At 39.1% G+C, this 72,089-nt stretch overlaps 3 protein-coding genes across 3 annotated transcripts; 1 reads left to right on the top strand and 2 right to left on the bottom strand.

Annotated features, from left to right (window-relative positions):
• Nucleotides 1-23,610: 23,610 nt before the first annotated feature.
• Nucleotides 23,611-24,237, bottom strand: LOC110697767 (ATP-dependent DNA helicase PIF6-like). The gene has a single exon (XM_021875147.1). It carries the CDS (start codon nt 24,235-24,237, stop codon nt 23,611-23,613), a length of 627 nt encoding a protein of 208 aa, XP_021730839.1.
• A 14,946-nt stretch (nt 24,238-39,183) lies between these two features.
• On the bottom strand, nt 39,184-41,427 carry LOC110697766. The gene is made up of 5 exons (XM_021875146.1): nt 41,085-41,427; nt 40,625-40,945; nt 40,403-40,510; nt 40,036-40,283; nt 39,184-39,894 (listed from the first exon to the last, which is right to left on the bottom strand). Exons 1-5 carry the CDS (start codon nt 41,425-41,427, stop codon nt 39,184-39,186), a joined length of 1,731 nt encoding a protein of 576 aa, XP_021730838.1.
• A 10,820-nt stretch (nt 41,428-52,247) lies between these two features.
• On the top strand, nt 52,248-53,054 carry LOC110697765. Its single transcript, XM_021875145.1, has one exon. It carries the CDS (start codon nt 52,248-52,250, stop codon nt 53,052-53,054), a length of 807 nt encoding a protein of 268 aa, XP_021730837.1.
• The last annotated feature ends 19,035 nt before the right edge of the window (nt 53,055-72,089 follow it).

The following is a 72,089-nucleotide window of genomic DNA, read 5'->3' as shown; positions in this document are numbered from 1 at the left end:
TGAAAGGTTAATATTTGTAGCATGTTATTGTTTGACTTTTTATGCTGGTTCCATGGAACTTGATGCTTGGTATAGAATGTCAGCCTTTGAAAAATATTGGTTTCTTCCTAAATTTAAGTTCTTTTGATTATTTTTTTGTTAATTTACAAAGTTTGAAACAAAAACTCCTACATTTATGTCTTTAGATGAGTGTGATCAGGTTGCATGAATCCCTTAAGTCAAATATTTATGTTGGAGATGTTATTATAATTAATAGCATGTTTGACTGATGTCTAAACTCTTTGATTGTTAGTTGAAATCCTGGTTATAAATTGAATACTTCTGTATATTTTTTTTTGGTAAGGATGGTAAAAAAGCGTGGGCGAAAGCCTCTGATTCAAGGTTCGTCATCTTTGATGATTGAGGCGAATGCTTGGGCGAATAGAATGTCAGCTAGATGTGTAAAAGCAAATTTTCATTTTGTATTTTCTGAGTGCTACCATTCAAATGGAATTATTGTATGAGTTGTTTAAACACAAATATATTTAAAATGTAGTTTGCTTATTTTGTAGTCAATCATATTTTGAGTTTGGATTAACACGTTATTTTTGCGATGCAGAATATTCCCTTAGATTTTGCTAGAAAGCATTTTCCTAGATTTGGGGAAACAACTGATGTTGTGCTGCAGCTTTATTATACAGAGTTCAAAGCTAAGTTGAAAATAAAGACTTATATTGAAAAAAGTGTGCAATGTTTTATTAAGGATGGAGTTGATGCAGTGATCGATGAATACCAAGTTCAGGTTGATGAAGGTGCTGTAATTGAGCTTTTGAAGCGAAATCCTATTGTTTTATATATACATTTACAATTGAGTGCTAATTCCTGATGTATTAATATCGTAGGCAAAATTGTTGAACTTGTCATATTTGATGATTAAATAAATTTTAGATTTTTGATGATTTTGGTATTTTTGTTTATATAGTTTTGTAAAGCTTAAGTTTTACATGACTCCAGTACCATTAATTAAATAGTTTTGTTTGAGATTTTCTATATCAGTATGAGTTCAATATTAGCAATAGATTTTTGCTTCTATATCGTTAATCAAATATATCTTGTACCAAATTCTCACTACCTATATTGTTGAATTTATCGTCTAGTCCATAATCAGGAGTTATTTTGAGATTCACAGAAAAAGAAATGTATAATTTAGATATATAGGGAGAAAGAAATTTATAAAGGAAGAAAAAAAGGTCGTGAGATAAAGAAAGGGATGGATGTAGTGATGATTTAGGGGAAAAAAGAGGTTTTGAGATAGATAGAGGGAAGGTTGTAGTGATAATTCAGAATGAAACATCAAGATATTGAGGATTTTCTATTACTCACTGCATTAAGATAGCTAGGAGAAGAAGGCAGAGTTGGCTAGTGGTGACAAATAACTCGTAAATGCTAAATATATATAAAGGTGATTAGAGAGTATAATATCAAGAAATTAATGTCTGAATGGTACAATACAAATTATTCCTACATTTAAAAGAAATCACTAAATTCTCAAAGTATATACAAAAATTTAAATTAAGAAAAACGTTCAACAATATCAACACCCGATATTAATCATTTTTTACTATCACGCGCCTTGTTAGTTTGCTAGTTTTCAGAGTTTAAGGCTAGAAAGTATGAGTAAAATCACATATAGGACAATAATCTAATTGCATGCACAAATCAGGAAAAAAAACTTAGTGAAATATTAAAGAATTTCAAACATTTAGGTCGTTTTAATGACATTAAAAACATTACTGTTTAGTTGTTTTTAAAATTACTTGTCAAAGGTGTCAATATCTTCAAGTTAGGCTCCTTTTTTCGTTTCCTGATTGCAGTAGTCAGAAGCTATAAGTTAGACAAGGAGGTTAGAGTGTTAATCTTAATGAAAAGTTTGTTGATAGGTAATTCTAAAAATGAAGGCTTGATAATTGGAGTGTGAGGCCTAATCAAAAGACTGTTTGAATAAAGGATCCAAATTTGTAAAGTCAATTTGCTTTACACATCAGTAGTTTGTCGAGTGTGTAGATAATTTAAAGGAGCTAATTTTGGTAGCCTTTGATTTCTAATTTTGGTGCAGAACTCCTAGTTTTAGAAGATAATATTGGTTTAGATTGTTTTGTGTGAATGTGCTGACAAGGAGTCTTTCTGCTCTTCTCTGTATGAATGTTGTAATTGCTATTTGATTCTACCTCACATCACAATTTGTCCATGAATACAGATTATTTAGAAGAAAACATATATTAATTATTGTAAGTTAAATGAAAATGCAGTTGACTATTATGGCATTTATTTGACTTTATGTTTTTATTGTTGTTATTATTGGTGAAATGGAATATGAAGTTTCATTTGTATTGTGAAGGTTACTTGTAGAAGTGTTAGTTTTAGTTCAGACTTGAATTTAATTAATGGTGTTGTAGTTTCAAAGTTTTGACTTAGCTTATATATTGAATAATTTTGTGAAGGGTATGGAGTATTTTGAGTTAAGCTATTACATAGACTTACATTTTAATTCAATTGTTTCGAGTTCTAAGTATTCTGACATTAGAAATTTCCATGGATAAAATCTCTTTTTCGTTTACCATTCTGTATGAAAATGATATTCAGCAACATGAAAAATTGGTATGCATTCTTGTTTCTGTTTTTGTGTACTATTTAATTCAATTTTGTTGATGATTAGTTTTTGGAATTTTTATTTTGGATTTTGATTTTGTACCTGTACTGTGGTGTGTGTTTCTTGTGTGCCTCTAAATAGCGTATTCCAAATGGCTTCAGAGATGTACTGAATGATGGTTTCTTTAACATAGAGTTGTCAGTGGATGGTAATGACAAGTCATGGTTCGTTACTTTAGTGCATGAAGAGTGTGGTAGTGGATGGGGAACATATCTTGATGCTGGGTGGTCTGATTTTGTAGAGGATAATGGTGTAGATGCTGGTGATGCTTTGATATTTACTTATTTAGGGGATAGCTCATTTGATGTTGAAATCCGCAGATCCAGGGGAAGTAAGAGAGCTGAGGAAAATGGATATGGTGGAAGTTCAGGTACTTCAGGTAAAAGGCGTGGGAGGAAACCTGCTATTGAAAAGCTCTCATCTAAAATGATCGAAACCAATGCTTGCCTTGCCAAGCTTGCAGCTGCCTGTCGTGAACATCATTTCTTATTCACTTTTACCAAAGCCTATGTTGATCAAGGAATTATAGTATGATTTTTGTTAGTTATCTTCATGTTTGTTTTGTTTGTTTTTTTTTTTCATTCTATTCTTCTTTCTCTTGGCATATTATTTGATTTTGTGTTTTATTTTCAATGACAGAATGTTCCATTTGAGTTTACTAAACGGAATTTCATTGATTTCCCTGAGACTACCGATGTCATTCTTCAACTTGCCGATACACATTTCAATGTGCAGCTGAAAGTCTTGAAGAAATAGAGAGCTATCAGTAAATGTTCCATTATAAATGGTGTTAGTCAGTTCATTGATTTCTATAATGTTCAAGATGTAGGTGCCTTGGTTAAATATAGAAAAGGAGTCCCTATTGTGTTTGACATTGATCTAGTTTCAATGTAAACCTATGGAATGACCATCTTAATTGAGGCTTTGTTGTTGTTAGGTTTCCCTTTTTTTATATATATATATAATAATGGTTATAAATTGTTTTTGGTGAATCTTACTTTTCTTTTCTGTTCCACACATCTGAATAACTAAATGATACATATATCTATTTCAAGTGGAAAATGATATACTATAATCCGATTATATATTTTTATATAACTAAAAACATGGGTTACATTTTCAAGCATAATATATACATTGCTGCTGATTTTTCATATAACTAATACTTGATATTGTAGATTGCTACCTATTTACATATATAGCATACTATATAGTTATTACATTGGTCTTAACACCCAATGTGTGAAGTTTCTCAATTTCAATATAGGAAAGGAGTCCCTATTTTGTTTGATGTTGATTTAGTTTCAATGTAAACCCATGGAATGACCATCTTGATTATGGCCTTGTTGTTGTTAGGATGTTTTTTCTTTTTCTTTTTTTTTGGTATAATAATGGTTATGCATTGTTTTTAGTGGATCAGACTTTTCACTCTAACACAAGTTTGAATAGTTATATAATATATATATATCTATTTCAAGTAGAAAATGATATACTATAATCCGAGTATATATTTTTATATAAGTGAAAACATGGTTTACATCTTCAAGCATAGTACATACATAGCTGTTGTTTTTTATATAACTACTTCTTAAAACTGCAAACTGCTACCTATTTACATATATGGCTTACTATATAGCATTTACAGTAATTTAAACACCCAAAATCATTATAGTTGCTAGCCGATTGCAAAATATTTAAGTGCCTAGTTTAGGCTAATCCCTTAATAAGTGGTGTTATTTAGGAATAATTAATTTTAGTGTACTTGTTCCTAGTTAATGCCAAACATTACAAAATATTTATAAAATAATTTTTAAGATTGTTAATACTTGTTGAAGCTGCTGCTGACTTGATCTTTTGTGAGAGTGGTTGCATGATTCTAAGAATCTTCCTCATCATCATCTTGCAATATGAGTGTTCGGCGCCTGGTAACCCTCTCTTGCTTGACTTTGCGTAACTTGAATTCAGAATTTACCTGCTCCTCAGACCCGATAGCCTTGCCTTCCTTCGCACCTAAAGAAGCCTGATCCGATTCCATTGAACTGTCATTGACTATTTTAGCAGCTGTGTCTTGAGCCGCCATGTCAATCACTTCTTTCGTTGGTGTGTGGAAATCCAATTCTGCTTCATTTCCAGATCTCTTTCGCTTTTAGCTAAAATCTTCAGCACTGTCTTGATTGTTGTCACTTGCTCCAATCAAAATTTCAGCAAAAACACAAACATCTTCTTCCTCTTGATTGGATTCTGTAAGATCATCCTTGTGTGGTGTTTCTTTCGTGTCAGTTGAGTTTGTATGTTTTGCTGACTTGAGTAGTGTCTTCTGAATCACTTCACCCTCTGCAGTTTTTGTGCTGGTGTCTGTAACTACTTTCTTGCTTTCAGAACCAGAAACATCATTTGATGAGTTGTCTTGTTCAGTAGTAGCTGCTGTTGGTTCCACCACCATATATACACCCTTAAGTCCCCATTGCAAGACCTTGTTCTTTGACAGTGCAGTTGTGGGTCCAACTTTGATCAAGAAATGCTTTGTTGCTAACTTGAAAACTGTCTCCTAGAACTTGTCAAGTTGTTCCTAATCACATAGAAATGAAAAATAAATAAAGTTTCACATTTGTAGTATGTAGTGAGGTTAGTGTTATATAATGAGATGATAATTATTGAAAAATATGTTGTATACCATTGTTTTCATTTCACAGATTTCCTAAATTGGCATTCAAAAAAGCTTATCACAAACATCAGTGAATGCATGAGTTCCAATGATCCAGTTTCATCAGAGACATTGAAAGTTATGGTTATCCTACTCATTATAAGCAATAGTGTTAGTGTGATTTGATGTATAACAACATTATCGTTGAAAAGTATAATGAAATTACTTTGATGAATTTTATACCTGTAAGCAGCATGTATGTCTTTCCTTGAGCATGCTTTGCAACTGTAGACAGTTCCAAGAGCAAGATCTATTCGCTTTCCATAGTGGGAGCATCCTATATATGCTTTTAATCTTTCAAACTTTATATCGGTAGTTACAACATTTAACCAAAACACTTCTTGTGGAAGTGTACTTGCTGATTGCATTGTAAATATATAAACCAAGGTTATTATAATGTTAGATATTAACATATTTTGAAATAGTGCTTGCTATGCATATTGATTCTTTTAATTATTTTAAAGATATGCTGCAAAAATATACCTTCTTGGCTTTCAGGCGGCCAATAGTTGTTACAGTTCTTTCTGCTTTGGATTGAAGGCTTCCCTGATTCTTTGTTGTTCATTGATTAGCATACATCTGAAAGGAATGGTGTCCTTCGAACAAGTGTATTATTCTGATAGCGGGTTCAGAATTATTAGAAAGCTAATATATTAAGTAAGGTCAAGTGATCGGAACGCCTGGGTGGAGGCCGCTTCCGATCAGTAATATTAATATAATTAATATTACAGCTTAATCTTGACTGAACCCTTCGGGTCACACCCAAGCAAAATATACGAACTGACTCGACGAATTAATTCGGAAGAAATTAATTCGTCGCCCAAGTGTTAAATATTTAGACGTCGGTAATTCGAGCTTGGAGCGTCGAAACCGATCGTCGGAAGTCGAGTCAAAATAAAAAAAAGACGAGACACGCTCGTGATGGTGTCTTAATGGAGAAGGAGCATCTCTCCAAAATGACAAGTGGGAGGAAAATAGAACTCGACGAAGTTCGAGAGGACGAGAAACAAGGACAACTTGACAATGAAAGTGCTCACGAAGCATCTGTTGACATTGGTCAATGTCAAAATATGCAAAGTCAAACCGATAATGCAAATGCTCAGTCCATTACCCTACATAGGTCAACTCGGGCAAGATCTCAACTTAACAGATATCTCGCTGTTGTATTAACCGAAGATCAGGACATCCTAGTAGTGGATGGAGATGAGCCAGCAACCTACAAGAAAACAATGACGAGCCCCGACTCTTCAAAATTGCCAGAGGCCATGAAATCCGAAATGGACTCCATGTTTGAAAATCAAGTATGGGACTTGGTTGATTTACCCGTAGGTTACACACCTATCGGATGTAAATGGATTTTCAAGATGAAAATCGACAAAGATGGAAATGTATTCATTGACAAAGAAAGGCTGGTTGCAAAAGGTTACAGGAAAATTCACGACGTTGATTATGATGAAACCTTTTCTTCAGTAGTTATGCTAAAGTCCGTTCGAATTCTTCTAGCGATTGCTGCATATTACAATTATGAAAAATGGCAGATGGACGTCAAAACCGCCTTCCTCAATGGAATTTTGGAAGAAATTGTGTACATGACACAGCCTGAAGGCTTTGTCGACCAGAACAATCCTAAGAAGGTATGCAAGCTTAAGAAGTCCATTTATGGATTAAAACAAGCAAGCAGAAGTTGGAATCTGCGATTTGATGAAGCCATCAGTAAGTTTGGTTTTATCAAGAATCCAGATGAGTCTTGTGTTTACAAGAAGGTCAGTGGGAGTGATATCGCCTTCCTAGTCTTATATGTCGATGACATTTTGCTCATGGAAATAGCATTCCGTTGTTAGAGTCTGTAAAGGCTTGGCTCAGGAAATGTTTTTCAATGAAAGACTTGGGAGAGGCTCAGTACATACTAGGCATAAAGATCTATAGGGATAGATCAAAGAGGATGATAGGAATAAGTCAAAGTACTTACATCCATAAGGTACTAGCTCGATTACAAATGGAAGAAGCCAAGAGAGGGCACCTACCCATGTCACATGGAATAACCTTAAGCAAGAAGCAGTGTCCAAAGACACCTGATGAGCGAGAAAGGATGAGTTGTATTCCATATGCTTCGCTTATTGGATCGATCATGTATGCCATGATATGTATTAGGCCGGATGTATCGTATGCCTTGAGTGCTACGAGCCGATACCAATCAGACCTAGGAGAGGCGCATTGAACTGCGGCCAAGAATATTCTGAAGTACCTGAAAAGGAACAAGGATAAATTCCTGGTCTATGGCGGTAAATATGAATTAGTTGTTGAGGGATATACCGATGCAAGCTTCCAGTCAGAAAGAGACGACTCCAAGTCACAATCCGGATACATATTCTGTTTCAATGGAGGAGCATTTAGTTGGAAGAGTGCAAAGTAAAGCACAACCGCTGATTCTATAACTGAAGCCGAGTAATTGGCAGCGTCTGAGGCAGCCAAGGAGGCAGTTTTGATTCGCAAGTTCATTGATGAACTTGGTGTTGTACCCTCCGTAAAGGTCCAATAGACCTCCATTGTGACAACAATGGAGCTATTGCTCAGGCAAGAAAGCCACGAGAACATCAGAAGGTCAAACATGTCAAGAGGCGATTTCACATGATTCGAGAATGGAAGACAGAGGGTGAAATTAAAATTTGCAAAGTGGGAACGGATGACAATGTAGTCGATCCACTTACTAAACCCTTGTCTCAAGTGAAGCACAACAAACACATTGAGGCAATGGGAATCAAGCATGTCGCGAACTGGCTTTGATTCCATATTATAGTGTTTTAATTAAATTTTGGACAATGTTAATGTAAAGCACTATGATGAACCATTCAGTTTTTGGAGTAATTAAAATTTTTCATGCAATTTAATTCACTCCGTCTCTATTTAATTGTGGTTTAGAATTAAATAATGAGTCCATTCGATTTTAATAAATATTCAAAATAGGGTATCAAGTCAACGACTTGGATAAAGAAACACCTATTAAGTGAACATTGAATATTTTAATCGAAAATTATCCCTAATCAAGGTCATATTTTTTTGTGGACGATTAATGACCATTAGAGATTAGTGTGTAGTATGATTTATAGCACCGTTTCTTGTGCTATGAGGATATAAATCATCTGCACTGGTATTGGTTTAGAACCATACTAGATCGACCTATGAGAATACTTTAAGAGATTTAAAAATCGTCATAAGTATTTTTCTCATTATTACTATCGGAACTCTTTTTCTTGACCATGAGTAGTGGGAGGTCTCTTGTTTGAGTACTAGTCCGCTTTGGTATCCGCCAAACGTCTGCCGTAACTTGGGATTATAACGACAGATATCGGGCGGCTAGGTCCTCTTAGTAAGAGAAGCTACATTAAAAGACTGGAAATGTCCCTCTACTAGCAATAGGGAACATGTCTAGTTGTTTACATGGCCTCTTGAAGAGCGAGACTGTGAAAATGCATGGCCGTGCTCAGATGGATTTTAGAAATCATCTGCTTATTGATAGTCAAACTCGGATTTCAAGAAACACTTCCGGACATAACAGAGATGACGAGTAATCTTACTCTGTAGTTCATGAAGAGACATAGGAAAGGGGCTATACACTAAATGCACAATTGTTCGGAAGGACAGGTAGGAGATTGAAAGGAATAGTGTCCTTCGAACAAGTATATTATTCTGATAGCGGGCTCAGAATTATTAGAAAGCTAATATATTCAGTAAGGTCAAGTAATCGGAATGCCTGGGTGGAGGCCGCTTTCGATCAATAATATTAATATAATTAATATTACAGCTTAATCTTGACTGAACCCTTCGAGTCACACCCAAGCAAAATATACGAGCTGACTCGACGAATTAATTCGGAAGAAATTAATTCGTCGCCCGAGTGTTACATATTTAGACGTCGGTAATTCGAGCTTGGAGCGTCGAAACCGATCATCGGAAGTCGAGTCAAAAATAATAAAAAGACGAGACGTGCAAAATAATAATAAATCGACCATATTCCCAAAATACCCCTAGCATCGGAGTGCCCCGAGCATCCGAATGCTAGGGGGAAAAAATGTCCAAGCATAGGTGGCTAGCAAGCGCATCAAGCCGAGCCTAGCATGGCTGGCTAGGTGCGTGCTAGCAGCCACGCACAACAGCAGCTAGCAGCCGCGTGCACGTGGTGCGTGCAGCAGCTAGCTGCCGCAAGCTAGGCGTGCTAGCAGCGCACGCACTAGCAGCCACGCACAGCAGCAAGCCCGCACCAAGTGCGTGGCTTGCGTGCAAAGCAGCAGCCCGCATCTTGGTGCGGGGCTGGGCTCGTGGCTGGGCCATAGAGCCGGTCACTATGGGGAAGCTTGAGGAATATGGGAGCAAGTGGGTAAGGACATGTGGCACAAGGAGAGTATTGAGTGGGGAGCAAGTATGGTCCCCTACTCTCCATGTGGTCCTCACCAACCCATTTCACATGGTAATGCAATTTTAATTTAATTTAGCTTTAAATTAATTTGTGGAATTTCATGATCCCACATTGATGGGATAGAAATTCCCACTCATACTTTCCTCTATAAATACCATCCTTGGGATTTGGAGTAAAGTGCTTGAGTGGGAGTTAGAAAGAGCATTCCATATTTTGGGAAAAACTCTTAAACTCCATTAACACTTGGGTTTTGGTCGGACCTTGCTAACTCCAAGGTAGCAGACCTAAAAAGTCGTGTTCGTCCTTTGTGGGTGGATACCGTTGGAGGCACGACATTTGCGGTGCTCAAGGCTTTCAAGTAAGAGCCCGTTTTGAGAGGGCGAAGATCGCTTCAAGGGTATGATTCGTTCTTCCTTTTCTTGTGTTTATTTATTTATGCTTTATGGTTTTATTAATTACGAGTGGTTTCTTAGGTCGGGGTTGTTTCCGTGGTGAGTCGGACTCACCAAACCCCAACAGCGGTATCGGAGCCCCGCTCGTTTATTTTTATAATCATGTTTTTCAAGGTTTATTTTGGCTTATTTTTCTGGTTTAAGTTGCTAATTAGATTAGTAGCTCGGTTTTATTTATTTTAATCCCGTTTTTAATGTCGAATTTGGCCTAGAACCCAGATTTTCGCCTAAAAATAGTGAATTTTGGGTGGAAAAGGTGTTCTGGAAAGGTTTTTACCCTTTGGGGCTGTGATTTTAGCCAAATTCTGACCAGAAATGCCTTTTTCGATGGATTTTTCGTTTTTGACGAAAAATTTTAAGTCTTTTCTAACCTCGAAATTAATGGCATAACTTGTTGATTATGTGGTTGATTTTTTGCATTATTTTCTGCTTTTTTAAGTCCCCTTAAAGCACACTTACTTGATAGTATTTGATGCTTAAAGGTTGATTTATTTTCACATAATTGCAAACTAATTGATTTTTAGTGTGAAAATTTTTATTTTGAGGCTTCCTAAGTGTTAAAGATTCAATCTTTATTTGTGATAAGTGATTGAAACTTTAAAAAACACTAAATTCCATGTTATTTTGTATTAAACTTTGTTGTTTTAATCATTTTGAGTTGATTGGAAACATAAAATTTCAATTTTGTGATAGAAATTTGGTTATTTTCATGTTGGAAGATATAATTTTCAAGGATTCACAAAATTTAGATGTTGGAATCTTCATTTGAACATTAAAGTTCATATTTTTCCAACTTCCCCTTACTTTGTCAAATTCTCAAGTTTAATTTAAATTGATTAAATTAAAAGTGAGAAGTTGCCTCAACTTTGTTATTGCACGGTTCTTGGAATTATTTTGGTTATTTGCACATTGAAATTTTATTAAGTTAGACTTGTTTAAAATTTTTATTTTTTGCTCATTAAGTTCTTTCTAAAATTAATTTAGAATTAATTAATTATGTCTCGCGAAATGGGATCAAATCCCGAGGCCATGGCACGCAAAACGAGGCAAAGAACCACCCTTGGCTAGCCGGGCTGCATAGCAGCCCGCATGTGGCTGCCCCGCCTTGCGAGGGGCCACACGCGCGGCAGCAGCACACGGCCGTAGCAGCCACGCACCAGCAGCCATGGCTGTGCGTGCGGCAGTGGCAGCAGCCCATGGCTGCTTGCCGCGGGCCGTGTGTGCGGAGTTTTTTGTGTGTGCATATGCTTGGTGCGTTGAGGTGAATAGTCGTAGTATGCTTGGTTTGCATAAGCCGCGACTATTCGAGTTTCCTTGGTAAAACGCTTAAAGCGAAAGCCACTTGAAATGCGGTTGGCTTAATATTGCTTATTTTGCCGTTTTATTTATTTTCATTAATTTTGTTTATTTTAATTAAAATTTTGGAGGCTATGCCTCAGGTTTTGAGCGGCATTGGAAAAATTTTATTTTGACAAGTTTGGGTGCTACCGACTTAATTAATTGGATTAATTAAGGGAAATGCGGAATTTAGTGGGAGCTTCAATTATTAATGACGTCAATTACATAATCGGTTAAACAACTTTGACTAGTTTTAATTAGGTGTGTTAATCGGATTAACCACCTAGATTAGTTACGAGTGCGCGAGTTGTTTAAATGCATTTTACTTGTTTGATATTGTAAATTGCATGGGCCATTCACAAATAGTGAATGGATGAATGGAATATATATTCTCTCTCACTGGTTTTATGAAATGGCAACTAGTGGGACCCGATTAGGATAGAAAATACGGACTACATGCCGTTATGTATTTTTGTAAATCTAAATACGGTCTACGCACCGTTAAGTATTTTTGTACCTTAATATTTAGATTATTCCTAGTCGTAGACACTAGTATTAGCATAGTTTGGTCAAGTCTTGAAGACGACGTATCTTGGAAGACAAAACCTTGCATTGCAAATGAAGACCTTTTGAAGATTTGAAGAATTCAAGGGGTCATGCTAGTTGCCAATATGCATCTATAATTTCGCTTTATATTTTATGCTTATATACATGTGAATTATTCGTTAGATGCATGTTTAGGTTTTCTTTATGTTGCGATGATTAGTTAAGTTCACTTAAATCAACCAACATAGAAATCCTAGGTCCCTAATAATATTGAGTCAAACTTGCCTTTCCAAAACAACACTTACCAACCGAACGAGGGTGATGGTAGGCTACGCCAAAGCGAGGTGCCATCACTTCTCCAAGGCTCATAAGGCACACCGGGTGTGCACGCTGGTTTTGGTTTAACTCATCGGTATGAGTGAGGAGTCCTCACATACCGTGGCAAAAGAGATACATCGTCAAAGATGCATTAGATGCGACGATTGTCTAACCAAGAGTGGCTTAGAGCCATTAGCAAGGCAATTCTTACCCTAGAAGATTGAGTTTTAAGACAAGCCAAAGCATGCTTAACCACTCTTTGTTTCTTCGGATCTTGGAATCGCCTTATTTTCACAAAGCAGGGACAATTTTACGTGTAAATAAGACGTTAAATAAGTATTGAAAATTTTCATGAATAAAAATCAATCTTATTTAAGTAATTTTGAATGGTTTTTCATTAAAATTCTTTCAATTGTAGAATCATGTCTTCAACTAATGACAACGACCTTATGTACCCGGAACTTCCCGAAAAGTTATTATGTTTGCTCAATTTGGTGAACTTTAAGGAATGGGAAGATGAACTCCAAAAGACACTCAGAAATTGCTACCTAGAGCATATCTTGGATATTCCGATCCCCAGTTTCTACTCGAAAGGGATCATGAGTGATGAAGCTCATGAAGAATGGAGCATGGATTGCAAGAGAGTTTCGATACTCATGGCAAACTCCATCCCGGTTCAATGGAAGGAGATTTTCTCTAGCTATTTTCCGGACATGATGCTCAAAGCTCTTGAGGATGTAGTCAATTTGAGGGTCACCAAAAGTGCTAGGGGAAATTATGATGGTCACGTGGAGGATGTGACTAGGTCACTCTCTAAAATGAGGATCAAGCCACCACAAGATGGCTGTCTCTCGAAAGAAAGAAAAGAGGTGTGGGGAAAAGTCTACAATGCGAGACTTAGGCCCGGAATGCCACTTCAAGATCATGTAATTAACATGACAAGGCTATTCAACCATCTGGAGCTAATTGGCAAACCAGTGGAAGACGAGCAAGCGGCTCACATGCTTCTTAGCTATCTTCACTCGGGATATGTGGGGCTTAAAATGCATCTCACCGCCAATAGGGATACACTGTCCTTAAGGGAAGTCATCCAAGAGCTCCAAAAGACCTATTCTTGAAAGAAGGCTAACTTTTCCCTTAGACCAAGGAAGAAGGAGTTCAAAGACAAGAGGAAGATGCACTGCTTCTATTGTGGTAACCCTATACACTACAAAAGAGAATGCAACAAGTATCTGGATGATGAGGCGAAAGGAAAAGTAACCTCAACCTCAGGTATCATCTTATACACTTGAATATAAGCAATTTTAAAAGGTATTAGATATCGGAAAATTGACTTACAATACACTCCTTTTTCAGGAACCAAGTGAGCGGTGCTTTTTCATGTAGAAATGAGTACACAAGTAGGATGAAGGTGATCTATCCAAGAAAACTTGTAATATCATGTTTTGTCTAAAGAAGTAGAACTTATTTAGTTTTATGCACCATACTTTTGATGTATTTCCGACGTTGGACGTCGTTTTCATCAACCAAGACTTTTGTTTTGATGTCTTGAATATATTTATGGAATGACACTTTCACGTGTTTTTAGACAAAATGTTTGATACCAATGCAAAGAAAGCTAAGAGTACACCGTCTAGTCATACTTACTTGTGGCATTGTCGTCTTGGCCACATTAACATCAAACGCATCAAGAAGCTTCTTCAAGAAGGTATTCTTGACTCATTTGATTTAGAATCCTTTGAGAATCGCGAAGGATTTTTATTAGGCAAGATGATAAAGCAACCATTCTCCAAGTTATGAGAAAGGGATGGTGACTTGTTGGGACTAATACACACCGATGTATGTGGGACAATGAGTACACCCGCAAGGAGTGGTTATCGGTATTTCATAACCTTCACGGACGACTATAGTAGATATGATTATGTATATCTAATGTCGCACAAATCTGAATCGTTTGACAAATTCAAGGAATTTCAGAACAAAGTTGAAAACCAACTCGGCAAGAATATCAAAGCGCTTTGATCGGATCGAGGTGGAGAATATTTGAGCCAAGAATTCGATGACCATCTGAAAGAACATGGAATACTTTCAGAGTTGACACCTTCGGGAACTCCTCAATGAAATGGAGTATCTGAAAGGAGGAATCGAACCCTGTTAGACATGGTCCGATCGACTATTGGTCTTAGTGAACTTCCAATCTCTTTCTGGGGACATGCACTTTTAACTGCGACACTTACAACTTCGGCACTTACACTGAATCATGCTCCGTCAAAGGCAGTGGAAAAGACTCCATATGAATTATGGACAAATAAACCTCCAAGGTTGTCTTTTCTCAAGATTTAGGGATGCGAAGCATATGTCAAGAAACTGATTTCTGAAAAACTTCATCCGAAATATGACAAGGTTTACTTTGTGGGTTATCCAAAAGAAACCAAAGGGTATTACTTCTACAACAAATCCGAGAACAAAATGTTTGTTGCTCGTGATGGTGTCTTAATGGAGAAGGAGCATCTCTCCAAAATGACAAGTGGGAGGAAAATAGAACTCGACGAAGTTCGAGAGGACGAGAAAAAAGGACAACTTGACAATGAAAGTGCTCACGAAGCATCTGTTGACATTGGTCAATGTCAAAATATGCAAAGTCAAACCGATAATGCAAATGCTCAGTCCAATACCCTACATAGGTCAACTCGGGCAAGATCTCAACTTAACAGATATCTCGCTGTTGTATTAACCGAAGATCAGGACATCCTAGTAGTGGATGGAGATGAGCCAGCAACCTACAAGAAAACTATGACGAGCCCCGACTCTTCAAAATTGCCAGAGGCCATGAAATCCGAAATGGACTCCATGTTTGAAAATCAAGTATGGGACTTGGTTGATTTACCCGTAGGTTACACACCTATCGGATGTAAATGGATTTTCAAGATGAAAATCGACAAAGATGGAAATGTATTCATTGACAAAGAAAGGCTGGTTGCAAAAGGTTACAGGAAAATTCACGACGTTGATTATGATGAAACCTTTTCTTCAGTAGTTATGCTAAAGTCCGTTCGAATTCTTCTAGCGATTGCTGCATATTACAATTATGAAAAATGGCAGATGGACGTCAAAACCGCCTTCCTCAATGGAATTTTGGAAGAAATTGTGTACATGACACAGCCTGAAGGCTTTGTCGACCAGAACAATCCTAAGAAGGTATGCAAGCTTAAGAAGTCCATTTATGGATTAAAACAAGCAAGCAGAAGTTGGAATCTGCGATTTGATGAAGCCATCAGTAAGTTTGGTTTTATCAAGAATCCAGATGAGTCTTGTGTTTACAAGAAGGTCAGTGGGAGTGATATCGCCTTCCTAGTCTTATATGTCGATGACATTTTGCTCATGGAAATAGCATTCCGTTGTTAGAGTCTGTAAAGGCTTGGCTCAGGAAATGTTTTTCAATGAAAGACTTGGGAGAGGCTCAGTACATACTAGGCATAAAGATCTATAGGGATAGATCAAAGAGGATGATAGGAATAAGTCAAAGTACTTACATCCATAAGGTACTAGCTCGATTACAAATGGAAGAAGCCAAGAGAGGGCACCTACCCATGTCACATGGAATAACCTTAAGCAAGAAGCAGTGTCCAAAGACACCTGATGAGCGAGAAAGGATGAGTTGTATTCCATATGCTTCGCTTATTGGATCGATCATGTATGCCATGATATGTATTAGGCCGGATGTATCGTATGCCTTGAGTGCTACGAGCCGATACCAATCAGACCTAGGAGAGGCGCATTGAACTGCGGCCAAGAATATTCTGAAGTACCTGAAAAGGAACAAGGATAAATTCCTGGTCTATGGCGGTAAATATGAATTAGTTGTTGAGGGATATACCGATGCAAGCTTCCAGTCAGAAAGAGACGACTCCAAGTCACAATCCGGATACATATTCTGTTTCAATGGAGGAGCATTTAGTTGGAAGAGTGCAAAGTAAAGCACAACCGCTGATTCTATAACTGAAGCCGAGTAATTGGCAGCGTCTGAGGCAGCCAAGGAGGCAGTTTTGATTCGCAAGTTCATTGATGAACTTGGTGTTGTACCCTCCGTAAAGGTCCAATAGACCTCCATTGTGACAACAATGGAGCTATTGCTCAGGCAAGAAAGCCACGAGAACATCAGAAGGTCAAACATGTCAAGAGGCGATTTCACATGATTCGAGAATGGAAGACAGAGGGTGAAATTAAAATTTGCAAAGTGGGAACGGATGACAATGTAGTCGATCCACTTACTAAACCCTTGTCTCAAGTGAAGCAACACAAACACATTGAGGCAATGGGAATCAAGCATGTCGCGAACTGGCTTTGATTCTATATTATAGTGTTTTAATTAAATTTTGGACAATGTTAATGTAAAGCACTATGATGAACCATTCAGTTTTTGGAGTAATTAAAATTTTTCATGCAATTTAATTCACTCCGTCTCTATTTAATTGTGGTTTAGAATTAAATAATGAGTCCATTCGATTTTAATAAATATTCAAAATAGGGTATCAAGTCAACGACTTGGATAAAGAAACACCTATTAAGTGAACATTGAATATTTTAATCGAAAATTATCCCTAATCAAGGTCATATTTTTTTGTGGACGATTAATGACCATTAGAGATTAGTGTGTAGTATGATTTATAGCACCGTTTCTTGTGCTATGAGGATATAAATCATCTGCACTGGTATTGGTCAACTCGGGCAAGATCTCAACTTAACAGATATCTCGCTGTTGTATTAACCGAAGATCAGGACATCCTAGTAGTGGATGGAGATGAGCCAGCAACCTACAAGAAAACTATGACGAGCCCCGACTCTTCAAAATTGAAAGAGGCCATGAAATCCGAAATGGACTCCATGTTTGAAAATCAAGTATGGGACTTGGTTGATTTACCCGTAGGTTACACACCTATCGGATGTAAATGGATTTTCAAGATGAAAATCGACAAAGATGGAAATGTATTCATTGACAAAGAAAGGCTGGTAGCAAAAGGTTACAGGTAAATTCACGACGTTGATTATGATGAAACCTTTTCTCCAGTAGCTATGCTTAAGTCCGTTCGAATTCTTCTAGCGATTGCAGCATATTACAATTATGAAATATGGCAGATGGATGTCAAAACCGCCTTCCTTAATGGAATTTTGGAAGAAATTGTGTACATGACACAGCCTGAAGGTTTTATCGACCAGAAAAATCCTAAGAAGGTATGCAAGCTTAAGAAGTCCATTTATGGATTAAAGCAAGCAAGTAGAAGTTGGAATCTGCGATTTGATGAAGCCATCAGTAAGTTTGGTTTTATCAAGAATCCAGATGAGTCTTGTGTTTACAAGAAGGTCAGTGGGAGTGACATCGCCTTGCTAGTCTTATATGTCGATGACATTGTGCTCATTGGAAATAGCATTCCGTTGTTAGAGTCTGTAAAGGCTTGGCTCGGGAAATTTTTTTCAATGAAAGACTTGGGAGAAGCTCAGTACATACTAGGCATCAAGATCTATAGGGATAGATCAAAGAGGATGATAGGAATGAGTCAAAGTACTTACATCGATGAGGTACTAGCTCGATTCCGAATGGAAGGAGCCAAGAGAGGGCACCTACCCATGTCACATGGCATAACCTTAAGCAAGAAGCAGTGTCCAAAGACACCTGATGAGCGAGAAAGGATGAGTCGTATTCCATATGCTTCGCTTATTGGATCGATCATGTATGCCATGATATGTACTAGGCCGGATTTATCGTATGCCTTTAGTGCTACGAGCCGATACCAATCAGACCTAGGTGAGGCTCGTTGGACTGCGGCCAAGAATATTCTGAAGTACCTGAAAAGGAAAAAGGATAAATTCCTTGTGTATGGCGGTAAAGATGAATTGGTTGTTGAGGGATATACCGACGCAAGCTTCCAGACAGAGAGAGACGACTCCAAGTCACAATCCGGATACATATTCTGTCTCAATGGAGGAGAGTTTAGTTGGAAGAGTTCAAAGCAAAGCACAACTGCTGATTCTACAACTGAAGCCGAGTACTTGGCACCGTCTGAGGCAGCCAAGGAGGCTGTTTGGATTCACAAGTTCATTGATGAACTTGGTGTTGTACCCTCCGTCAAGGGTCCAATAGACCTCCATTGTGACAACAATGGAGCTATTGCTCAGGCTAGAGAGCCACGAGAACATCAGAAGGTCAAACATGTCAAGAGGCGATTTCACATGATTCGAGAATGGAAGACATAGGGTGAAATCAGAATTTGCAAAGTGGGAACGAATGACAATGTAGCCGATCCACTTACTAAACCCTTGTCTCAAGTGAAGCACAACAAACACATTGAGGCAATGGGAATTAAGCATGTCGCGAACTGGCTTTGATTTCCATATTATAGTGTTTTAATTAAATTTTGGACAATGTTAATGTAAAGCACTATGATGAACCATTCAGTTTTTGGAGTAATTAAAATTTTTCATGCAATTTAATTCTCTTCGTCTCTATTTAATTGTGGTTTAGAATTAAATAATGAGTCCATTGATTTTAATAAATATTCAAAATAGGGTATCAAGTCAATGGCTTGGATAAAGAAACACCTATTAAGTTAACATTGAATATTTTAATTGAAAATTATCCCTAATCAAGGTCATATTTTTTTTGGACGATTAATGACCATTAGTGATTAGTGTGTAGTATGATTTATAGCACCGTTTCTTGTGCTATGAGAATATAAATCATTTGCACAGTTATTGGTTTAGAACCATACTGGATCGGCCTATGAGAATACTTTAAGAGATTTAAAAATCGTCATAAGTATTTTTCTCATTATTACTACTGGAACTCTTTTCCTTGACCATGAGTAGTGGGTGGAGGCCGCTTCCGATCAGTAATATTAATATAATTAATATTACAATTTAATCTTGACTGAACCCTTCAGGTGACACCCAAGCAAAATATACGAACCGGCTCGACGAATTAATTCGGAAGAAATTAATTCGTCGCCCGAGTGTTAAATATTTAGACGTCGGTAATTTGAGCTTGGAGCGTCGAAACCGAACGTCGGATGTCGAGTCAAAAATAATAAAAAGACGAGACGCGCAAAATAATAATAAATTGACCATATTCCCAAAATACCCCTAGCATCGGAGTGCCCCGAGCATCTGAATGGTAGGGGCAAAAAATGTCAAAGCATAGGTTGCTAGCAAGCGCATCAAGCCGAGCCTAGCATGGCTGGCTAGGTGCGTGCTAGCGCACCGTGCTAGCAGCCACGCACAACAGCAGCTAGCAGCCGCGTGCACGTAGTGCGTGCAACAGCTAGCTGCCTCAAGCTAGGCGTGCTAGCAGCGCACGCACTAGCAGCCACGCACAGTTGCAAGCCCGCACCAAGTGCGTGGCTTGCGCACACAGCAGCAGCCCGAATCTTGGTGCGGGGTTGGGCTCGTGGCTGGGCCATAGGGCCAGTCACTATGGGGAAGCTTGAGGAATATGGGAGCAAGTGGGTAAGGACATGTGGCACTAGGAGAGTATTGAGTGGGGAGCAAGTATGGTCCCCTACTCTCCATGTGGTCCTCACCAACCCATTTCACATGGTAATGCCACTTGTAGATTTATTATTAGTTTGCAATTTTAATTTAATTTAGCTTTAAATTAATTTGTGGAATTTCATGATCCCACATTGATGGGATAGAAATTTACACTCATACTTTCCTCTATAAATACTAACCTTGGAATTTGGAGTAAAGTGCTTGAGTGGGAGTTAGAAAGAGCATTCAATATTTTGGGAAAAACTCTTAAACTCCATTAACACTTAGGTATTGGTCAGACCTTGCTAACTCCAAGGTAGCGGACCTAAAAAGTCGTGTTCGTCTTTTGTGGGTGGATACCGTTGGAGGCACGACATTTGCGGTGCTCAAGGCTTTCAAGTAAGAGCCCGTTTTGAGAGGGCGAAGCTCGCTTCAAGGGTATGATTCATTCTTCCTTTTTCTTGTGTTTATTTATTTATGCTTTATGGTTTTATTAATTACGAGTGGTTCCTTGGGTCGAAGTTGTTTCCGCGGTGAGTCGGACTCACCAACCCCCAACAACATAGATGTCTCTTTGCCCTTTTTTATCAAGACCAAATAATTGTCATAAATTTATGGTTTCATAAATTACTGTATATACAATATTGTGAAAAACTTCAACATTCAAACTATTATTAGTAGATTAAACAAACAAATGGAATATCAATTTATGCTTTACTCACATCATAGAAATTACAATTTGGGTTTCTCTTAGAATTTTGAATATGTGTTCAAAACATTACTATGCTAACATTTTCAATATTTAGGAAAAAAAAGTCTTTAAAACTATACCATTCAACTAAAGCTTCTACTTTGTTGCCTTGGGGGTCCTTCAGAATGAAAGTTGTCATGGTTGATTCAATTGAAAATCCTGTTATTTGTAAAATGTCAATACTCATAACGTGATTCAGATATTTTACATGTGTTTATTATTTGAAAATTTTAATATGATCTAAGTTGTTATCTTACCTTGTCGAGTAATAGGTCGTAGAGTTGTGATACCAATTACTTTGAAAGATTCACTACTTGAGACAATTGATTCAGACTGTTCTCCAGCAAGGTCATTCCAAGTGCATACTTTCATTGGCTGATCAGTACTGAAATTAGAGGTTTTTTAATATTCACTTTGTGTTAGTATAATATGAAATGAAATGAATGCAAAGATATTAGTCAGCCTTTAACAGCAATTACCTGTGATCTATCACCATAAGATCTCGAACTGATGTCTCTTTGTTAGATGATGTCACTATTCTCCTTGGTTCTTTTGATACATAAAGAACTAACACAAGTATATCTGAAACACCAAAAAAAAATCACAATAAATACTAACATTTTGTATTATGCCACTTTGATGTATTTGACAAATTATATGGTTGTATATGTAATTCATATAATATGTTTACCATGTCTATCATCATCAATAGGGATGCTTGGAATAGAAGCAAGTGTTTGATATCTGGGGTAAATTGATTCTCCTTTAGGTTCCAAAGATCGGATAACAGTCTTGCTTCCTAATGACAAATGAAATGGAATGCCATCTTCTTTAGCCCTCCATTGTGCATCCAAGTTCCTTACTACAACATCAGCAATCTCATAGTTTCCTCTGAAACTAATAACATCCCAGTATGCCAGAATCTGGTCACCAAAAAGTGTCATCTTCATCTGGTTATTCTGTAACAAGCAAGAATTTGTTAATTTTTTAAGTGCTTTCATCAATTTGTGCGAATTGAATGTTGAGTTTCAAAATGTATGTAGAATTAAATCGATATACCTTGTCATCTTCGAAAAACATACACTGATATCGTGTATTTTTTTCTGATGTTTGTGGACGACCCTTCTCTGCAACCCTTACTTTGACCTTGAAATTTTTTGTAGTTGTATCGATTTCATCTAGGACTTTCCGTTGTGGCGCCATGAAGATGTTCTCTGTTTGATGATTTTGAAATAACTAAATATTATGATCAAAGAAAACTTGTTTAAATGCTACAAACCTGTCTCATACTGCATGCCTTAAGTAAAAGAGTTTTTGTTCAAGTTTATGCATGCAAAATGTTTAAAATATAAATAGTACCAGTCTATTGTTTTAATTGTACAAAATATCTAATCTATATGATTTTAAAATCAGTTTGCATGTTTTTACCTAAATTTTTTTTAAAAAAAATCAGAGATAATTATGCATGCATCATGTACAAATTCAGAATACACTTCTAATCCTGTAAGTATTTTTTTTTATTTTTTTTAAATGTATAAGTAACACATTGCATGTATGAAATGGATGTTTTTCAAATTTTAATTAGCAATTGCTATGCATGCAGAATGTTAGAAATGAAAAATAACATCAGTCTTATGCTCCTACTGTACAACATCTAATATGTATGATTCATTAATCAGTTTGCATGCCTTAAACCGATGTTCAAAATACATAAATGAAAGATGATTGTGCATGCATCTGTAAATACTTAAAATACACTTTTTATTATGAAAATTCCCTAAAATTATTTAAGCTTGTTATGATTTTAAAGTAAAAAGTTTCATACTGCATACTTAAAACAGATGATTCTCAGATTATGCATGCAGAATGTTAGAAATGAAAAATAACATCAGTCTTCTGCTCCTACTGTACAACATCTAATGTGTATGATTTATAAATCAGTTTTCATGCCTTAAATTGATGTTCAAAACACATAAATGAAAGACAATTGTGCATGCATTTGTAGATACTCAAAATACACTTTTTATTATGAGAATTCCCTAAAATTATCTAAGCTTGTTATGATTTTAAAGTTGAAAGTTTCATACTGCATGCTTGAAACAGATGATTCTCAGACTTAAATTGGTAATTTTTAGCATGCACAATTTATATAACAGAGACAATTTAAAAGCCATAAACTAAGAAATAACAACACATGCATATCTATCTAAATCTATGAAGTGATAACAAAATTTATGTTAACACGAAAGGATTGATCATACCTATGAAGTAGTTGATGACTGATTACTGTTTGCTAAACCTAGTATAGCTTAACCAATCGTTTATGTATTTGAATTTTATTTTATGTATAGCATAAGTTTAGAATTAGTTGGTTTTTTAGAGAATACGAATGATGCTAAACATTGCTTATATAGTGAAAAAATAGATGGGAAAAGAATGCATGCAAAAGTTGATGACAAAAATTTCTACCCCCTTCCAAAAGAGATTGCATGCATGAACTATCTCAGCATGTAATATTGTTCTTGTCTCCTCCTTTTTCTCCTTTTTTTTTCCTTTTTTTTCCTCTGATAATAAAAATAAGATTAATATATCTAATTTTCCACTATTTACATTTACATTTTTGTGGCCTTTCTCCTGACTTTAAAATCTATATTTTGAACTACAAATATGGTTCATGTACATGAATTATTTAGATTAAATTCCTAGTTGTTCCATCACTGCAAACACATAGGAAAACAAATAAAAGTTATTAAAAAATAAAAATAAGCTTACTCATTGTAATGGTGTAGAAATTATTGGTTTTAAGAAAATATACACACTCTCAAAACCAATATGAATGAAAAAGAATGATGATAACTTACTTCTTTTTCCACTCTAAATGATTCCTGCCAAACCAAGAATATCATAAGATACTATATTCTTCACTTCTGTCGCCTTCCGTTGCTTAGTGCTAGCTTCAGTTATTACACTGACATTAGCTGATTTACAAGTTGGAGAAAGTGCAACATATAATTGTCCATGTGAAAAACAGGATCGCGGTAAAAAAGCCACAACTTGACTAAGTGTTTGTCCTTGAGCTTTATTGATTGTCATTGCAAAACTAAGTTTCAAAGGAAACTGTTTTCTCTGAAACTGAAAAAGGTAGCCTTCTGAATCTGATGGACGTAATGATATTCTTGGAATCAACACGTGCTGACCTTTATTATGTCCAACAACAATAACACACTCAATGAGATTACGGAAAAACTGCTTGCATATGAGTCTTATTCCATTACACAAAACAGATGCTGACAGAAGGTTTCTTAACAGAATAACAAGACTATTAACTTTCAGCTCAAGCTCATGAGGACTCATACCACCAGGGCAAAGTTTGTTTAGAAATTCAGTAGGATATACGGCACAATATTCATCAATCATAGTGTCATAACTTTTATACACTACTAATTCACCCGAGAATTTGTAAATCAAACTTGATTTTATGGCATCAACATCCTCATTCATCAGTGTCAAAATAACTCTTGTAGTAAAAATGTCTTAACTAAATGGAAACATATCCATTTCTGGAAATGCTACAGCTTTTAGATGTACATCATCAGTTATTCCAGTACATAAAGGCTTAATAATATCTGATGGTAGCTCAACAAATGCCTCCTCCGTTTTTTGCAATTCACCATTTCCTAGTGCCAACAGAAAAGCTGCATATGCATGATCATATTTAGCCCTTAAGTTTTCAGTAATGTAGAAACCCGTTTGTGTCTCCCCAAAACCAAACCTGGTGATGAGTACATTTCGCGTCGAATCATAATCGAATGAAGCAAAAGTGTGGAAAGTTCAGTGTTGCGGATAGTTTTAATTTCTTTTCTCTTCTCTCTGTTTTTGAAGACTTATGTTAAGAAAACAGCCAATCCAATTTGGTTGGTTCATGATATGGGTCCAATAGTAGTGTAGTTGGATGGGGCTTGAAAAGGGCTTTCCAGCGATATAATATAAGCCCAATTCCGATGAATATTGAGGAAGTTATGGCCAATTTACTGAAATGGGTCCGGTTGAAGCCTTATATGCGGCTCAATGATCTAGGGGAGGGCCTAATATAGATTTATCATTCCTAATGAAATTAGGAATGGTTTTTGTCTTCTAGATTCTTGAAGAAGGTTCTTTTCATTCCTAATTCAATTAGCATTGATAAATTGACTTTTGTTGACTTTTCAGAGTTTTAATTAGAATCAATGAACATATTTTGAGAAAAATACGATTTTATCCTCCTGTATGGCAATTTTTATCTGATTTAAGAAAACGCGTGGATTTCTGAGTCAGCGCCAAATGCCAGCCGTAGCGCCTAACGCTACGATTGGCGCCTGACGCTAGACTTGGCGCTAGGCGCCATTCTTAGCGTATGGCGCTAAGGTCAGCGTCTGGCGCCAACTCATTTTTTTGCGTCAGGACTCTGTTTTGATATTTATCTTATTGGCTGATTTTCTTTATAAATAACGTCGTAAAAACTCCGTTTTTAATCATCCACATTCATCAACATTCATCCACAATCACCTACAATCACGAATATTTACCATCTCTCTCTCTCTCTCTCTCTTTTTTCTAAACTAGATTTCTCAAATACAAAATTCCGCATTCATTAGATCTAAATACACTTAGCCATATTCGAAGTTGCCTTCGCCCTAGACGTGAAAGGTTTAATTTCTGAGGGTTTGGTCCCAAATCTCTCTTTCAATTATTTAATTTAATTGTTTTGTTTAATTATTGTTTTCCTTGAAGTTACTAACGCGTGTATTTTGTTATTAGAAAGAGGTACTAGGCATCAAAGTAAGTATTTTTATGGTTTTATTAATGTTATTATGATTCCTAGTATCATGTCTAGGGTAACTTTAATATTAAGTATGATTAAAAGTATGATGCTTCCTATGTTCTTCCTAATATTTATGATCGTTAGTATCATGCTAGGGCTATATATTTGATTTTTATTGTTTAGTGATGTTTCGGGGTTTTCTGATGTCCTGCGGGAGAGTTACAATTCCGAGACTGGAACCGGACGCCTGTACCTGCAAAATAACGGAGACTCCTGAGAGCTCCGCCTCCAACGGTCAAGTTAGTACCTGATTAAGGAGTAATTAATACGGAAATTAAAGTAATAAGATCTCTCTAGGTGAGAGTGTTTAATGTTGGTAATCTGCTTTGTTAGCGAGATTAGCCAGTTATTAGTGTCTTCCGTAACGTTTCTGTTCTGTTCCGTTCTTCAGGTGAGATTAATTGCTTGATCCTCTTTAATGAGGATTAATTAAGTATTTATAGTCTTGAGAAGCGTGCCACTCTCTAGGTTTAGGGTAAACCTAGGGCTGACCGGGCCTCTAGACGGGATTGGGCCTTGTTGGCCGGTTTTCCCATTTGGCATGGGTGGACACGTGGCGTGTCTCAATTGGTCCGTAGAGGACGTATCTGTGATTGACACGTGGCAGGCTCCTATTGGCCTACGTGAAGGACACGTGGCGGAACCTGGTTGGTCCACTTGTCAAACGGTGATTGGTGGATAAAAATCCCCTAATCATTTGCCCCTCACAGGTGGAACGTGACTGGTCACGTGTCGCCTGTGACAGGTGTCGCACGGTGACAGGCGACGGCCTGCTACAGGTGTCACCTTGCAAATGACTGAGAGATTTTCCCGCCCAAATTTTGAATTTGGAAGCGACCCTTCGCCTTCTCACTTTGCCTATATAAGGAAGTGCTGACTTCGGTCATTTTCACATTTGAGAACTTTGCGAGAACATTCGGACCCCTGAACTTGCTCTGACATTTCGGACCTTTTCTGCCTACCGCCTGTTCTGACAAGCCGACTGCACCGGATTTCCAGAACTTCATCAACCGTCACTCGTTCAGGTAACTCAGTTCTCTTACTCTTAATTTTCTTTTTGTTTTTTGAAATGGCACCACGGAAGCACACGACACGACCTAAGTTAGTGATCAGCCGGTCACCGGGGACGGCTGAATCTAGGACTAGGAGTGCCGCCTTCCCTTTTCTGGACCCATCTTTTCCCTTTATACAAAGTCCGACTGTATCTGTGTCTATGCAGAACGTGATGGCCAGAACAAAAAAGACTGCTATGATCTCAAACTCGGACGGCTCCTCCCAAAGGGTGCTCATTAGTGAAACATCTGACCAGGCGCCAGATGTAGAAGTGAAGCGAGGCGGCTGCCAAGCCGACAGTTCTGAGAGAGGGGTCAAGGTGGTCCCTTCCCATTTGACCGTTGATATGTCTAATTTTCCTCCTGCTCCTTCTAAGGGAGAGGAGGCGGGCCCCTCTGGGAGAGGGGAGGAGTCGTCCTCTTCGGACTCGTCAGAGGACGAGTCCGAGTCCAGCTCTTCTGGCCACGCTTCTCCAGGCTCAGAAGAAAGAAACAGCCGCCTACAAGAGGCGAGGCTTTCTCATGCAGTTGAGAAGGGGGACAATTGGGCGGAGCCGTCCGCCTTTTACAGAGAGGAAAACACCCCTTACTACTGCACGGTACCCCGGGGCCGGATCGCAACCATGCAAGACAAAGTGGAGAGCTTTATAGCTAACCACAGAATGGGCCCCGAATTTTTACTGTTCGTGCCAGATCCAAAAGACACTGTCGTCTGGCCGGCTGGTACCAGCTATGATGACGGCTGCTTTGGCTGCTATGTGGCGGCCATCAAAGCTGGACTGCGCTTCCCATTACATCCGGCTGTTCAGCGGATTTTAGATGGGTATGATTTGGGGTTATGGCAGTTAGCCCCCAACTCTTGGGTAAACGTACTCGGCTATGTGGCCGGGTGCGAAATGTACGGGGTGGAGCCAAGCTTTGAGGTTTTCGCCCACATGAACTATCTCAGCCGGACCCCTAAGTCGGGAGGTACCGGCTGGTATCAATTAACAAGCCATAGGGGTTACGTCATGACGAGAGGTAAGGCGAACAAATGGAAGGATTGGCGGAACACCTTCCTTATCATCGAGGGTTCAGACACGGAGCTGAACCAACGCTTTAACAAGTGGAATAGGGATCTGCCTCTTCTCGCAGGCGGCCGCAGCATGCCGCCTGTTCCCCCAAAGGCTAAAAAAGAGATCCTAGACAAAGGACTCTTCAAAGTAGAGACTAGGGTGAACTCTACTTCAGGGGTACGAGAGCAAGTACCCCTGAACTGCGTCCCGAGCTTCAAGTGGCTCTATGACGAGTACTTTTTGGCCGCCTGTGGCCTCAGCAGTCGGTGCTCTAGAGGTAGCCGGCCTGTCAAATACTCTGTTTTTTCACGCTTTTTTTACTTGGGATCTTTACTAACTTTGCTGTTTATTTTTTGCAGCTGACGCCATGAGTAAAATAACAGCATCCAAGACTGCGGCGGCCATGTTGCGGGCCTCTCTCATGCAACAGTCTTGTACCGACTCCCCCAACAAGGGGGCACCCTTGGTAGGCTTCGAAAACTCTTCCTCTTTTAGGAGTTGTCTTATGAGTTGTCTTATGCATATACTAACTCTTTTTATTTTCAGTCGGGCACTCCAAGAGCTTCTTCCTCGCAACAGCCGGACCCCAAGGCCCGGAGGACGACTGTTGCAAGCTCTCCTGGGTCTTCCAGGAAAACCGTGGCGGCTGAGAAGCAGCCGGCCACTTCTTCTAAAACCCCGGCGGGGCCGCCTAGAAGTATGGACAATTACTTGTAAAAACTTTCACACTTGCTTCCTTCTTGACTAGGTCTAACTTGCTTTTTTACGCTTGATGCAGCCGGCCCTCAGGGGCTTGACTTGGTTGAGGTAGCCAAGTCCATGATCAAAGTAGTTCCTCCATCTGAAAGGGAGGCGGTCAGGGGTGCCGGCACCCTTGACCTTGATGGGATTGCAGGGGTCCTTGCTGAGGTATACTTTTTGAGTATTTGAATTCCAAGACGCCTGTTATCTTTTTTGTTTGGAAACTGGCGCCTGTTTTCTTTTTGTACTTAGGCCCTGCTCCGAGTTAACAGCCTTCGCAAGCCGCTTGATCGGAAAAACAAAGAGGTAAAGGCTGCAAAAGCTATGGCCGCCTCCAACTGTGATAAGGCAATGTTTCAAATTGCCCAAAATGAAGTACTGACCATTGATATTCTTTATTATCAGGCGCAGGCTACCGCCGCTGTTCCGGCTCAGTTAGAGGCGGCCCAGAAGAAGAATGACGAGCTGGAGGCGACCATCACAAATCTTAAGGCCGAGCTGAAACCTCTTCGCCAAAAAATGTACTCTTACGAAGCCATGGAGAAATCCTTGGCCAACGTAAAAGAACGCCTGGTGAGCCAAGAGAAGAGTCTTACCCAAGAGCTCTCGGAAAAGGCCGAGCAAGAGAAGAAAGAGCTCGTCCGGGAGATGATGGAAGACTCCGCTCAAATCTAGCGCATGACCTGGGGCCGCCTGTTCCCCAATGTCGACTTTGCCTCTTGGGAAAGAACGTACCGCCAGTGTTCGGAAACATATAATCAAGAGATCCTGGCGGCTGCTGAAGAAGAGGCGTTGGGAGATGCGTTGGAGGAGGAGGAAGAGCCGGTTGTGGCGCTTGTGCCATTTGGGGGTAAGGCATCAAAAGAGGATGCAGCTGAAGCCGAGTCCAGCAAGAAGAGTGCTGACCAGGCGGCAGCTGCTAATACTGAACTGCCCCCTTCTTAAGCTTAATGTATTCTTTCCACGGCCTGCGTGCCGTTTGCTTTGTATTTACCCGGCCAGGATGCCGGGGCTTTGAATATTTTGCTGGTCTTTAATGACCGGCTTATTTTTAATCAAATTTTTGTTTTGCTTCAAATTTGTCTAAGTATTCCATATCTAATATCCCATTGTTCACTAGACCGACTGTTGTACATGGCCGAACGTTGTAGACAGGTACAAATAGTAAGTACGCCGCCTATGCCCCTGGACGACTGGTTGTCTGTTTCCAGGATAGACGATCAGTCGGCCATTTATTCAATCGGTATTCGAACTATTTTGTCTAGATCCTTTTTAGGCAGGCGTGCCTGTCTATTTGTAATTTTAACCAAGTAGGAAAGTGGTCTGACCAAGTATATAGTATTACCTAGTCGCCAAGGAATTAAGTAAGTAGGATAACAAGCGGTGGGTACCGGTTGTTTCCCTTTATTGCCAATGTTGGCTTTTAACTCGTAATTTGTTAACCTAGCAAGAGTAGTGGTTGAGAGTCCCTGTTTGTTAAAAAACAGGCGGACGACTCATACCTTTTAGGCTCCATACTAAGTTTGAGTGACTATTAAGTTAACATAGGAGTTACTTAGTCTTCGTCACACTCTAGATTGAGTAGTAGAGGTACCAGGCGGCGGAGGTCGGCTGATCCTCTTGATTTGCCAATGTTTGTTGGCTATTAACTCAATAGGTTACCTAGTAGGAATAGGGGTTTGAGTGCCCTTGTTTGTTAAAAACAGGCGAACGACTCAAACCTTTTAGGTTCCATACCAAATTTGAGGGAGTGACTATGAGTTAACGTTGGAGTTACTCAGTCGCCGTCACTTTTGTTTGAGAAGTAGAGGTACCAGGCGGCGTAGGCCGGCTTGACCCCTTGATTCGCCAATGTTTGTTGGCTATTAACTCAATAGGTACCCCCTGCATTTATCCCAAGTAATACAGGCGGTCATCTGACTCAGATGTCAACTGCTACCACTGGTTTGGTTAGTGGTAGAGTTATCCTTGTCTCAAAAACGGCTACGTGGTTGCCCTTGGGGACAGTCGTATAGGTGCCGTGTAATTAGTTTATAGAACAATGTTCCACCCAAAAGGGAGCTGCTCTCTGCGACGAATTTCATCCGGAGGGATGCCGTCGGACGCCTGCTATGATGTTGGGATAGGTCGTATTAGTTTTGTAGATTTGATCAGTTGGCTTGGCGCCTGGTCTGATCATTCGTCCTGTGGCCTTGGTAAGTTCTTGGTGAACGTAGGTGCTAAGTAAAAGAAGGGTAGCCGCCTGTTAGGCACAGGGTCGGCCAGGCCCTAATCTTTTTAGCTAAGTATTGTGAGTAAAATACTCAATGGAGAGTAGCCGACTGTAAAGGTACAGACGGCATGCCCCTCTGAAGATAGAGTGAAAAACTCAATGGAGAGTAGCCGACTGTAAAGGTACAGACGACATGCCCCTCTGAAGATAGAGTGAAAAATTCAATGGAGAGTAGCCGACTGTAAAGGTACAGACGGCATGCCCCTCGTAATACAAAATTGAATAGTAAGTGCAAACTTTTATTAAGTATCTCTTTACTTTACATCATTCAGAAGAAATATTTTTAAAGATTATCTACATTCCAAGTTCGAGGCAACGGTTGTCCGTCTGGTGTTTCCAGACGGTAGGTACCGTCCCTGACTTCCTCATAGATTTGGTAGGGTCCTTCCCAGTTGGGAGTTAGTTTGCCAGACTCATTAGCCCTACCAACTGCTTCCATTTTTCTAAGTACAAAGTCCCCCACTTTGAGTGGACGCCTGTGTACTTTTTTGTTGTATGATCTAGTCATTCTCAGGCGGTAAATTTCATGGCGCAAGACAGCATTGCCCCTCCTTTCAGGAAGTGAGTCTAATGCCAGGCGCATGGCTTCCCAGTTTGCCTCTTCGTCAAATAGCATTACTCGAAGAGTCGGCTCGTAGTGTTCTATTGGAAGAACAGCTTCCGCACCGTAAGTTAGGAGGAATGAAGTTTCTCCAGTCGCCCCTTTTTCAGTCGTCCTAATGGCCCAGAGAACATGTGGTAGTTCATCCGCCTATAGGCCGCCTGCTCGTTCAATCTTTTTCTTGAGACCGTCTGAGATGATTTTATTAAAGGCTTCTACCTGGCCGTTTGCTTGTGGACGGCCGACAGATGCAAAGTAGTGTGCAATTCCTTGGTCTCCCAACCAGCTTTTGAGAACAGGCGTCTCAAATTGGGGACCATTATCAAAAACCATAGACATGGGAACCCCGAACCGAGTGATGACGTTTTTCCAAATGAATGAAATTACATCTTTCGTCTTGATTCCCTTTACAGCCTCCGCCTCTACCCATTTAGTGAAGTAGTCAACGGCAACAAGTATGTACCTTCTGCCGCCTGTAGCAGGCGTATATGGACCCAGAATGTCCATGCCCCACTTAGCAAACGGTAGTGGGCTGTGAATGGTAGTGAGGTCAGTAGCCGGACGGTGAATTAATTTGCCAAACCTTTGGCATTTGTCACATTTTTTCACCATCTCCATTGCATCTGCTTCCAAAGTAGGCCAAAAGTAGCCCTGCCGCCTTGCCCTTTGAGCAAGCATCCTACCACCTATATGAGAAGCACAGTAACCAGAGTGAAGATCATCTAGTATCTCTCGTCCCTTTTCAGGAGTAACACACTTTAAGAAGGGTTGAAGGTACCCCCTCTTGTGAAGTTCTCCCTTAATCATTTCAAAACAGGTGGCTCGTTTTTTCAGTGCTGCCGCCTGTTGAGGATCATCCGGCAGTGTACCGTTTGTCAGATATGCCCTGATTGAATCCATCCAGGTTGAGCTTCTGTCTAGGATTCCAATAGGGTTTTCCTCGATGCTTCTCTTCTCCATTACTTCCCAAAAAACAGTTCGAGGAGTATCGGAGGAGGCGGATGATGCTAATTTTGACAGTGCATCCGCTTGGTTGTTTTCTGATCTCGACACTTGGATCAGATGGAAATCCTCAAGGGAGCCGACTGCTTGTCGGACCGCCTGTAAATACTTGATCATGGCCGGATGGGTTGCTTCGTATTCGCCATTGTACTGACTCACTATCAATTGTGAATCAGAACAGGCGTCAATTTTTCTTGCCCCTGCCGCCTTGCACATGCGGATCCCGGCTAGTAAAGCTTCATATTCTGCCTCATTGTTTGAAGCCTGAAAACTGAAGCGTAGAGCATACTCGAACCTGTCGCCCTCTGGAGATTGACATACGACGCCTGCTCCACAACCATTTGAAGTAGAGCTTCCGTCCACATATACCTTCCATACTTGGTCTGGAACTTAAGAGTCAGGAGGACGAGTCATCTCTACAATAAAATCAGCAAAGGCTTGCCCCTTCACTGCTTTTCTAGGCTCGAATGTAACTTCGAGGCTCTGTATTTCTATGGCACATTTGATCATTCGTCCTGACGACTCCATGATGGTAATGGGCCGCTTGATTGGTTGGTCTGTATACACGACGACTGCATGTGCCAAAAAGTAGGGCTTCAATTTTTTAACAGCCATGAAGAGTGCAAGACCAAATTTCTCCACTAGGGGATACCTCAACTCGGCATTTTTCAGTCCGTGACTGACAAAGTAGACCGGGTGCTGACAGCCGTCCCTTTCAGCAAGGAGAACAGCGCTTAACGCATGATCAGAGACGGCCAGGTACATGTAGAGATCCTCTTTGGGCAAAGGGCTGACCAGCCTCGGCAAGGAATGCAAGTGAACTTTTAATTTTTGGAAGGCGGCCTCAGCATCCGGCCCCCATTCAAACCTTGCCTTTTTCTTAATTTCCTGGAAAAAGTATAGGCATTTGTCGCCTGATCGGCTTAGAAATCTTCCCAAGGCCGCCAGACAACCTGTTAACTTCTGAACCTCTCGGATGGTACGAGGCGACTGCATGTCGATGACTGCCTGCACCTTCTCAGGGTTCGCTTCTATTCCTCTCTAATTGATAAGGAATCCGAGAAATTTCCCAGACTCAACTCCAAATACACATTTCTTGGGATTGAGCATGACATGGTGCCGCCTGAGTGTGGCGAAAGTTTCTCGGAGGTCCGTCAGATGATCTTTCTGAAGTTTAGTCTTGACAATCATATCATCAATATATGCCTCGACGTTTCTCCCAATCTGATCAAAGAACACAGTGTTTATCATTCGTTGGAAGGTAGCCGGGGCATTCTTAAGACCAAACGGCATGACCGTGTAACAGTATAACCCCTGATCAGTGACGAAGGCCGTCTTCTCCTGATCTTTCTTCCATAAGGGAATTTGATGGAAACCAGAATAGGCGTCCATGAAACTCATCAAGGCATGGCCGGCTGTTGAGTCGACCAGATTATCAATTTTAGGCAGAGGGTAACTGTCTTTGGGGCACGCCTTGTTTAAGTCTGTGTAGTCTACACACATTCGCCAGGTGCCATTCGGCTTTTTAACAAGCAGCACATTTGCAACCCAGTCTGGGAAGTAACATTGCCGAATGAACCCTGCATCAAGTAATTTTTTAACTTCGGCGGCTGCCGCCTGACTTCTTTCTTCGCCATGGTTCCGCTTCTTTTGCCGTACCGGCTTCTTTTTCGGATCCACAGCGAGTTTATGTACCGCCAGATCAGGACTAATGCCTGGCATTTCATGGACTTCAAATGCAAAGATGTCCTTGTATTCTTTCAATAGGTTGTGAAAGTCGTCACCAAGGTTTCTCAGAGCAGTCGTCCCAACTTTGACTGTTCGGTCTGGACGTGAGTCGTCTAAGATCAGGTCCGAATGCTCACCAGCCGGCTGAGGGCGGAACTCATCCGGCCGCTCCTCTGCCAATGATTGCTATTTTCTCGCTTTTCTTGCGGACTCTGTCTGGGACGCCTTTCTCTTTTTGTCGCCTGCTTCTTGAACAGGCGCACTCTCTTTGACATTGTCAAGGTCTGTTTTTTCACCACTTGACCCAGTGGCCATAACAGTGGGCTTGACATCCGAGAGATAGCACTCTCGGGCCATCTTCTGATCTCCCCTTAGGGAGCCGACTGTTCCATTATCCCTCTCAAACTTGAGCAACATAAGAGACGGGATTATAACAGCCTTGGAATTATTCAGGGTTGGTCGACCCAGAATCATGTTGTAGGCCGAGAGTTCCTCTACTACTAGGAACCGGACTACCATGTGTCGTCCTTCCCCTTTTTCGCCAAGGCGAATGGGCAAATCTACTCGTCCCAGTGGTTGGACGATTCCTCCTCCAAACCCTATTAAAGGGTGGGAGGCCGGATGTATGCAGTCCGTCTGATATTTCAGTTTCGACAGACATTTGCTGCTGATGAGATCTGAGGAGCTCCCGGTATCTATGAGGATTCGGCCAACTCTCTGGTTGGCCACTTTACATTCAATAACGAGAGGGTCGTCATGCGGCCCCCTTACCCCTCCTAGATCCTCTTCAGTGATGACAATCTCAGGAAATGTATATTTGGACGGCCGTTCTTGGTGAACGGAATTTACATCTAACCGCCTTATATTATCTTTGTTGCCCCTAATAGTGGGGCCGCCTCCTGAGAAGCCGCCGGCAATGGTGTAGACGACTGCATCATCTGTATCGGAGCTGTCGGCCTGTTGATTCTTTTTGGCCGACTGCTTTTTTGAGGAAGTGTTCCCCGTAGATTTCTTGACATAAGTGTCAAGATCACCTTGCTCAGCCAGGCGGTCTAGGTACCGCATGAGACTGATGCAATCATTGGTGTGATGACCAACGTCATCATGATAAGCACAGATTTTATCTTGGTTCCGGTTGTTTGCAGAACCCTTCATGGGGACCGGCTTCTCAATTGAGATCCGTCCCTTTATTTCTTTTAGGATAAACTGGTTATCCTTGTTAAACACATACTTTGGGGAGTATGGTTTGAATTGTTTTTTCTTTTTCTGGGCCGGCTGTTTAGAGGAATCAGCCGCCCAGACCTCTTTTCTTTTCTCATCTTTGTTAGACGACTGTTTCTGTTGTCCTTCTCTTTTGTCGAACCTTTTCCCGTCCGACTGTTTTATCGTACACAGATCAGTCGCCTGTATATAGGCTTCTGCTTCAATCAAGGCCTCTTGAAGAGTCGCCACCCTTTTTCGAACCAAATCAAATTTGAAGGTAGACCCGTCTTTGAGACCTCTAAAAAAGTCAGTATAAGCTACCTCATCCGGTAACCCTTGAATCTGTATTCTCATCAGGTTGAACCGCCTGATGTAAGAACGAAGCCCCTCCTTCTCGCCCTGCTGAATTGTTCCCAAATCAAGGGTCGTTTTCTTCGCAGGGATGTTCATGGCGAAGTTGGAGGTAAATAAGTAAGCAAGCGTCCTGAAGCTGTTTACACAACCAGTCGGCAGGTTGCCGAACCATTGCTGTGCGATTCCCTTGAGAGTCGCTGGGAAACACTTGCACCAAGTGGGATCATCCAACCCTTGAAGGTACATCAGGTTGGTGAATGCCATCAGATGGTCTTCTGGGTTAGTAGTGCCGTCATAGGCGCCTACTAGTACATTTTTTACTTTGGCCGGCTGAGCGGCTTCAGTAATTTCCTTGGAGAAGGCCGACGGCTGTTCACCAAGTCTAAGCAACCGTAGCTGCCAGTCCATAGGTTGGACGTTTTTTGCTGCAGGTCCACCAAATGGAGGTGGCTGCATAAAATACTGTTGTTGCGGCACAAATGGTAAGTTTGGTACCGCCTGGGCACTATGAAAGCCGGACTGACGGGAGGTGCCGCCTGACTGACTCTCATGGTACGACTGAGTATGCCTCATCGAGGCATTTCGCAAACTGTCTTGAAAGTCTGAAGTAGAAGCCGACTCTGACAATCGGTCACTCTTCTTCTGCTCTAGCAGTAGCCGAGCATCTGTGAACGTTTGCTTTGACCCGTCCGCCTGAATATGACGAACTGGTTTCCTATTTCCTGTAGGATAACGGAATTTTGTGAAATCAAGGGCAGGTGGCTCCTGCTTCCTAGATTTAGGATGAGGAGTCGCCTCTCGCCCTTGAACTGGCTTCCTCTTTAGTGAAGTGGAAGGTTTCTTGGCCGACTGCTCCTTGACTGAAGCAGGCGGCTTCTTGTTGATCAACTCTTGAATCTCTCCCTTGAAGTCCCTCATGAAGGTCATGAGTTCGTTCCTTGTGATGGGAGCAGACCCATCAGTCGGCTGTTGCCGAGCAGGCGGTGCGCCTGCTGGCTCGCTTCCTGTTTGAAGATGCTCCCGTTCCCTCCTTTCGGTATGACGGGTACGTCGGGCCCTTAGGGTCCCGTCTGGAGCTGTATGAGTTTCAACTTCAAATTCACTTTCGGTGTCATGGTCCGACTGAACTTGAGGGTCGTTTAGGGGACGCCTCTCTTCAGGAGTCGGTACAGACTTGGATGCCATCTCTGAAGTACTCTCCCCACAGACGGCGCCAAATGTTTCGGGGTTTTCTGATGTCCTGCGGGAGAGTTACAATTCCGAGACTGGAACCGGACGCCTGTACCTGCAAAATAACGGAGACTCCTGAGAGCTCCGCCTCCGACGGTCAAGTTAGTACCTGATTAAGGAGTAATTAATACGGAAATTAAAGTAATAAGATCTCTCTAGGTGAGAGTGTTTAATGTTGGTAATCTGCTTTGTTAGCGAGATTAGCCGGTTATTAGTGTCTTCCGTAACGTTTCTGTTCTGTTCCGTTCTTCAGGTGAGATTAATTGCTTGATCCCCTTTAATGAGGATTAATTAAGTATTTATAGTCTTGAGAAGCGTGCCACTCTCTAGGTTTAGGGTAAACCTAGGGCTGACCGGGCCTCTAGACGGGATTGGGCCTTGTTGGCCGGTTTTCCCATTTGGCATGAGTGGACACGTGGCGTGTCTCAATTGGTCCGTAGAGGACGTATCTGTGATTGACACGTGGCAGGCTCCTATTGGCCTACGTGAAGGACACGTGGCGGAACCTGGTTGGTCCACTTGTCAAACGGTGATTGGTGGATAAAAATCCCCTAATCAAGTGACATGCTAGGGTTTGTTATTAATCTTGTTAGTATCATGCCTAGGATCTTGCTATTATTATACTTTAACATGATTATTTTTATAATTATTATTATCATGATTATTTTTATTATGTTGCTTGATTATGTTTATTGTTATTGCTTGATCACACCTTTTATGTATGTTTAAAGGGAATTTGGTACTTGTAATCACGCTTAATAAGATAATTAATAATCTTTTTAGGGTTAATTTGATTATAATTCAAGTGATTGTCAATAATAGTTTTATTTGTGCATTAAATTCAACCAACATAGATAAACAGGTTTAGGGATAAACCTATTGATTGCATGTTAGTCAGAAAGCGCACATGAATACGATATGAATAAAGTATAGGCCTATTATTAGGGTAGGTTCAATCTCTTTTAGGTTGGATTTGTACCTTTATCCCCGAACCCTATTTGGTTCAAGACCTTATGGAGTTGACGATCTCTTGGATCGTTAAGGGGTGTAACCTTCACCCTGTGAACGGTTTACAAGTTCCTAAAAAAACTTGTTGGCGACTCTTTTTCTCTATCTTCTTTCCATTTGGACGCCACTATACTTTAGTGTGTGATCAAAGTGGGGTTCAAGATAGGGGTTAACGCTTGAAATATTCCCTACAAGTAAGCCTGAACTTCAGCAGTTGTGGCCACAGAGCAGAACTAACTAAACTTGCAGCAACTACTTCTCTCTATGATTTACGTGGAACAATTGGATGAACTTGTCTAAAATCCCCACCAAAAACTACTAATTTGCCTCCAAATAATACACTTGAATTGCAAATATCTCTAAGTAGTGAATCGAGGGATTCAATATTTTCCTTCTTAGCCATAGAAGCTTCATCCCAAATAATCAACGTTGTTTCCCTTAAAAGCGCAGCTAAACTTCCCTGCTTAGGAACATTACAAGCAAGTGAGCCCGAAGGGTCTAAAGGGATTTTAAACTGTGATTGCGCAGTTCTACCATAAGGAATATTGGTTGCAGCAATACCCAAAGTTCCTGTGGGTAAAACAATCTTATTCATTGATCTAATTTCTGCATAAAGAGCATTATATAAAAAAGTTTTCCCCGTTCCACCAGGACCATCTATGAAAAAGGCACCAGGATTTCCCTTTGCAACATGATCCATTATAACATCGAATGCAACTCGTTGAGCCTGATTTAACTTTTCTTTACATTCTAAACACTCTTCTGGTATCAGAGCATTCAATGCATCTTCTATATCTTTCGTAACATGTATAGCATCACCATCATCTTCTACTAAATTATGTAAACCAAAAGCCTTCAACGAACTTCCCATTGACTCAACTAATTGCTCAATCGATCTTACGGTTAAATGTTTCACTCTTGCAACATCTGTAGGATATTTATATCGGCAATCCTCTGAAAAAGAATCATAATATTTTGTCCACAAAGATAGAGGATCGCTAGGCTGACAGAAGATAAGTACTGTGGCAAACAATCTTCGAATAACATGAGGCATTTGGATGGCACATCCTTCAGTCAAGCACAATTCAATTGCATCATCTTCTTCCATTAATCCTAACTTTAGTGCTGCCTGCTGAAAAGTGGTATAAATGTGTCCATTGACTGTACGTAAATCTTCAAACGACTTCGAACTTCTGACATTGTGAAGCAACAACCGCAAATAGTATCTTTCACCTTCAGAAGGTCCAACAAATGCTAACCTTCCAATCCGGATTTTTTTATTCTTTCTTTTCTTCCACAGTTTATCTGATGCATTCCACCAATAGTGCTCTGAAAATTCACTATATAGCCATTCCTGTTCCCAAAGCTGATTTACAATTCATTTCGAAAAACTCTGTTAAACAGGTTCTAGTACGCTTAGCATCTGAAACAATAGATGTCAGTTGTTCGTGAGGTCTCATCTGTATCAGCTGAGAATTAGGCAAGTGAACAGGAAGAGGTAAAACTAAAGGATACATTTCATATAAATAAAAACCAAAAAGACACCACGCAGCCTCACAGGGTGAAACCCATCGTCCTGACTGATACTGTTCAATTTCATCTTGCATGGGAACTCCGTCTTTTGTTTGGACAATATTAAAAGATATCTTGTCATGGCCTTTATAAACATACTTATACAGATACTTCACTGCTTCAATAGTTGAACAAACTTCAACATTTAAGTGACAATTGAAATAAGCTAAAAGATATGGATTATACGGAATCACCCATGAATTATCCATTTCAACACTCCGAACTTTGACAGTATCACACGTAGCTCTCCTTCGATACAAAGGATATCCATCACTGTTACTTTTTGTCTCTTCACAATTTTTCTTTGGATAACCATACTTACAATGTCCACGTTGTTCTTTATGTTTCATACAAGGGCATTCTGGATTAAGATAACCACATGGACCATGCATCATATGCTTGATCACAATCTCTCTTAAATATCCATTTTCATAAGATGGTTTTTTAGCACAAACAAACTTATCAAAGTCATCAAAAGTCTTTATTTTGAATTCTGATTTCAAAATAATGAGAAAATGAGCATGAGGTAAACCTCTTTTTTGGAATTCAATAAAATAAATCATTGTAGCCACTTCTCCAAATATTTTCTTCTTCCTAATTTAATGTTTTAAAGCAAGTACCTTTGCCCTAAAAACTCTTGAAACGATATCTGGCTTATTTTGTGCTTCTTCTCTAGCAGCAAGTTCTTGTTTTATTTCTGGCCAATTAGGATTGCATGTCATTGTTATAAATAAATCAGGCTTTCCAAACCTTTGAACTAATGACATCGCATTCAGATATCTCTTCTTCAAATCTCGAGGGCCACCTATAAACGTTGCAGGCAATATAACTCGTCTTTCAACATTTGCTGCACATTCTTCTCCACAATCTATAGTATCAAGAAGTCCCTGATAAAGATCAGCCCTTATTGTCTGTTGGTTCCTTCAAAAGAAATCAAGCGTGTATTCTCTACCTTGACATACATGTCAACGATATATTGTTAAAAACATCTTCCAACTCTTAGCAAGTAATTTCCCGGACGACACTGAAGCCTATATGCATAATATTCTCGAGCTGAAATATGTTTATCTGCCTTAGATGAACCTCCATTTGCACCTACAAATCAATATTTGGAAAAAGAAGGATAAAATTAGCAATAAAAGCATGTATATGACATATATAAAATCAAATATACTTTATTAATTAGAAATAAAAGATATGAACTCATACGCCTAGCTTCTTCATCTAACAACTCTTCAGTAGTATGTATACTACATGAAGAAACTGGATTTGTCTGAGACTGTAACTGTTGTATTCCACCCATAGACATCTTCTTTAGTCCTTGAGTCCACCCACAATCAACATATGGAAATAGCAAAGGATACTGTAAAGGATCATAGAAACCATAATAGTGTTGGATCATATGAGAAGAATCATCTACACAAGTAACCAATATGTGTGGACTTTCAGGCTCACTGGAAGAAGTATTCTCAAGCCAAATAACAGCAACCTCATCTGTAGTTGGAGCATTATAAACACGCTGATCTGGAACTGTATTCTTATTCAGTAAAATCTATGTTGAATCACTAATCGAAACTCCCCTCAAACTTCGAAAAAAATCTGGCATACGGATTTAGATTTGTAATCTCCATTGACATAGCCAAAATATTTTCTCTTAACGTAGAAAAACACTTTAAACGATTAGCTAATTCTTGTTGTCCATCATAAAAGTACAATTGCATATACTGTGGCCCTTTTTCTCCAGGAACTAAACTGGGAGTATCATGATAAATCTGTCTATGTAACTTAAAAACATAGATTCCATTCTTTGTTTCAGCTTTATGATCACCACCCAACGAAGTGAAAGCGAACAAATTATTATACAATTGCACATACTTCTTGAAATGTTTTTCTTCTTCATCTTTAGAAGTTAATAACCACACAAGCTGTGGAGGGTAATCATTAGCAGCAATCCTGATTTCTCCATCATCACAGCAGAAGTGAAGTGATTCAAAAGAAAATTTCTTGGCCATACACTTATGACAGTAGTTAGGTGCAGGAAGCAGATAAGACTTAGTGGGAAATTTTTTCCAATTAGAGCATCACATCCCTCTGTGAAAATATGAACAATGATCATTACAAAGTATTTGTAATACAAATATTTATTGAAAAAATGTAATACCAAAAAAGAAAACTCTAAAATTACTTGTCTCTAGGACTTTGCTGATTTCCTTTTCCTGAAAATTTCCAATGGGATGATCCTTTATCCTTTTAAATAGGATTCAAACACAAATTCAGTAATTTTTTCCTATTAAAATCAAATATCAACAATATACCATTAAGTCTCAAATAACCTTTGAATTTGATCACTACATTCACCCTCCACGTTTGTACGACGTTTATTTTTGTAACCTTTTGCTGTCGAAGCTGCTTATAATTGTAAATATCAAAATCAAAAAATAGAATCTTCAAATCAGCTGTATATAAAAGATGCAACACCAAAAATAAGTCACTGAAATTACTTGTCACTTGAATTGCAGGTAGCGCAAAAACCTGAATAATAACTCTTTCAGCAGTTACTGCATCAAGAACCCCTGTGAAAAATGTGATCAATGAAATTTTTAATTCTGATTTGTTGACATTAATACTTTTTATTATTCTTAAACACATGTAGGAATTCTCTAAGAAGAAACTAAAATTACTTGAAACTTTAATTGCGCTGCCTTTTTCTTTTCCTAAATTTTCATTAAGCTGCTCCTGTAACATTACAAAATTACAAAAACACAAATTCAGTTTAAATTTTAAAACAAAAATTAATAACAGTAACACAAAAAAGTATAATAAATTTTTCTCTAATACCGAAGTATTCAACCTTTGAGTACCTTTGCATTTTTTCAGTACATCTTCTCTCCAAATCTACAAGGTGGCTATTAGTGTTTGTCCTTATTGATGAAGGTGCTTATTAAACATAAATAAAAAATTCATAAGCAATTATCTCCATCTCAATTTAATTCAATATAAAATATGTTTACTACAAATGAGAGGTTTGAAATTACTCAGCACTTGAATTCCTTTACTTGTTTTCTTTTTAGACCCATTGACTGCCTTTATTTCATTACTTTCACTTTCCAACCCTCTTTGACGTTTAGTCCTGTATTTATATGATGTCGTTGGTGCTCGTAATAATCGATCTACATAATCAGTGATTAACATTCATTTTACAAACTATTGTCCTAAAATCACTTCACTGTATAAAAACCTTCCCTAGATCTTCATTATTAGATACATGAAAAAACTCACCCATTTTCTATTGTTCTTTGCAAATTCTACAATACATCTCCCTTGCATGTGTCGTTGTATCAAGCAACCTTTTTTTTTCTACACGTAACTTGTGTTCTAAGTAATCTGAATTTTCATAACAAGACATACCATAAGCTTTAAAAATCCAAAAAATTAAATAACAAACTGCAAGAAAGTTCAAAAAACAAAAGTATAGAAACAACCAAAAAGTGTTCATTATCATTAATTACATATAATCCATTACAACCATTACATAACAAAAATATCTACTTCGAACTTTAATCTATGTATTTACTTAAAAGAGTTCAATGCACAAGCATCACAAAAAACTATCTTGTGCAACATACATAAGCCAAGAAACTTCAAATATATGATCCAACAAAAAAACTAACCCAGTTCAAGCAACAAGCAACAAAAGACCACACAACAAGCAGTTAAAACTTCTTTAATACCAACTTAAACTCAAGTCATCTAATCCTTTAAAAGCCATACATGCTTAAAACGTCCATGTAAATATTCTTAGTCTTCCCCCTTTGGGATTTCTTCAATGATGGAATCAGAAATAGCAAATGATTCTTGAACTTCAGATTTTAGTTCAATCTTACTGAAAGCTATAACAAGTGGATTAGATATTGGAACCTGAAATTCCCCACCAACAGGAACTATACAGTCTTGTTCTGCAAGACCTGAAGAACGTTCCAATTGTTCTTTAACTCCCAACACACGTTCCTTCACACTTAAATAACTTTCCCTCTCCAAAGCACATAGCAAAGCATCAAACCTACACGTCGTTGCCTTATAATTAGCATCGACTATTTCAAGATTACACACATCAGTGAGATAATCAACAGATTTCCTAGCTAGATCTTGCTTAGCTGCAGCTTAACTCAAACAATAATCACTAAACAAACACCTAAATCCTGAACTGTTCCTATGGTGAATGATGGTAAAACAAGAAACATATTGATTCGAAAATTATTCAATAATTTTAATTGGAGTGCACTTTACATCAACACAACTCAAAATAGACCTCAACACCTCAAGGAAATCAATAGCAACTTTCCTCTGATTGTGTCCAATTCCAGTAGAAATATCTCCATGAAAATAAACCTTTGATTTTCCTTTCTCAATTTCCTCCAACTCCTCTTTCTTGTATCCATACAATCGACCACGACGTTCATACATTGGCTTATGTAAAGCAGTTACATCTTCAACAACTATGTCATATCTTTTTATAAGATCATACACAGCCTTTTTAGCCGCAATTTCACAAGATTCATCTACATTGTTCGTATCTCCACCAAACTCTCGCTCCTAAAAGCCACACAAGCAATGCTTTTTCGGAGATTGAGATATTGGTATTCTGGATCAGGGAAATCCAAGCATTCGGTAATTTGCTTCAACAAAGGACGAAATGATATCACTACTTGTGTGAGCGGAGCATCCATAACCTGTAATTCACGTATAATCAACCACTTTAGACTAAATTCCGCCCAAAGCAAATACAACTACAGACACCAAAAATCAAACACTTGACACTCAAACCATATAAACCTACTACCAATAGACCAATAAACAATGTTAACCTTAACTTTCTAATACACAGTGTTAATCCCAATAATATCCCACGATCTTCACACAAACTGCATGCAACAATTATAGACTTGTAAACCATTTCAAGCCTTTGTCAATATAAACTAGTACAATAAAAAAAAATAAAAAACTGGTGTCACTCTCACTAATATTTCTCTCTGAACACAGAACTTATACTCAAAACACTATCACACTACAATCTCAAAAAGAAATTAAACTAAAACTTTCAACCACATACATGCATGCAAACTTTTAAACCTCAGAAATTATATTCGGAATAGAGATAGGCTCAAGTCATTCAAAAACAAAAACAACAAAAAATGCATGCAACAGTACTATACATTATTTAAAATTAAGAGCATATTGTTCTTTTGTTCCTCTATCATAATAATTGATCAACTAATCTAAATGCATGCACAAATTAAGAATAAACTTAGTTTCACAAATAGATTCTAACCAAATCACACAAAATAAATTCAAACAAATAATAACATACACATATATGTCATCATCTAAAATGCATGCAATAAATCAGAAAATTATTTAGCATCTCAAATTAAATAAAACCATATTAAAACATTAAAATCAAATAGACAAACAATATATGCAACTAAACTCACACATCAAAATCGAACACATAACATAATTCTTAAATTTTAAGCTCAAAAATTTCCTTGCATGCAAAAAATCAATTAAACACTATCATCAGAATCAAAATCAAACAAGAAAATAATACGTGCAAGTGAACTTACACACTAAAATCATATAGAATTATAAATCACACTAAATTTCACCGATTCATTACCATACAAAATGCAAGAATCATGCGCTAATCAACCTATAAATTAATGGATGCTTGCAAAATTACCTACATATTGTTCTTCGGTTCCTCTATCTTAATAATTGATCAACCAATCTAAATGCATGCACAAATTAAGAATAAACTTAGTGTCACAAATAGATTCTAACCAAATCACACAAAATAAATGCAAACAAATAATAACATACAAATATATGTCATCAATCTAAAATGCATGCAATAAATCAGTAAATTAATTAGCATCTCATATTAAATAAAACCATATTAAAACATCAAAATCAAATAGACAAACAATATATGCAAGTAAAATCACACATCCAAATCGAACACATAACATAATTCTTAAATTTTAAACTCATAAATTTCCTCACATGCAAAAAATCAATTAAACACTATCATCAAAATCAAAATAAAACAAAAATATAATACGTACAAGTGAACTTACACACTAAAATCATATAGAATTATTAATTACACTAAATTTCACCGATTAATTACCATACAAAATGCAAGAATCATGCACTAATCAACTTCTAAATTAAAGGATGCATGCAGAGTTACCTGTTTTTTTGTTAAATAACTTGATAATTGAAATAACTTCTATTTCTTGAAATTTTGCAATCGAAAAAGCTCCAGTAATTGTGTTTAAGTTATCTCATAATGAAGTTATATATATATATACATATATATATACATATATATATACATATATATATATACATATATATATATATATATATGTATATATATATATATATGTATATATATATATATATGTATATATATATATATATGTATATATATATATACATATATATATATATATACATATATATATATATATAAACAAACAAACAAAAACCTAACCCACTAAAAAAACACATGCCTTAAAACAAGCTAAAAGCTAAATACTTTATGTTATTAAATTAAAGTAATTAAACAAACAAAGCTATGTACACCTCATCACTTAATATTAATTTAAACACATAAACCACAATTATACTAATGAAATCAATAAAGTTTTAAAAAGTAAAAAAAAATCAACAAAACTTGATGGCAAATTTGAAATAACCAACAAAGAAGGAGTTAATTTTGGACATTTCACAACTTATTTTTGACAAAAAGGTCAAAAAAGTCATCAAAAAGTGATGAAAGTCAACAAAACTCAAGGATTTGATGGCATTTTTGCAATTACCAACAAACCATGAGAAAAATATGGTCAATGCACTATTCCTTTCACTAATTTTTGCCAAAACTCCTAATCTTTCTCAACTTCTCACTTTTAAAGGTTGTAGATAAATAGAGGTCATATCTCCCCTTTTTCAAATCACCAACTCTCATCAAGAATTTCTTGATTCTCTCTCTCCCTCTTTCTAGCCTAGTCTTTTACAAACAAAATTCCTCATACATTAGCACTAGACACACCTAGCATAATTCAAAGTTGCCTTCGCCCTAGACGGGAAAGGTTTGATACTTCATACGGTTTAGTCCCAAATTCCTATCTCAATTATTTAATTTAATTATTTAATTTTATTATTTTCCTTGAATTACTAATGTGTGTATTTTGTTATTAGAAAGAGATACGAGACATCCAAGTAAGTACTTTAGGTTCCTTTCTAATCTTGTTATTAATTGAAGTGGTCACGATATTTTAGAATTATATGTTGCATTAATATTCAACAAATTTAGCATAATAATAGTTTGGAGAAAATTGAATCTTTGTTTGCATACCTTTGAGATCGTAGGAATTACTTTTCACTAAAAGAACTGAGTAGAGGCCAATACGGGCGAATGCGACTCCATGACTCACTTCGTACTATCATCCCTGATCCTCCTTTCGTGGTTCCGAAACATATGTAGTTAGTAATATCATGGATTATGAATGGGGTGTAACATTCACGGGTCAATCGTTGTTGCCTATCGTTGTCCTTATCGTGGTTGCCTTTTATGATCCGTGAACGGTTTACAAGTTCCTTAAAAACTTGTTGGCGGCTCCCTACTTTGCTTTGTCCCTAATCGTAATGTCAATTCCCACTTCCTATGAGTGCCAAGCATATTCACAACATGTTTTAACGTAGGCACACTTCAAACGACGCCTACAGTAGGCTAATAATGTAGGGATTAAGCCCCCAAGTCTAGGTCTAAATGAATATGGATGAGCATTGGAGATCATTTTACATGATCATGGTGTGAGTGTGTAAATGTGAATATGAATGCATGTTTATTACGGCCGCACCTCGATGTGAGGTTGCCTACGTATCCGTTAGGAATCAGGCCGAACGTAGCTCTAGCCGAACCTTGCACAAGTGTGTGTATACTTCAAAGAGGTCTTTTAAGGGTTGTAACGTGGTTAGGCTAAAGGTTGAAGAAGAAAAGGATAAAGGCTCAAGACCCTAGAAAAGCCCCCAAGGTGTGCAACCTTGCTTTTAAATATTTGTATTATTATGCTTGAGGTTTCTCACTTTTGAGCTCTTTTTTTTTTTTTTTTTTTTTTTTTGCTCTTTTTTTTTTTTTTTTTTTTTTTTTTGCATTTTTTTTATTTTGAACCTTTTTTATAAGTGTGGGCAATCCCGATCATGTGGTCTATCACTCACTTGGCATTCATGTTTCTCAGGCGCTGTATCGAGCACTCGGTAAGAGACGCAATCTGAGACGTATTGATATAAAAGACATATTCATGTCAAAGATATCGGAACACTTGCCCTTTTGTACACTTGATTGTTTTTGCTATTTTAATATTATTTTTTAAAAATCACTCAAGTTTTTATTTTTTTGAAAATTGCATAATTGCACACCATCCCATCCTAAGGTTTGGTAGATGTGGGTTGAAGAAAGAAAGGTCTATCATCAGACGAGGCTCAAAGTGATTTATCATTATATATTTGAAGGGTGAAAGGTATAGCATGGCTACAAGAGGTGCCTCTAATCATGGGTATACCTTGTGCTTAGTTCAAAATGGAATTTTATTATTTTTTATTTGGTGCAATGCAATGATCATATGCAAGGAAACAAATGTTCATTTTATTAAAAGGGAAAAAGAAAAAACCTACAAAGTAAATCTAAGGAAAATAGAGGATGCCTATGATAGACTTATCAGGGATAGGAAGAATGGAAAAGAGAAAAAAAGGTCATGAAATCTTGTCATTGAAGCCCGCCTAGTGCGTTGTGCTTATCATCACCCGGTCTTGTTAGAATTGCTAGCTAGAGGCAATGGGATCTTGTTTGCTTCTATGAGATCTTGAATGAGATTTTGAAATCTGTAGCATTCATTGGTGGTATGACCATTTCCTTGATGGTACTTGCAATAAGAATTAGGATCCCATCTTGAAGATCGCTTTTCTGGCGTTGGATCCTCGGTAGAGCCAATAGGTTTAATTAATCCTCTGTCATAGAGACGATCAAAAGCAACATCATAGGTAATTCCAATGGGTGTTAACTCTTGATGAGTGGCATTTATGCCACTCTTTTATCCTTTTTCTCTAAGGATTCTCCCCTCATTTGCACTTGTTTGGCCCTTTTTCTAAGCATTTCTACTTAGTTTTGCTTCCTCTTTTCTTTCTCCTTTATCCTCCCTTTTCTTAGTCTTCCCGCTTTGTTCCTATTGTGATTTTCATGCTTATGCTTTGTAGGAACCATCGGGATTTTCAAGAGGAGGAAGCTAAGCTCAAAGGAAGCTAGAGGAAGCATGATTCAGAAGAGGTTCGGCCGAACCTTCTGATGGTGTGGCCGAACCAAGGTGAGGCCGAACCTGCTCAGTGGTTTGGCCGAACGTTGAGGCAGGGGCAAGATGAAAATTGGCAGTTTTGCAGGAGTGGCCGAACCACAGGAGTTCGACCAGACCAGGATCAGGGAGGTTCGACCGAACCTACCCATGGTTCGGCGGAACCTACCCTGTAGTCCGGCCGAACCTTCCCATTTGTTCGGTCGGACCTCTCCTTTTATCAGCTGGCTCTGTACGGACTATATAAGTCCCAGTTTTTAGAACTTTTTGGGGAGGAGATGAACTTAGTTTTAATTTTCTACATTTGAGCTTAATCTAGAGAGAGAAACTTCATTAGTAGAGAGAGAAAGTGTGGATTTTCATTGATGAACTTGGATATTGAAGAAGGAGCTTGATTGAATCTTTGTAAATCTTCATCTTCAATTAATGAGAAATCTCTTACTCTCTTTCTTTACTTTTGTATTTAGTTTTGTTTGCTTATTTTGATTTTCCTTCTTTGCTTATTGATCATGTTGATGCTTATTGATTTGATGATTGATATTGTCTTCAATATGATTTGTGAGTAGTCACCTAGCCAAGGGTGTGGGGATGGTGTAGTTGTTAATTGATTCATGCTTATGATGTTGGGGTTATGTCAATGGTGATTAAAGTCTTTGTATGCTTGATATTCTTTGGTCTTTCTTGCAAGTGCACATTGTTAGTTGATCAAAGATGAGTCTTTACTAACAAGTAACGGAAGTTGACTTAGTTGAGATTCATTACTATGGATAATTCTTTGTTTGCACCTTCTAATATATGGTTCTAATGTGGAAACATAGAGGCTATGTTAGGAGAAATCGATTAACCCCGGAAGGCGGTTAGATCGAGCTTTATTTCAATATTCTTGCATGCTTAGTTTACCATTGCTTTGCTTTTGTGTTATTGCATGATCAAGTGACATCTACATCTACCCACTTCCCTTGGTGTTTAGTTATATTGATCTTTAATCATTCTTAATCCTTAGTTTAATCTCTTAGTTATTCACACTTCTTGTCCCGAGATAGCTTAAATTCTTAAGTAGTGAATGCGGTGTTTATACATGTCTCCTTGTGGTTCGACCCCTCTATTTACCCTATACATGTATTAGGTCGGTAGAGCGTTATAAATTAATTTGACTTAGGTGTAGTCGCTCAACGACACGATTATTGCCTTGTCAAATTGGCGCCGTTGCCGGGGAGACGGTTTCCATGCTATTTCATTGCTTGTTTGAGACTATCTCACCTTTATTTGTTAGTGTTTGTTACTTTTGTTACTTGTCAGTGCTTACGTTCTTCTTAGCTTCGTTGTATGAACAGAGGACGAACCCGCTCAAGATCTTTAATTCCCATCGATCCAGAGCTAGAGAGGTCTTTGTCCCTACTTCGAAGAGAAGCAAGAGCAAGGAGTAGAAATTCCCGCACTCCAACGAGAGGAGTAAGAGAATTAGAAGATACTCCACCCTCTTAACCCTCAAGTGAAGAATTAGATAGCCCTAAATCATCTTCGAATTCAGAAATCAACCCTTTCTCAACCTATAAGTTTGAGAGTAAAGAAGGTTCTAAAATGGGAGAGAATACGCCTTTGAGTCGTCTTGGGGCCCCCGAAGCTTTTAGAGCGCAAAGTGGGATCCTAACTCCTACTACTCAAGCCAACAATTTTGAGATCAAGCCTAATTTGATTGCCTTGATTGAGAGGAAACAATTCTCGGGTGGAAAGTTTGAGAGTCCTCATGAGCAGCTAAAAGAGTTTGAGAAATATTGTGATACAATAAAGGCCAACGGAGTGACTCAAGAATATATTCACCTCAAAATGTTTCCATTTTCGCTAATTGGGAGAGGTCTAGAATGGCTAGAGAAGGAGGTGCCCCCTAATTCTCTCACGACATGGGACCAAGTGACTACAGCTTTCTTGAGGAGGTTTTATAACCATAGGAAGACCACCGAGGCTCGGTCTTTGATTCTAGGTTTTCGCCAAAAGAGTGGTGAGTCTCTAAGTGCGGCATGGGAACGATACAAAGAGCTTCAACGTCAATGCCCACACCATGGGATACCCAAGTATCAACTCATTCACACTTTATATGGAGGTCTCACACCTCAAGGAAGAACAAGCCTAAACGCCGCAGTCGGTGGTCCAATCATGAACAAAGGAGAGCATGAAGTGGAGTGTATTATAGAGGAAGTCGCAAAGCACTATGATGATTGGTATGAAGGAGAAAGGGATGCTACTTCTAGCAAGGGCGTTTATGCATTGGAGCAAGCCAACGCAATCAACAACCTTTCTACCCAAATCTCCAAAATGACCAAGCAAATGGATGAATTGATGAAAGAAAGGTCCAACCCTCATGGTAATACCTCCCCTTCAACCAAGGGAGGCAATGGTATGGATACTTCCTCCCCCTCTTCTTACAATACAATGCCCCAATGATGCATGTTTTTTTCTAATTGTGAAACCTATGATCATGATACCTCTCATTGTGTCTATGCTTGTGAAGTTCAACCCCCTTCCCATGAACATGATAGTAATATGGAAAATGTCAATGCTATGAATTTTGCTCCTAGAATGGGAAATGTAGGAAACTTGAGGCCAAACTTTAATCAAATGGGGAATTGGAATCAAGGTGGAAACCGTGGTTGGAACCAAAATGGTGGTGGTTATGATAACCAATACCATGGTGGGGGAGGCCCTTCCAATTTCAATGGAAGAGGCTACTCTAACCAAAGAGGATATGGTAATCAAAACCAACAACCTAATTCCCGATACCATGACCATCAAAATCAAAATTTTGGTGACCAAGGTAACATGGGAAATAATCAACAAGGCAATGTTCCTAACCAAGGCACCAGAGGCAATAGGGGCCAATTTGTTTCTAACTATGCCCAAACTAATAGGCCTCCGGGTTTCCATCAACCCCAACTTCCTCCACCTCAACAACCTCTTCAACTTGAAGCCCCTCCAATAGATCCCGTGATGGTTAAATTAGATGCTCTTTTAAAAATGCGTGAGGAGGATCAAAAGAAACATGACGAGGCTAAAAAACGAACCAATGCTCATATGAAAATGCTTGAGACTCAAATTTCTCAACTTGCATCTAATTCATCCCCTTCTTCTTCTTCTCCTTCTTCTTCTCACATCCAAAGTCAAGGAGTCAACCCAAAAACCTTTGTATGCCGTGACAACAAAGAGTGGGAAGGTAGTAGGGAGTGACCCTTTAATTGAGGAAGAACCCCAAGAAGAGGTGGAGCTAGAGAATGAGGATGAAAAACCCAATGAGCCATTGAGTGTTGAAAAGGAAAAACATGTTGAGGTGCTCAAGGAAAAAGAAGCCACCCCCTTGCCCCTAAATCGCCAACCTAGAGAGGAGAAGCTACCCTTTCCACAACGATTTGTGAGAGCTAAACTTGATGCCCAATTTGGGAAGTTTTTGGAAGTCATTAAGAGTGCATATCTCCGTCCCTTTTGTTGATGCTATGAAGCAAATGCCCCACTATTCCAAATTTTTGAAAGATCTTTTGAGTGGGAGAAGGGAGTGTGAGACGGTGAGTTTAACCGCCAATTGTAGTGCAATTCTTTCTAACAAACTACCTACCAAATTGAAAGATCTGGGTAACTTTTCCATCCCTTGTTCTATCAATGGCTTTGAATTTGATAAAGCCTTGTGTGACTTAGGAGCAAGTGTGAGTCTCATGCCCTATTCCGTCTACCAAAAGCTTAGTGTAGGAACCCTCTCTCCCACTAACATTACTCTCCAACTAGCGGACCGTTCCGTTAAGTTCCCCATGGGAAAAGTTGAGGACATTCCCCTTAGGGTAGGAAAGTTCACATTCCCCGTGGATTTCTATGTGCTAGAGATGGATGAGAATGAGAGGATTCCTATAATTTTGGGTAGGCCATTTCTAGCCACTTCTAGAGCTATCATCGATGTGAAGGAGGGGAAGATATCCTTGAAAATTTACAATGATTCTATTGAGTTTGATTTGAACAATGTCATGCAACAACCCTCCTCAAGTGGTGAATGCTTTAGGGTAGATATTCTTGATACGGTTCTTGATGAATTTTCTCGCTCCCACTTGCATGCTACTAATGATCCCCTTGAAAGTGTGTTGTTGAATGAATCAAAGATAGGTACTCACAAAGAAGACATACAATTCTATGAGGATTTGCTTAAGGAAAGCAAGAAGGAGTGCAAGGGCGCGAGCATGGAAGAATAGGCTCCTTAAATTCATGACCTCTTTCAAGTTGAAGAAAGAGAAGAGAGCCACAATGGTAAGGGAGCACCAAAGGTAGACTTGAAACCTCTACCTTTAGGCTTGAGGTATGCATTTCTTGGTCCTAATGAGTCTTTCCCTGTGATTGTAAATTCTAACCTAACAGAGGAGCAAACCTCCCTCTTGATCAATGTTTTGAGAAAACACAAAAAGGCTTTGGGTTATACCATTGATGATATCAAGGGTATAATTCCATCTTTATGTATGCACAAAATTGATCTAGAGGGAGATGCCAAACCCGTCAGGCAAAGGCAAAGAAAGCTTAACCCTTCCATGCAAGAGGTTGTGCGGAAGGAAGTGGCTAAGCTTCTTGATGCGGGAATTATTTACCCAATTGCTCATAGTGATTGGGTATCTCCCGTGCAAGTTGTGCCTAAGAAAGGGGCATGACGGTAGTGAAAAATGATCATGACCAACTAGTACCCACTAGACTTGTTACCGGTTGGCCCATGTGTATTGACTATCGCCAACTTAACACAAGTACATGCAAAGATCATTTCCCACTACCGTTCATTGATCAAATGTTGGAAAGGCTTACAAAGCATTCCTTCTATTGTTTCCTTGATGGTTACTCGGGATTTTTCCAAATCCCAATTGACCCTAAGGATCAAGAGAAGACGACTTTCACATGCCCCTACGGTACTTATGCGTATCGTAGGATGCCTTTCGGGCTTTGTAATGCCCCCGCAACATTCCAACGTTGCATGATGTCCATTTTTAGTGATATGATTGAGGATGAGATAAAAGTCTTCATGGATGACTTCTCCGTTGGAGGAGCCACCTATGAAGATTGTCTATCTAATTTATCTCGTTGCTTAGAAAGGTGTGAGAGGGCTAACCTCGTGTTGAATTGGGAAAAGTGCCACTTTATGGTTGAAAGTGGGATTGTTCTTGGGCACAAAATTTCACATGCCAGCATTGAGGTTGATAGAGCCAAGGTTGAGGTCATCGAAAAACTTCCTCCCCCCACCAACATGAGGGAAGTGAGGTCTTTTCTTGGCCATGCCGGGTTCTATCGGCGTTTTATTAAAGATTTTTCAATGATCGCTAAGCCTCTCACATCCCTATTGCAACAAGATAAGGAGTTTGTGTTTGATGATGCTTATCATAAGTCCTTTTGTAGGTTGGAAGAAGCCCTTTGCACCGCTCCTATTGTCAAAGGTCCGGATTGGTCTCTTTCATTTGAGCTCATGTGTGATGCCAGCGACGAGGCCATTGGATCGGTTCTTGGACAACGAAAGAATGGGAAACTTCATGTCATACATTATTTGTCTAAAACTCTCAATGATGCCCAACAAAACTACACAACTACCGAGAAGGAGTTCTTAGCAGTTATCCATTCATTCGAGAAGTTTAGAACCTACCTCATTGGTTCTAAGACAATTGTGTATACCGACCACTCGGCTCTCAAATATTTGATAGGGAAGAAGGAAGCTAAACCAAGGCTGTTGAGATGGGTTTTAGTCCTCCAAGACTTCGATTATGAGATAAGAGACAAGAAGAGAGCCGAGAATGTGGTGGCGGATCACCACTCAAGGTCGGGCGGTGCAAGGTTTGAAGATGATGGCTTGCCAATAGAGGACGCTCTAAGAGATGATGTGCTTTATGTCCTTGAAGTGAAATCGGAGCCTTGGTATGCGAATATTGTGAATTACTAAGCTTGTAGTGCCATACCGCCGGATTTCACTTTGCAACAACGTCGAAAACTCAAGCACGAGGCCAAGAGATACATTTGGGATGATCCCATTCTATTGAAAAGGGGGGTCGATGGTTTGTTGAGGAGATGCGTCCCCAACGACGAGGTTCAAAGTGTTCTCCATATGTGCCACTCTTCTCCTTGTGGTGGGCATATGAGTGCTCAAAAGACCGCCTCAAAGGTCCTTCAATCTATGCTCTTTTGGCCTTCTCTATTCAAGGATGCGTGGATATTTGTCAAAACTTGTGATAGATGTCAACGGATGGGGAATATTTCTAGAAGGGATGAAATGCCGCAAAACTCCATCCTTGAGCTTGAAGTTTTTGATGTGTGGGCTATAGACTTCATGGGCCCTTTCATTTCTTCACATGGGAACAAGTATATTTTGGTCGCCGTTGACTATGTGTCTAAGTGGGCGGAGGCCGTGGCTTCTCCAACGAATGACTCTAAGGTGGTGGTCAATCTTTTCAAAAAAGTGATCTTCCCGAGATTTGGTGTTCCAAGAGAAATAATTAGTGATGGGGGATTTCATTTCAAGCACCACACCTTCGTTCGACTACTTGATAAATATGGGGTGTCTCACAAGCGCGGGCTTGCGTACCACCCTCAAACGAGTGGTCAAGCGGAGGTCACCAATAGAGAGCTCAAGGTGATTTTGGAGAAGACGGTTGCTAGGACAAGGAAGGATTGGTCCTCCAAACTTATTGATTCACTATGGGCTTATAGGACCGCCTTCAAAACTCCAATAGGGACCACTCCCTACAAGCTTGTCTATGGGAAAAATTGTCATTTGCCCGTGGAGATGGAGCATCGAACGCATTGGGCAATCAAGCAAATCAACTTTGATCTCCATAGTGCGGGTGAGCAAAGGCTTTTAGAGCTACATGAGTTAGAGGAGTTGAGGATGAGTGCCTACGATAGCGCAAGCATGTATAAGGCGCGGACTAAGGCTTGGCACGATGCTCAAATTGTCAATAAGGAATTCGTCAAAGGCCAAAAAGTCCTCCTATTCAACTCCCGCTTGAAGCTTTTCCCGGGCAAACTTAGGTCAAGATGGAGTGGGCCGTACATTGTCACGGAAGTTTTTCCATATGGAGCCTACGAAATTTCCCAAGACAGCCACTCTCCTTTCAAAGTCAACGGTCACCGTCTCAAGCCCTATTATGAAGGATTCCCAAGTGATGAACCGGTTTCTGTGACACTTCTTGATGTGCATCGTCAATTCGACCCTCCTTGATCAACTCAAGGAACGTCGAGCTAACGACGTTAACCAAAAGCGCTTCCGGGAGGCAACCCGAGTTTCTAACCCTTTTATACTTTTTCTTTTCACGTCGCTTCTATTTTTCCATCTACGACTTTGGATTGTTGAGATTTTTGAGTTTTGATTGTGCTTGGGTTTTAGATATGCTTTACATCTAGCATGATTGTAATGTGTTTAGATGTGTGTTAAGGACTATTTTTACTTGTGTGATTCTTTATGGGAGTTTGGCCGAACCACTTCATGTTCGGCCACTGCAGCAATTTCAAGGATTTATGGCAGCATTCTGCCAAAAAACAAAAATATTTCATTCTGGCATAAGGTTCGACCGAACCCCTGGGAGGTTCGACCGAACTTACACAGTAGTGCGGCCGAACCTTCCTGGGTTCGGTCACTCCTTAATTTTTAGATATTTCCAGCAACTTTCTGCCAGAATTTTCAAATTTGCGTTTCCAGCACAGGTTCGACCGAACCCCCGTATGGTTCGACCGAACTTAACTTGTAGTGCGGCCGAACTTCCCTGGGTTCGGTCACTCCTCTCTTTTTGCAATTTTGCTGGAACTTTCTGCCCGGATTTTATAATGTAGAGTTTTGGCAATGGTTCGACCGAACCAAAGGGGAGTTCGGCCGAACCTCTACTGTGGTTCGACCGAACATACTTTCGGTTCGGCCGAACCTATCTTCAGATTCGAAAAAAAAAATGCTGCCATATTTTCTATTTTGCTGCATTTTCGTGAACACAACTCCCATATTCGTCACCTACCTCATTCCTCTCTTTCTCACTCTAAACCTCCATTGCACCTCCCCTTACACCCTCAAATCTCCATCAAAATCACTCCAATCTTCACCCTTTCTCTCTTATTTTCCATCCTTAACTCAATTTCTACAATCTCTACCAAAAATTCCTCACCAAACAAACCCATCTTTCCATTTTCCCCAATTTCAAGGGTTTAAGTGCTTTGGTGTTTTTGGGTTTTTACTTCCTTCCAATCAATTGTGGTATGTTTTTTCTAGCTTTTGCAAGTTTATTTCTTTAATTTCTTATAGTTTTACCATGTTTTACATATTTAAGTGTGAATTATGGTATTCTTGAAATTATTAGTAATAACTTGTTTATTTCATGTGGTTCTTTGGATTGACTTGTTGCAATTGATTGGTTGTTCATAGTAGAACATGTTCTTATGATGATTATGCATGTTTACCTTGGTTTTATTTTTATCTCAATGTATTTGAGTGTTGATTTCAACCTAGGGTATTCATGTTACCATTTTATGATTGAGAAATGCATGAGTTGGATGTTATTGAAGATTGTTATTCATGGTTTTGGCTTGATTTTGATGGTTTGATGAATGTATATCATGAAAATTAGGGGACATCATGCCAAAGTTCACCTAGACCTTGTAAGGACTAATTTAGGAATGACATAGGAATCCTTATTCAAACCTTGGTCCAAATGTATTCATGCATGCCTTGAATTGTATACTCTCAAGCATACACTTTTACCTTGGTTAAGTACGGCTTCTTATGTCATTTCCTATCAATTTGTTTTAATGATATGCTCTTGGTGAATTTGTAGAATCAAGATGTTCGGCAAGGGAAAAGGAAAGTCAAAGAGGAAGAGGGTGGGAGAATCCTAAGCAACACAATTCCCACCTCCTCCCGGCATCAACGATCATGGCATTATAGCTCTGGACGAGCAATTTTGGCCTATATATGCATCACTCATCAAGAGTCCGATTAGGTCTACAAGGTTCTTTTGCCCTCAAACTTTGAGGAAACTGGGAATATTGGATGAGGTGACTAGGTTGGCTCAAAACTTTGGTTGGGGCGACTTCATCCACCTCCGCGCTCACACTTACGAGCGTGTGCCTGTGGAATTCCTTTCCTCCCTACGCAAGGAAGTTTTTGAGCCGGAAGACGTCGACGAGGGTCCTCAACTCATGATACACTTCAGGATGTCCAACGAGGATCACTCTCTAACGGAGAGTGATCTAAAATAGATCTTCTTTTGGCACGCCACTGGCCTTGATCACCCGTCTGAAATGACCTCCTCCCATCGCATTCCTTACCACGAGCAAGAGTGGTGGAGGAGCATCACAAACAAGGATAGGTTCCAAACTAATACCTCAAAGGTAAACAACATCATCCATTTAGCCTTGAGGTATTTTGTACGGCTTCTCCAATACGCCGTGTTCTTCAAAGCCAACCTCGGCTCCATGGTAAAAGACGAGGTTGCTTGCCTATTCTTGGCCGACAATCCTCAACAGCTAAAATTTTAATGCTCCTCCACCTTTATCCAACGGCTCTTGGATACTAGGGACAACCGTCTAGGTAATGAGATATTTATGGGTGGCATGATTACTATCATTGCTCTCTCTTTGAAGGGTGGAGCATACAAAGACCAAATTGAATTGCTCCCACCCGTGCACCAAACCCGAGAAGAGCTCACCGACGAGTTCCCTCCCTACGCTCTATCCATAAGCGCCCTCCGTCACAGCCGCTTCCTCAATTACACTACTAGCAAGCGCCGTTTTATCCTCCTGGTCGATAGGGAGATCAAATGGTGTGTCCTCCCGGACCCCTACTTCACTACGGTGGACCACTCCGCTCCTCTCAAATGGAAGATCCCTCAGCAAATCATCCCCAATGAGCTGAGGCAAACTAGAGCCTGGGGTGGAGCTCCTCAACCCCCACCGGTCCTCCATCAAGAGCTAATCATTCCCCCCCTTAGCGGGGGAGGTGAGGCATCTTCTTCTTCTTCCATTTTTCCTTTTGATTTCAATGCCCTTCGTAGTACCCTCGATGATATCCGTCGAGACAATCAAGCTTCCATTGAGCAATGGGGGTACTACGCGAGGGCAAATAATGACAATCTTGTGCAAGCGGGCGTTCAAGCGCCCTATGTGAACTACCCCTACCACCCTCCTCAAGAGGGTCCGGTCAATCATTGGGGACCCTATGAACCTCAACAACCTACCCCCCCTTGCTACGCCTATTGGGAAGGTCCCATCGACCCTACCAAACACGTTGGCACCCCCCCATACGACCCCTATCGTCCGGGTGGATGTGATCCGGCTTATGACCCGGCATCCACATCCACCCCCGCTCCTTTTGATGGTGGTTGGGGTGCCCAAGGGTGGCCCTATGAGCACTTTAACCAACCCTTCCACCCTTTCATGGACACGCCCGGGTTTGATCCTAACAACCCCCCTCAACCTAGGGGGCGAGGAGATGATAACCAGTGATGATGTGGGAACTTTTCCCTTCCCCCTGATCTTCTCACTTGTCACTTTTGCTCGGGACGAGCAAAAGCATAGTGTGGGGGAGGATGTCCTTTTGGTTGGTTGAAGTGTACATAAGAAGGTAGAGTGGTAGGGTAGTTGCTTGCACATAAGGAGGATAGTGAGGATAGTGGCCTTGTGGTATTGATGTTGCGTTGTGGCGGTGGTGATGATGTTGTGATGGTGATGTGATGAGATGGTGATGTCTTATGATGGTGATGTGATGATGATGATGATGTTTTATGATTATTTTTGCTGATTTCTGATGATTTTCTTTGATGATCCCTGAGTCTTTGTAGGTGGAGATGCTCCCGAAAAAAAAATCCAAATTTCCCGAAACTCCAAATCCCCTTAATCCAAACTTTGTAGATAGCTTTTATCTTTTTATTTATTTTTTTTCTTCTTTTCGTTTATTTCTTTAGTCTTTTTCTTTGTTTTCTAACCTTTTCTTGTTTTGTTGTAGTTTCTTTTGTTTGTTTTGTTGTAGTTTCTTTTGTTTGGCTCATCTTTATTGAAGCTTGAAGCGGAGATGTAGGACGTTAAGGAGCAACACTAGCTCCCTTGGTGAGATTGGATATATTACCTTGTCTTATATTTCAAGTGGTATTCGGTGAGACCTTTCCTCTCTTTCTTTTTCTTTTTCTTTGAGTGCTTAGTTTAGGTCTAGTTTAGGAAGTGTTGAATGGTTCGAGGTTTATTGATTTTGGTTCCAAGGAACCTGGGATTTATTTGATTCACATGCCTCGATTATGAACCTTTTTAATTTCTTCCTCCTTTTTTGTGTGTTTTTCTTGTTCTCTTTTGTGTAACGAGCATGACTATGGCATGTTGAAATATTTTTGATGTGGATTTGCTCATTTATTTGGATTCAAGAATTTGTGTGCCTTTTTGATGACATGGCTTTGAATGCTTACCTTCCTAGTTAATGAGGGTTTACACGGTTTAAGAATGCTTAAGGTTGAATTAGACACATTATAAGCTAAGGTAGCCCGGTTTAGAACTCTTGATGACGTTTGAACCCTCTAGTTCACGTGAAAGTGGTAAGATGGTGTTGCTCTTAATAGTGAATAGGATTCCCTTGGTTGGTATTTGCTTGTTTTTATCCCGTGTGAGCGTCATTTGTTCTAGCCTTCATCACTCTTGTGAGCGGCGTTTTGGATCCTTAACTATGCATGTCTTAATATTTGTGTTGGTATTTAGCTCCCGAGATTGTGACCAAGCAACTTTAAAGGAGGAAGAGGGCATTTCTTCTAATTTTTCTCTGTTTTCTTTGTGTTTTGTTACAAATTTGGTTTTCACTTTTACATCCACCCACTTGCTAACCAATTTGGGCCTCATCCCCCTTTCTTGATCTAGCCGTATTACAAACCTATCGGCCTATGTTCTACCAACCCTTGTAGTTAGTGAAGCATTGGCTTTTGAGGTTCGAATTCGAGAGTGTTGGTTTTAGGGCAAGAAAGTTGTGAATATTGGTTCAAGTAAGATTTTGAAAGTTGTTCATGAAAGGAAATATTTGCAAAAAGTTTGTGAGGAAGGATGCAACGTATGAAATCCAAAAGAAAAAAAAAAGGGAAGGAAGAGAAAATGATGAGAGAAATGAAATAATGTTATGAAATTTTGTATTGAAGTTATAATTTGAATTTAGGTTCAATTCTTAGGTGGTTCTTGAGAGATGGCCACTCTTTTGCTTCACTTAGGATTTGCCACCAAAAATTTCCAAATTAATTCCCAACCTTAACCCCTAGCCATGACATTACAACCCAAGTTAAGACCCTTGGACTTGGAGAAGTGCGGTCAAAGAACGGTGGAGGGAGGTAGATTTCAACCCTATGGAAATAGTGTGCATAGTTGAGATGTCGGGATAATCCTATGACTCCACAATAAATTTCTTTTTCCGGTTCCCTCGAGGAATCATGAGGAGCTAACTTGGGGATGATTTGAAGCTAGTGGAGAGAACGCGGACCATCTTGGTTGGAGCTAGGGAAGAGGATGAAATCATTAGTTCTCTACGCTTAGCTTAGGTTTGTCTCCCTCAACCATGAGCATCTTAGAACGTGTTCCCCCTCTTTGAGTTGAGAAAAGTAAGCATTATTTGATTCATGTCCCTATGTTAGAGTCCATTTGGAGCATTTCCCATCGTGAAACTTGATTGATTTTCTTAACCCTTGTCATATTATGCTTGTTGTGTGTGTTGTCTTTTTCTTTTTGTTTTAGTATTCCTTGCTTGAGGACAAGCAAAAGGCAAGTGTGGGGGATTTTGATGAGTGGCATTTATGCCACTCTTTTATCCTTTTTCTCTAAGGATTCTCCCCTCATTTGCACTTGTTTTGCCCTTTTTCTAAGCATTTCTACTTAGTTCTGCTTCCTCTTTTCTTTCTCCTTTATCCTCCCTTTTCTTAGTCTTCCCGCTTTGTTCCTATTGTGATTTTCATGCTTATGCTTTGTAGGAACCATCGGGATTTTCAAGAGGCGGAAGCTAAGCTCAAAGGAAGCTAGAGGAAGCATGATTCAGAAGAGGTTCGGCCGAACCTTCTGATGGTGTGGCCGAACCAAGATGTGGCCGAACCTGCTCAGTGGTTCGGCCGAACGTTGAGGCAGGGGCAAGATGAAAATTGGCAGTTTTGCAGGAGTGGCCGAACCACAGGAGTTCGACCAGACCAGGATCAGGGAGGTTCGACCGAACCTACCCATGGTTCGGCCGAACCTACCCTGTAGTCCTGCCGAACCTTCCCATTTGTTCGGTCGGACCTCTCCTTTTATCAGCTGGCTCTGTACGGACTATATAAGTCCCATTTTTAGAACGTTTTGGGGAGGAGATGAACTTAGTTTTAATTTTCTACATTTGAGCTTAATCTAGAGAGAGAAACTTCATTAGTAGAGAGAGAAAGTGTGGATTTTCATTGATGATATTGGATATTGAAGAAGGAGCTTGATTGAATCTTTGTAAATCTTCATCTTCAATTAATGAGAAATCTCTTACTCTCTTTCTTTACTTTTGTATTTAGTTTTGTTTGCTTATTTTGATTTTCCTTCTTTGCTTATTGATCATGTTGATGCTTATTGATTTGATTATTGATATTGTCTTCAATATGATTTGTGAGTAGTCACCTAGCCAAGGGTGTGGGGATGGTGTAGTTATTAATTGATTCATGCTTATGATGTTGGGGTTATGTCAATGGTGATTAAAGTCTTTGTATTCTTGATATTCTTTGGTCTTTCTTGCAAGTGCACATTGTTAGTTGATAAAAGATGAGTCTTTACTAACAAGTAACGGAAGTTGACTTAGTTGAGATTCATTACTATCGATAATTCTTTGTTTGCACCTTCTAATATATGGTTCTAATGTGGAAACATAGAGGCTATGTTAGGAGAAATCGATTAACCCCGGAAGGCGGTTAGATCGAGCTTTATTTCGATATTCTTGCATGCTTAGTTTACCATTGCTTTTCTTCCGTGTTATTGCATGATCAAGTGACATCTACATCTACCCACTTCCCTTGGTGTTTAGTTATATTGATCTTTAATCATTCTTAATCCTTAGTTTAATATCTTAGTTATTCACACTTCTTGTCCCGAGATAGCTTAAAGTCTTAAGTAGTGAATGCGGTGTTTATGCATGTCTCCTTGTGGTTTGATCCCTCTATTTACCTTATACACGTATTAGGTCGGTAGAGCGTTATAAATTAATTTGACTTAGGTGTAGTCGCTCAACGACACGATTATTGCCTTGTCAACTCTCTTTTGGGTTTCTGTTTAGATCCTTGATTATCCATGGCTAAGACACTGTTATGGTCAAAGGTACTAACATTGTGACTTAAGTAGGTGTTTTCGGATGAAGAAGAAATGTCGTTCTTAATTACTCTCCTGCCATTGTGTTTACTATTGTTAGTAGCTTTTTGCTTTGTGAGGTCACCTTCGATTTCAATATCGATGTCATAGACGGCCTTAAAAGTATTCAAATTATGTTGATATTTTTAATGATTCGAATACTTCTCTTGGAGATTCTTGTTAAACATTCTTACGGATTCTTTTTCGGTGGGCACCTGAATCATCTTAACGGAAGTTTCCCTCCACATATTAAAGAAAGAAGTAAAGCCTTCATTCTCTTTTTTCTTAGCATCTCAAGTTGTCTATAGTCGATTTCGACTTGAATATTACATTTATATCTATCAATGAAAGTGTTTACAATAGCATCCTAAGTGGAGGTTTTCTCTTTATCAAGAGAAAAGAACCATTGTTGACAAAGTTTCAAGCGATAAAGAAAATAATGTATGAAAAATTTTCCTATGTATCCTCTTAATGTTCATTATTCTCTCGAACGCTCTTAAGGGGAAGTAATGATTATTTTTTGCCTTGAACTTAGGGATGTTAGTGACATTGAACTTCTGTGGAAGAAGTTCCTTGTCCACCAAGACCCCTTGTGAGCTAATGCCTTGGAATCTATAGTCATTAGATATTTTGCTCAAGCTTTCTTGCATGAGCTCCATTTGTTGTTGCCTTACAAGGTCTTTGACCTGAAGGGATATGCTCTTCATTAATTCATTTAGGTTGACCACATCCCTCTTGAGTTCATTAACTTTTAACTGAGACACCATTATCTTCTTATCCTTTCTTTCCGACTAATTGGTTTGTCAAAGAGTAGAACTTAAAAAAAGGTGTTGTCTGTAAGGAGGGTGATTCCATCGTAAGGGGTACTCTTCTTAAATGCCCTTGGCCACTTAAAATAAAGCCCAAGACTTTACACTTGTTAGGGTGTAGTAGGATTTGAATTCCTGACTGTTTAGGGGACCTTGAATTAGAATTGATTCTATCATTACGTTTTTTGTAAGAAACAAGTAGGAGTCGCCAATGAGTTTTAGGAAAAACTCATAAACCTCGTTCATGCCTTTCTTTAATGTGGAATTCATGGAATAATTAGCACAAATCATAAGTTTACCCATGCCTAAATTGGTCTATAAACCAGAAATTAGTTCGGGAGCGAGGGTACTAAAATAACGTTCCTTTTAGGGGGGAATCGTTATCCTAGTCCTAGTACGACCTCTATTAGCTCTTCCCTTTTTACAATTTCATTACCAAACAATATATGGAACGCGATACCTAAACCTATGTTAGTTGATTTTATTTACAAACATTAATTCATGTAGGAATTACATCGTAATGTTGTTATTCTTATTTAATTAAATTCGTGAAGAGGACAAGAAAATAAACAAGATTCTCCTTGGCTTAAGTGATTAACCAACAATTATTTAATTCAATTCCAATATTTACTTAACGCAAGATACTATGTGGAACTGATTAATTAATTATTTTAAAGGTGATCAAACAACGCTTATTAATTAATTAAAGTCCTTTTAAACAAGAAAAAAAAGGTGATTTAAGTAAGTGCTCGGGAATTTACCACTTCTCTTTGCTAGATCTCCGTTTAGAACACTTATGGACTCCTTCTTGTTGAGGAACCTCCACCGTAGTAACAAGATATCGGAAGGGTGAATGTTTAGGACAAGAGGGCTAGGTTGCACAAGTTCACAAGTTATTTCGCTAGAGTTTTAGGTTAATTTCTGTCTTTTTAAGCCTCGGTTTAAGCTCGTATTTATAGGGAATGATAAGGTTTAAGGTTTCGAGCATTATGCCGCAGCAGGTGTCGCGCGCAACAGATTGAGTTGCGCGCGGCAACCCAGTGCAACTAATTGTTTTGCGTGCGGCTTTATAGTAAGATTCGATTTTATATTTTCCGTATAATTCTGAATAATTCTTAATCTTCCGTAGCGCAACTCTGATGGTTGCGCTGGGCGTCGCACGCAACTGAATAAGTTGCGCGCAGCCTTTCCAGCTGCAGCACTAAGATTTAACCTAGGCGCTCCTAAATCCGTTATCATTAGGGTTTAAGAACGGGCCTAAGCCTAATTATGATCGGGTTTAGTTAATTGGACCTTTGTTTTGGCTTTTTCTTCAATTTGGGCTAGTCTTTTGTGTTTTGTGGCTTAACCAGTTATCCATAAGTATTCTTCACTTCGATCCAACACGAAGATGGTTTTATTTATCGTCATTGCACTTCCTGTCGGGACGGGAAGCCAAATGTAGATGTCTACAGTTAGCCCCCACTTTGATCGAGTCTAGAATAGACGATGATCAAAGTAGTCAAGGAAATAAATCCGAGACTCATTTTACGAAGTTCTCTAAGGATAGAGAATCTTTCAGTAATGTTTAAGGATGTCGAAACAATCCTTGGTTCGCTAAGTATTTGGAACAAGTAGCTATTAAGGCTAGAAAAAGTCCTTCCTAGTCTTAACGCGCTAAATAATCTAGATTGATCCTTTGCAATTGTAGAACGCTTTTACAAGTAAAAGTGTTCTGGGTGATGTCAGGTGATGAGAAGAAATCGGTTTTAAAAGGATAAAAAGGGGAAGATTTCCTCTCAATCATGTCATCGTTGGCCTAAAGTCCCTCGATATCTCATTGAAACTTTAGCCTGACTTTAACAAAGTAAAATATGAAAAAGGGTTTTTGGTATTAGAGCTGAAACGATCCAATATTCGAGCCGAGTCCGGTATTCTAGCCGGAAGTCCACAAGATAGAAATACATGTCTCATTACTTGAGGCATATATCCAAATTCAGTGAGAGGGAAGAAAGTTAACAACTCTCTCATCAGTTTTGTCCACAAGATGAGTACACGTCTCGTCGCTTCTTTATATAGGGGATAAATTCGACACCCTAACTATCCGGTAAGTTAGTAAGCGCACTAACTACTGTATGCATTCAAGAAGTGCCTGTTCCTGAAGGTTCGGCGCACCTGTCAACTCGTTGAGCTAACGCCTACAGTAATATTCTACCTTTTAGTCCCGAGAGGTAGATCTCGTAAAGTTTGGGCTGAGTGAAATTTTACGCAACACCTACGCCGTACAATATTGCGTCGTACGATACGCCCTTTGCATTTTTACGCTGCATGATAACGCCTTACTTTTTGATTCGGACGTGAAAAAAGAAGAAAACCCAAACATTTGTAAGATCATTACAGTAAAATGACAAACCTGTCTATGGGTGCTTTTACATAAAGCACCACCACGGAACGTCTTAAGACACTCTTATGAAAAACGTTCAAAACGTATGCTTGGGGAAAGCACAAAGCACGGTGTGCATGAAATATGATGCAAAAAACTAACAAACAAAGAAAATAAACTAAATATGCAAAGCAATTTAAAAATATTTTGATAATTGCACGCCATTACATCTAATAACGAGAAAAAACCGTTCAAAAAATGATTAAACGGATCAAAATCCCGGTCTTTTACTGACCAGTATCCGCGCCCAATTCAGAAGGTAGCGCTGGCCAGGCGCGCACATCTTTCTGAGTTGCGCTGGTATGTCACGTGCAACAACTTCAGTTGTGCGCGACATTTATGTCAGTAAAGTGAAAATCGCAGATGCGATTTTTCACTTCACCCTTTCTCCTTCCTTTGCCATTTTTGACTCTTTCTCTCTCTAGGTTGCTCAGGTTTTCGTGATTTTTGAAGCTAAAGGAAGCAAATTTCCTCCTCAATTCATATTTGCCGTAATCCAATGTAAGTTTTTTTGCTAAAATTTGTTCTTTTTGGCTGAATTCAAACGATTTTCGAATCGTTAAACCCCAAATTTTAAATTTTGGGGTTTTTTATTTGGTTTATTTTTCTTCAAATTGTTTACTCCATGTTGTTATGCTATGTTTAAGGAGTGTTTTGCAACAAATTTCATGAATAATGGTTAAGTATTGAACCTTGTATGAGCATTTCTTTGTTCAAGTTCGTTCTTGCTTTTTTTTCAAATTTTGCTTGATTTTATTGCTTTTTCTTGCCCATTTTGGTTATAATTGATGATTAAGAAGTATATTATACTTATGGAACTATTATTACTTTCATAATTCATTTTTGTGAATTTTAAATTGTTGAAAAATGGCGCGAAGCATACTCTTAGCTTATTTTTGCCATATTCGAACTTCAAAATTGTTTGGTAGACGATAATTATGTTTATATTACCATATTCGTCTAGAATTAGTTGATTCTTTGAGATTTTGGAATAAAATCCTTTGAATGCTTAGTTGAAACTGGTATAGGATGGATTTTGTGGGTGTTAAAAGCCCCCATTTACTGAGTTTAATTGCAGGTATCGTAGCCCCCAAGTGTTGGTGGCATTCGATTTTCGTGTTTTGCCCTACCGGTAGCCGTTATGCTGCCAAAATGGGTCTAGAATACGTATATTAGTTTAGTATAGGAAATAAAATAAACTAATTAAAGAAATTTTATCCGTCATTGCATGGACTCGCCTCCGTTTGTCGATGCTGAGGAGGTTCTTGGTGGTTTGGACGAGGCGGTTTGCCCTCGGAAGGAGGAGGTGATTTGGGAGGTTCCTCCAAAATGGGACGCTAGGGTCCTTAAGTCGGACCCAAACCACCACATTTCGATCTGAGGGTGGCGCGGACTCTTTAGTTTTCTGCGCTTTTGTTTCTTTCTCTTCTCCTTTTTAAACCATAATCGTTTCCTTTTTTTTTTATTTAGAGTGAGCCTAGCATGCGTTTGTACAGCTCTGGTGACATACGAGCCCGTTTCGAGAGTTTGCCCGAGGTGGAAAAGGAGATTGTAGCACTTTTAGGGATTAATTCCTAGCTGGCGGCCCTTCGGGATTTATCGAGCCAGTCTGCATCGTTAGCTTTCCTCCGTGGATTGCTGGAGTTTTGGTGGGTTTCCACAAACACTTTCCACTTTCCATAGGGAGAGATGACAGTTGCCCCTTTCGATTTCTCTATGATTACGGGTTTTCCTTTCGGAGGCGAGCCTGTAGTTATAGATCTCGTTAAGGGATCAGACGAGAGATTGCGCGATCTTGTGGGGCACCATCTTGCGTCAGCCCTTCACGTGTACGAGCAATCTTGTCCGTACTAGGTTCTTGCCGACGAGTTGTCGGCCAACGAGCTTGACCAGTAGTGTACACCTGAGCAGCTGGCTCGGATATACATTGCCCACGTTTTTTCTGTCACCATCTTGAGTGATCGAGGAGAGCTTTTCGCCATTGTGTTGGGCAAAGGTGTCGTATGCCCGTATGCTTACGCCTATGAGCAAGGTGACCCGGGTCATGGATTCTGCGGCAACTACTAAGGTGCCTCGGATATCGCTTTCGTGGCATGGTTGTATCCTTGAGGTACGTGTTTTAAGCTTTTTTCGGTTATTACTTTCGCTTTTTCCTTTAGGCTTATCTTTTCTCGATTTCAGGCTTGGGGATACTCGTACCTGCCTTTCTTAGCCTCAGGGTGCTTGGGGCTACTCGTTTTCCTAACGGCCATCGATTGGTAGCTACTAAGAGGAGACGAGCTACTTTTGCCGGCGACTTTCGCCAGAGGATCCTTTCGGCGACTCGTGCGTCGGTGCGCATTCCAACTACATGTGTTTTTTTTATTTGATTTTATTCATTTTCTAACGATTTTCATGTGGTTATGTTTTATAGATCGATCTCCGTCCTTGGAGTTTAATCGTCGGAGTCCCTAAGGTTATCCGGTCTAGCATGGTTTATTGTCGTTTCCGGGCCCTCTATATGAGAATCTCGGTGTTCTAGAGGACCGACGCTTGGTTTTTAGGCGAGCGTGTTCTCTAGCAGCTTTTGTCCGAGGAGCCTTTGGTTCCTACAGATCCCCCGATCCGGATGCTGCGTCCGAACCTGCTGTATACCGAGGATCGAGCTCAGGCGATCCTTGGTTATACAGCGGAGCAGCTGGTGCTGCCGGAGGCTTCTTATTCGGCTTTTAAAGCATCCAGGCTAAATCCTTTTCCGGCTTTTGTTCTGGTTAGTACTCTTAACTCTTTTTTTTCATGTTTCTATTTATTTTTCGGAACTTTGACCCTTTAATCGTTTTTTATCACATGTATTTTTAGCGGGTCGAGCTAGGTGGTTGGGTGCTTCCTACAGTGGAGATCACGTATACCAATGCTGTCGTATCGATAATTCGTGAGACCCTTCCAGCAGTAGAGGATGACGAGGGGTTACCCTTTGTACTTGAGACGGTTGAGTCGGTATGTCTTTTATGTATATATACTTAAATATTTCTATTTATTTTTTGTTTCATATACATTTGTTTACTAACTGTCCTTGCATTCTTGGAACAGATTCCGCGGGAGATCGTGAACGGCATGGTGAGGACTTTAAGCACTTTCCGAGCAGCTTATCGGAGAGCCCTCATGACTTTATCATGTTGTGATCATCGGATGATCGCGGTAAGTTTTATTTCTTTTTTCTTTGAAACAAAGTTATTACAGTTACTGTATTAATCTTGGTTTTGGATTTTGCAGGATGTGCAGTACCCGTCTAGTAGTCGCCGAGCACCCTGATTCCTCCTGTACATATTTTACTATATTTTTTAGGAAACCGACGTATATTTATTTTTTTTGTATTTTTTTGTATATATGACACATTTATATATATATGTCATTATTATTTTTTGTTTCCATGTTTACATTATTATTAATTTTAAAAAAATTACAAGGGAGGGAAAGGGTTCTCGACTTATCCCCCTCGAAAAAATAAACAAACTCGAAAAAGAAGGCGAAGAAGGAAAAAGATAATAAGAAAATAAAGAAGAAAATAAAGAAGTAGGAAAATAATAATAAAGAATATAAAAAGAAAAATAAAGTAGGAAAAAAATAAGGAAAAAATTAAGAAAATAAAAAGAAAATAAGAAAATAAGAAAATAATAAAAGAAAATAAAAAGAAAATAAGAAAGTGGCAAGAAAAGGGACAAAAAGTGTTAGAAGGCAAGCGTATGATTCATCTTAAGATCCCGTGAAGATTCCGTCATTATATTAGCCAAAATACGGAAATAAACCCAACTTACATGCCGCGTTAGGGGAGACGCGCGCAACTGCGTGAGTTGCGCGCGCCACCTGTTAGTGAACTTTCCTTTAAGCCGAATTTGCTGAAAATTTGCCCCTCTTGGGTCCATTTAAATGTGGTTTTGTGTAGGCTTTTGATCATCTCGCATTCATTTTCTTAGTATTATAAAATACTAAAAAGAATTAATCTCTCTAAATTCTTATTATCTCTTTTTTTTTTAACAATGGTGAAGACATTTGAACAACGTTTAAAGTAATGGGTCACTTCCCTTTCAACCGAGGACAAACTAGCTTTCAAAATTTACCACTTAGACCCTTTATTGAATTATATGAAACTAGTGGTTAACTTAGATTTTCTTCATGCCGCAGTCAACCATTGGGATTCTAACCACCATCTTTTCTTGTTTAGAGGGGACAAAATTGCCCCCCTTCCCGGTGAGTTCGAGGCCTTGATAGGTTTCCCTACAAACACTCTCCCTGTGACTTATTCGCCTACCTTGTCGGATCCCAAACCTATATTCCAAAGATTTTTTTGCTTGTCCGACAATGATACGGCCAACATAGGAACTAAAGAAGGCGTGAACTTAATTCAATTTATTGAACACTTCGTCACCCCTCGTGACAACATGACTAAACAACGCTTTAAAATTCGTGCTTTATGTTATTGTCTTATTGTTAATTGTTTACTTAGAATAGGAAAAGAATACGGAGATTATTCGATGGTGTCCATAGTAGAGCAGATAAAGGGATGTCATTTACCCGCTCATTTGGTTGGCGGAAACCGTTCAGCGCTTGAATCGCCTTAGAGGAGATCATAACGAAAACGGTTTCACGGGAAGTCCGCTCCTATTACACGTATGTTTTTTTCGGCGTTTATCAGCGCAAGTCACGAAGTGGATCTGGAATGAATGTAGGGAATATTTCAAGCATTATCCCTAGCTTGAATTCCACTGTGATCATACACTAAAGTACGGTGGCGTTTAAAGGGAAAGAAGACAGAGCAAAAGAGTCGCCAACAAGTTTTTTAGAAACTTGAAAACTGTTCACGAGGTAAAGGTTACACCCCTTAACGATCCAAGACATCGTCAACTCCAATAGGTCATGAACCATGACTGGAAGTTCGGGGATGAAGGTACAAATCCAACCTAAAAGAGATTTAACCTGCCCTAATAATAGGCCTCTACTTTATTCTGATCGTATTCATGTGCGCTTTCTGACTAACATGCAATCAATAGAATTAACCCTAAACCTGTTTATCTATGTTAGTTGAATATTAATGCACAAATAATTCTATTATTGGCGATCACTTGAATTATAATCAAATTAACCCTAAACAATATTATTAATTATCTTATTAAGCGTGATTACAAGTACCAATTCCCTTTAAACATGCATAAAGGCGTGATCAAGCAATAAATAATCATCAAGCAACATAATAATATCATAATAATAATTATAACAATTGTAATAATCATCATAAGCATGTTAAAGCATAATAATAGCAAGATCCTAGACATGATACTAACAAGATTAATAACAAACCCTAGCATGTCACTAAACAATAAAGATCAAATATATAGCCCTAACATGATACTAACAATCATAAATATTAGGAAGAGAATAAAAGGCATCATACTTTTAATCATACTTGATATTAAAGTTACCCTAGACATGATACTAGGAATCATAATAACAACTTAAGCATGATTTCTACATCATAAAATAAATAAATCAATTAAAGTACTTACTTGGATGCCTCATACCTCTTTCTAATAACAAAATACACGCGTTAGTAACTTCAAGGAAAACATAAACAACAATTAAATTAAATAATTAAAAGAGAGATTTGGGACTAAACCCTCAGAAATAAAACCTTTCACGTCTAGGGCGAA

This window comes from Chenopodium quinoa, unplaced genomic scaffold (genome assembly GCF_001683475.1).
Source record: "Chenopodium quinoa cultivar QQ74 unplaced genomic scaffold, ASM168347v1, whole genome shotgun sequence".
NCBI lineage: Eukaryota > Viridiplantae > Streptophyta > Magnoliopsida > Caryophyllales > Amaranthaceae > Chenopodium > Chenopodium quinoa.
The sequence above is the reverse complement of the archived record's forward strand: the minus strand, read 5'-3'. Positions and strand labels throughout refer to the sequence as shown.

Bases quoted from the DNA above. Each gene is read 5' to 3' on its own strand.
- LOC110697767 (XM_021875147.1), bottom strand. From the start codon at position 24,237: ATGAATGAGGATGTTGATGCCATAAAATCAAGTTTGATTTACAAATTC.
- LOC110697766 (XM_021875146.1), bottom strand. From the start codon at position 41,427: ATGGCCAAGAAATTTTCTTTTGAATCACTTCACTTCTGCTGTGATGAT. The intron at 40,946-41,084 runs GTTTTTCTACGT...ATAAGAATACAG, and splicing joins ATTAGCTAATCGTTTAAAGT to TTCCAGATCAGCGTGTTTAT. The intron at 39,895-40,035 runs GTACTTGCTTTA...TTCAAAATAAAG, and splicing joins CAAGAGTTTTTAGGGCAAAG to ACTTTTGATGACTTTGATAA.
- LOC110697765 (XM_021875145.1), top strand. From the start codon at position 52,248: ATGCCCAATTTGGGAAGTTTTTGGAAGTCATTAAGAGTGCATATCTCC.